The following is a 72,089-nucleotide window of genomic DNA, read 5'->3' as shown; positions in this document are numbered from 1 at the left end:
CCAACATGGGATAATTTGAGCAGCAAAAAAGGGGGATCAGGGCATCTGGATGGCTCAGATGGTTAAGCATCTGCCTTCAGCTCAGGCCATGATCTCGGATCTTAGGATCAAGCCCCACATTAGTGGGGGCTGGGGGGGCGGGGAGGAGGTCCCATCTCAGCAGGGAGTCTGCTTCTCTCTCTGCCTCTCCCTCCTGCTCATTCTCTCTCTCTCTCTCTCTTTCTCTCTCAAATGAATAAATAAAATCATTAAAAACTTTTTAAAAAGGGGATAAAAATACATATATGCAAAAATATGTGAGTTCACAATGAGAACCCCCCAAAAAACTCTTTGGTCATTTTTGGAGGAAGCTAGAGAACCAACTCATTATCATGTGCAGAAAACTGGTAAATAAAAGGAAAGAATAAAGCATATATCTTGCCTTTCCTTTAAAATTTTGCCTCAAGGTAGCCAAATAGTTAATGAGGAATGGTCTCCTTTATTGGAGAATTTCAGCTAATGAATGTAGAGGAAATAATAGAATTAGACTATCACTTGCAGCCTATAATAAAACAATGCTTCTAGCCAATTATCAGCAATAGTTGCTAAAATCAGTGACTGAAGGCCTAACAGAGAACTGAGAATTGGGCAATGTGGCTGACAAAATCTGACCTCACTGATCAATCTTAACACCACAAAAGAAATTCAGCCAGATGTTGTGATGCAATAGGAAATAAACAGTATCACATGCAAAGGATTCTTACCTGAATGGAATCAAGCCTCTGGACCAAACAACCAGTAGAGAGGAAATAAAAGTGAGAAGGGAACACATTAAATGATCCAACATGTATGCCATCAGCAAAATATGGGATGTGGGGAATTCTATACAATAAATAATCTAATTTCTTTAATAAGCTAATGTAAGAAAAAGGAGGGAAAATTATATATTAAAAGAGTCATGAGTGATGGAGAAACAAATATAATCTTGTTTAGATTGATTCAAACAAGCCAGTTAAAAATATTTTTTTCTAGACAATTGGAAAATGTGAACACTGAATGGATTGTTTAATTATATTAAGAAATTACTGTAAATTTTCTTTTTTAGTTAGGACAACAATTTTGTAGCTATGTTGCATAAAGTGCCCTTATCTTTTATGAATATAACACTAAAACGGCAGCCCTGGGTGGCTCCGCGGTTTAGTGCTGCCTTCAGCCCAGGGCATGATCTTGGAGACCGAAGATCGAGTCCCACGTCGGGCTTCCTGCATGGAGCCTGCTTCTCCCTCTGCCTGTGGTCTGCCTCTCTCTCTCTGCATCTCTCATGAATAAATAAATAAAATCTTTAAAAATATAACACTAAAACATACTACATATAAAATTGTGTAATGTTGGGCAGCCCGGGTGGCTCAGGGGTTTAGTGCTGCCTTCAGCCCAGGGCATGATCCTGGAGACCCGGGATTGGGTACCACGTCAGGCTCCCTGCATGGGGCCTGCTTCTCCCTCTGCCTGTGTCTCTGCCCCTCTCTCTCTCTTTGTGTGTGTGTCTCTCATGAATGAATGAATAGAATCTTTAAAAAAAATTGTGTAATGTCCAGGATTTGTTTTTAACAATTTAGTATGGAATGGAAGGAAGAAGGAGGAATGTAAAAGAAATAAGATAGATCATGTGTTGATAGTTACTGAAATTTTATATACATATAAAATTTTTCATAACAGAAAGTTTAAAATATAAATACAAAAATATCCATATAATATTGATATAATCCGAATGTTTTACTAAAATATTTTAGGAATGGAGTAAAGGAGAAAAGTAAATGCGTTGTTAAATGCCAACTTTTGGGGTGCCTGGCTCACTCAGTCAGTAGAGCATATAACTCTTGATCTCAGGATTGTGAGTTCAAGCTGCCCCATTTTGGGTATAGAGATTTCTTAAAAATAAACAAAAGAATGTAAATGCTAACTCTTTATCTTTCAGACTAGGATGCCAACATAAAACATCTAAAATTGATAAATCAAGAACGTCCAGAAAAATAATAATTTTTTAAAGATTTTATTTATTTATTCATAGAGATGCAGAGAGAGAGAGAGAGAGAGGCAGAGACACAGGCAGAGGGAGAAGCAGGCTCCACGCAGGGAGCCTGACGTGGGACTCCATCCAGGGTCTCCAGATCACGCCCTGGGCTGCAGGCGGCGCTAAACCGCTGCGCCACCGGGGCTGCCCAAAATAATATTTTTTAAAGATTTTATTTACTTATTTGAGACAGAGAGAAAAACACAAGTCGAGGTGAGAGAGAAGGGGAAGAAAGAGAGGGAGAAGCAGACTCTCTGCTGAGCTGGGAGCCTGATGTGGGGCTCAATCCCTGGACCTTGAGATCATGACCTGAGCCAAAGACAGACCCTTAACCGACTGAGCCACCCAGGCACCCTGAGAAGCAATTATTTTTGAAATATGGAGAAAACAGCTAAAATTGATTACTTAATGGAGAGCAAAATTCAAAAAGTAGGAAGAAGGAAGACAGAGATGACTGCTGTTTTAATTATTAGACTTGGGATAGCATTTTAATTTTTTAAAATTGTAAACACACGCAAACTTGATAAAAATAGAAATTATTTTCTAAAAGATATATAAAATATCTTTTCCTTTTAAAATTTTGATCATAAAAAAATAAAATAAAAAAATAAAAATTTGATCAGAAGAAGCCCATTAATGTGTATTATTAACTATATCCTAACCTGGCTCTCATTTTTATGCTCTGTATCCTACTCACTTGTTCCCTGTACCTAATCTACTGCCAAATCATGTAAGGATCCAGAATATGATTTGAACTCATCTACTTTTCTAACTTCTCTGCCATCACCTTATGTGTGGCATCACTGTTTCACAGCTGGACACTGCCATAGTCTACTACCAGATTTCCTGTTTTTACTCTTGCTCCCCTCTGATCCAGTCCATGCATACTAGTCAGATTGATGTTTTCTTACTTATTTTTTTTTCATTTGATTGTAGTTGACATGCAATGTTGTATTAGTTTCAGGTATGCATTATCAGATTGATGTCTTCAAGTTGCAAACCTGAACATGTCACACCCCTGCTGAGATCCCTTCAATAGCTTCATACTATCCTCTGAATAAATCCAAGATTTTTAACATGGCCTCTGAGCCCTGCACTCTCAGACTGCTGCTTATGTCTCCAGCAGCATCTTTACAGCACTTTCTCCTTCATTCACCTGAATTTCCACATGCTGTTTCTCAGATCTTAAACACATCCCCATCACTCTTTCCTTGGTCATCTCTAATGGTTTAAGATTCAACTTAAATATCACTACTTTTCTTTCTCTTACCACCATATTAATGTTCTCCACAGCACTTGCCACTTGCAATTGCATATATACTTACTTGCTTTGACTTTGTTTCCTCCACCAGCTCTAAGCTGCATGAGAGCAAGAATTTTGTTTTGCTCATTGTTGTATCTCTAGTACCCTAGAACATTCCCTGTCATAGAGTGGGTCCTTAATATTTATTGAATCAGTGAATAAATGGAATGTACAGTAGACCTAGATTTTCTCAAGCTTTAATGTGCATACAATCACTGAGGGGAGATCCTTTTTTAAAGGCACATTCTGATTCAGTAGCTCTGGGGTGGGGACTGAAATTCTAACAGACTTCCTGTGAGACAAAAGCTGCCAGGGCCTTAATTACACTTTGACTAGAAAGGCTAAAGCAGGTACAAAGATGAGTGATAGTAATGTTTGTCCTGTAGGAAGGAGTTTATGATCTGGTAATGGACTTGCCTCATAAACACAATCTAAATCATCACCTATCACCTTCACTTTCATTGATGTATAAAGCATAAAAGGCTTAATTAAGGCTGTTTGAGATTGGGATGGATGTTGACTTTACCAAACATTATACAAGACCCTCTAAGGCCATATCTGACTGTGACCAAATCATTTAAAGTGTTATAATAAGTTGCAAAATTTAAAGGAAGCAATTGGCAATTCAGTATATGAGAACAGAGATCCTTTTTAACAAGGAAATAAATATCGTGGAACAGAGGGATGAGAATTTGAATTTCAGTTTGCCCCTGAGTAGGTGTGTAATTTTAGCAGCTAAATTCTCTGAATTTTCGTATCAGCTGATGATGATGAAAACTTAGAGGCATGATAAGTGAGGTATCACATATCAATTAAATACTGTGCCTGGCATAAGGTAGCCCTTAAAAAAAATCAAGTCCTTCTGTTACTTTCTTAGGTAGAACATTTTCCTTATAACATCAATTTCCCAGAGGACAAGTGAGTATCATTTTTTGAATGAGACCTTTAACATCTCACAGGGGGAAAAAAAAAACAAATAATACTAGGAAAATAAAATAAATTTTGGTTTAAATGAACACTAGGCTGTAAATCAGAAAAACTAAGCTTTGGTTCAAGATTTCAAAATGAACTAGAGGTATAATGTTGAACAAGTTATTTAATATCTCTGGGCCTCTGTATCCTTTCTAAATCATTGTACATAGTTAAATACATTAATTATCTTATAGGAAACCATCATTCTTCCAAATCATTTGATTTTTATTTTTTTTTCCTTTTGGGATAGCAGTAAATTTTACAGAAATATTAAAATTGGATAATTTTATCATTGGATAATTAGAAAAAGGATTGGAAAAAAAAGTTTTTTTTCTTTCTGAAATTTTTACTAAACACCCTCCAGCCATATTACTAAGCTTTAAATAAGTATATGGACTCAGTGAACTTATTTTTTTTACTTGGAGAACTTCTATCTTTTTAAAATTACATAAATATACATGCTTTCACTAGCAGTTGGAATTGGAATTTGTTTTACTTGCTATATATGAAATTAAATTGTCATAGCTTGGAATATTAATTTAAATATAACTTGGAAATATAAGAAAAAAGAACAATGTGGAGAAAATAAAAAGTAACAAATTAAATCTATTCTTTCAAAGATAATTGCAATGTTTTTATGCAATAACAGAAAAAATTAGCAAAAAAAATTTAACTACATAGATACGTGTCACTACTTAAATGTTGACAAATGAATTTGGGGACTGAAAATTATTTTTTTGCTACCTTTAGTCTTCCACCTCCCACTTCATTATAAAGAGCTTCTCATTTCTCTTTTTTTTTAGTGTTCTTTTTATCCACTCTACCCTCATACTTTAAACTACTACTAAATGTTCATGGAATTAAGCCTTTGGGGTCATTTGGCTTTAGCTTCCTCATTAGATTCCTCAGTGTCCTCAGCTTCACTCTCTGCATATAAACACATTTGTTATTCTTAATCACTTCCTTTTATCAATCCCTGACTGGAGCATACTGATTAATCTTTGAAAAACCACACTTGTATTTTATAAAAATGGAAAATTCAAACTTCTGCTTGTGTGTGACACATCATTAACTGCACAAAGACACTCTGTATCTGCTATGTTAGTATTTACTGATGGGTTAATGTAATTATGACCCATCTGCTTCTGTTGTCTAATGAGGCACTTTCTATCTACAGGGATAGAAATTTATGACAGTCTCTTTGAACTGCCTGATGTCAGAGCTGGGAAAGGTGTGAAGTATATATAAGAGCTGGGTTACTCATTGGCAAGTGGGGGACAAATACTCCAGTGGATGCAAGCTTGGGATTGTTCATGAAGCTTTCTTACCATTAGAGGCATTCTCTGATATACTGACACTGAAACATTAAAAGGTAAAGAGTTTTTTGTTTATGGGAAAATATTATTTGTTTAAGGAGGAGCAGATTTGGGATTAAATATATTGCTTGTTTCAAAGAAAAAGCTAAAGGGGTAATGTGCTATAATATCAACTTTCCAGATTGTTCAGGGATGGAAATTCAGAAGGGGAAAGTTTTGAAAATATTCAAAAATTGTTTGAACAGTATCAAGGGACTATATCAGTATAATCTTTGGAGATTATGTTTAAAATGAGATTTTTTTACAGTAAGTTTTAGTCTCAAATTCCATCAATCAGAGCTATAAAAAATTTCTTGATTTCAATGCTGCATTATTCTTTTCCAGTAAATTTGAGAAACAATGTGTCTCCTGAAGCTGCCAGTAGTTCTCATCATACTCTCGGTTGCATTAAACCATCTGAAGGCTACTCCCATTAAAAGGTTAGTATTTTAAAAATCCTGTTTCTTTGTAAAATGTGGGAAAATTAGAATTAAAAACTGCTATATAACTAACAGCCCTTATGCCATTAAGATGTATCTTTCTGACAGAACTTCTGACAGACAGGAATGGATAGTTCCAGTTTTGTCAAGAAATATGTTATTGAAACCTAGAGGAGCAAAACCAGATCAGGAAGCAGGAAAAGCCAAAGGGTAGTAATTTCCACTATATTAACCTGGTTCTCAAATAAACTAGAGAAGCTTGAAACATATATTTTATATTAGGTGGGATTTTACTGCATATTTACATAGATTTTTTTTTTCCTCAGAGGGCTCTGACAATGTCCAAAACTTTTCATCTCCTTCTGGAAAGAAATACATAGAAATAATCAGGGGGCAAATTAAAATGTTAAGAACTAGTTAAAAAGCCATTTGCTCTTAGGGGATTCTTTCTATATTAACTCATATTAATGAAATAAAATTATAAAAATTATGTTATTCATCAGATTAATTCTGAGCTACTCTAAATGTAAATTAATACTCTTAAAAATGTTTTCAATAGGTAATATGTGCATCAGGATTTCCTAAGAAGACTTATTTTGGGAGGTGTCATGTCGTTTGAGTGGTAATTTTAAGGAAGTCTAAAAACTCTGTAAGGTGAAATGTTAGCAGTAATTATAACTTTCAGGGGGAAAGAACTGTAATTCTCCCTTTATTTAAAAGATTCTCAAGGCCAATTCATGCATACATCATAAACAATACAATGATAATTTGTGCCTAAATCAGTTGGCTCCTTACAGTTTTGTAGAACTGAAACTACACACTCTTTAAGACCAAGGAATATTAAGATTACTTTTGAAAAGTTTGCTTTGGAAATAATATTAAAACTTTTCTCATAGAATTATTAGCATCTTGTCTATTTTCCTTTGGGTTGTTTTTTGTTGAGGTGGCAATCTGTGGTGATATGTAAAGAGTTCTACAGCACCCACATGTAGTAAATAGTAGGAATCATCAGATTTCCTTTGTCCCTTCAGGTTTACCGAGTTTAGAGGATGTTCTTCTCAGAATTGGCTCTGATTTTCAATTGGATTTTTGGATAAAAATAACTGAAACTACATGATGTTTCTGGTAAACCAGTAGAACAATAGAATAACAGGAAAATTAGCAGTATTACACAGTATTTCTGTTCATATCTTGATCTTTTCTTTCACTAGATAAGCACCTTTATCCAGTTTGTCATTATGGATATGAGTTTATTATGAAGTGAACTTCACTCACAAATAAAATGCTATATAACATTATTTATTACCAAGTTATTTTCATGCTAGCCTCACAATCTCTTAATTTGAATTTTTATTAGGAATACTTCCAAGGCATTCTTCAGATTGCTCTTTAATGAGTTTCCAGAAATCTGGATGTCTGGTCATTTTTTTTTAAAGGGGAAGAATTTATCATCCTGAGCTCTTCATCCATGTAATAGTCTATAAATTTCATAAAATACTAAGAAAGCCTGTGTAGAAAATGACTCAAATCTCATACAACTTTAAAAGACAAAGCTGATGTAGATTTATCAATGTCATTTTTCTTATAAAATTTAATAGTCTCATTTGAGATCTTTTTTAACTTTTGTACATGTATGACATGAGATTAAGAGGAAACAAACTGATTAGATAAGCCATACCAAAAGATATTTTATACTTTTGACTGAGGGAAAAGGATCACACACTTGCTCACCAACTTTTAAACACTCAGTTATAAGTACCTGCCTAGCAGATAATCAGAGGTTAGCCAACAGTATAATTACTTCTACAAATTGAGAACTGGAGCAGGGATAGTTTAAAATGGTTTTGAAAATCTTTGAGGGGTACTTGGGTGTTTCAGGCAGTTAAGCATCCAACTCTTGGTTTCTTCAGCTCAGGTCATGATCTCAGTGTCATGAGATCAAGCCCCTCAATGGGCTCGGTGCTCAGTGCAGAGTCTGCTTAAGATTCTCTCTCCCTCTCCCTCTGCCACTTCTACTCATTTTCTCTCTCTCTTTCTCTCTGTCTAAAACGAATCTTTGAAGACTCTTGAAACTGAGGGGTTTGTAAAGAGAAACAACATAAGAGTGATACTTCAGTCTGTAGTCATCACTGTATAAATTCTTAAAGTTAGGAATTTGCACAGTGTGTAAATGGTCAATAGGTTTGAACTAGTGTCTGTTACGTCTGTTACTAGATACTAGGCAGGCCTAGTCTGCCCAAGTAGTTAAAGAGAAAAAAATGCCTGAAAGTAGGGGTGTGTTGCCTTTTTTTCCTAACCATTTCAGCCATCTTTTTCTATCTTAATGGTAGTTTGGGGTAGAATCTTATACATACTGATGCTATATTTACATGAAAAGTCTTGTTTGGAAAAGCAGCTTCATAATAATGAAACAAATCAACATAAAAGGTCTTATTATTTCTTTAAAGTAGAATGGTGGCTCTTATAGCTAACTCAAATAAGGTAAAATTTTAGTTGGAGTAATTTTAAGTCTGTTACAGACCTTAAGACCAATCATCAAAGTACCATTCAGACATTTAGCACATAGATTAGTTTACACTCTGCTCCAGGCATTTGCCAAACATTTTAGGACACATATCACTTTGAACCTTTCCAGTTTGACCCATTATTTCCTTTATTGCTTTAAATTTATTAGTTTGAAATATTTGATCAAAATACAATTCCTGCTTTTTTCAAGACAATTTTCTTCTCTTTTAGAATTAAACATCTGATGTTATGAATTATGGTTTAATTCTTAAAAAGCATTAAATCATTCCTTGGAAATGCACATTGGCCATGCTTACTACACATGCAAATGGAAATAATTAAATAGATAATATGACTAACATTAACATATAGACTAGGTATTTAAGTCCCAAAGTGGGTTTCCTTTGCCTAAATAATAGATTTGTCAGCATACACTTATACTCAACAGATACCTGACATTTCTCCTTTAATAGCCTGATTTAACTGATCTCAGGGAGCTTAACAAAAATATCTTATACTGCTTAATTTTCTTTGGAAAGATGTGGGAAATGAATATACATATTTAGTACCACATACTCCAGATTACATATAAATTTTATATTCCAAATCCTTTTTATATATTAGGAACTAGATTCACCAAGATTTAGAAGAATAAAAAGAAAGGGTTTAGAGGACTGTAAGACAAAGATACCCCTTTTTATTATGATTACTATCTGGAATATATTCTGAAATTTCAAAGGATTATATTGAGAAATTTAACATCGACTATAATGGAAGTTTTGTTATATGATTTCCTTGTCAAAAATTGCTTCTGCTGCATGTTCAAGGTGTCAAAAAATTTCAGTCATCTAGATGTTTCCAAAACAAATGCTGAGTTACTTACATGAAAATATTTTCATCAATATGAACTATTTGTTGTCCTATAAATATACACAAACCTGAGTCTAAGTCGCTAACCTTCCATATTTGTTCTATATTGTCAGTCACCAGATGGAAAAGCGGAAATGCAACACTGCCACGTGTGCGACTCAACGCCTGGCAAATTTCTTGGTTCGTACTAGCAATAATCTTGGTGCCATTCTCTCGCCTACCAATGTGGGATCCAATACATATGGCAAGAGAAACACAATTGAGATTTTAAACAGGGGACCATTGAATTACTTACCACTTTAGAAGTCAACGCACCCCTATCATTCTTACTTTCATGTATAAAAATATTCTAGTGATTTCCTGTGTAAGTTAACATTAGCATGAACATAAGTTTTTATGTACTATGTTTGTTAGCACTACATATAAATTGTTATGGTAAGAATTGTTTTAACTTTAATGCTAATTAAGACCCCATCATAAAAAGTCAATGTCTTTAAAAATGAAATGTTCTTGCTATAGATATTTATTTTGAAAACATATTAAAAAGTCATTCTTTTGCCTATATCTTTATGATCTGAGTTTGAGAACAAAAGAGAAAATAGTATTTGGAAACTTGGTAAATTGTAAACAACGGAGAGTGAAGTTAAGCACATTAAAAGTCAACAATTATAAGGACCCTTGTTAAGCAATTCTTTTTTGCATTGGATTTCTCAAATGTTTAGATAAAATGCTATTTAAAAAATAATTAATTTTTGCTCCTGACTCAGTCAAAATATTTTTTTAAATTATATTCTTTGCTGTATTGTTGGTATTAGAAGTTATTTAAGAATATAAAGGCAATTTGTGTTTATGAGGGTTTCATTGTGTGTTGTCATTTGATGACCTTTTATTAAACATAAATGCCCTTTTTTCTGTTCAAGTGGCTTACAGCAAACCTCGGTCATATTCTGATACAGGATATTGCAAAGGCAACTTGTGTTCCTCTTAATCATGTATGTCTTCAGTTAAAAGACCACAGAGTTATATATTTTATGGTAACTTATTTTGTTTGTTAAACTAATTGGACATTTCTGGCAGAGGTTACATGTGTGTGATACACTTTTCTTGAAGAAAACTGTTGAATTGGACATGAAATGTAATGTTTCCTCTAATTCTCATTCTTACAGGGGTTCTTGTTTTATCCTGACCATGATTTAGTCACCTTTGGAAGTAGCATTAACCCAGAACAACTGCTATCATGTTGTGTTATGCCATTCCTAAAGACACTAAACTTGTATTTAAAAAAAATAGAAAAAAATCTCATTTTTAATGGGAATCTAACTTGTTAACTTGACTTATACACTAAAATTTCCCCTTATGAAGTGTGCCTTAGATTACCATATTTTAGTTGTGTGTGTATGAGTGTATAGCAACAGATGATATTTATAATGATTTTATGTCATAAGTTGCACGTTAAAATAAATGAATGTATAAATTCCTATTTGTGATATTCGACTGTCAGCCCTTCTTTCAAAGTAGATTTGAGTTCAACATTTTAAATTGAGTAAGGTGTGATTAAGTTACAATTTCTTAAACTTCCTTATTTAAAATTTTCCTATAATAGTCTGCTTTAAATAAAACTCTATTGCATATCATGTCTATATCAACTTTCCAATCTATCTTTGAAGAGTTAAAAAAATGTAATGAGTGTATATGATATTCAAGGACAATGTATATAGTAGCAGATAAATATCAGGAATATGATGAGAAGAGTTATGTGTAGTTATAGTGACCTAACAACCTTTGGTGCTAAGGAGTAAAATGTAGTCAGGGTGGCTATGTAACTTATTCCAGCTGGAAGATTTTGGAGAAGAAAAGAGTCACTATATTGATATGAGAGATATTAATAGTAAACACTCTCAAGTTTATTCATTAAATTTATTATCAAAGTAAAACATTTGAACAAATTCCATAGTGTTTTCTTAGCTGGCAGGCAGTAGGGATTTAAATATATAAAAGTTGGGAATGCTTTATTGCATGAGGCTTACCAAATACTTTTCCAGATTTTTTATAATTGTGAAAATAATGAGTAAAATTCAATTGATGTAATTGGAGATATCAACAGTAAGTTTTGATGTTTATGTTTGTCCCAATTTTTCTCATTATGTCTATGATACCTGAATTCACAGGTACTCTTGAATAATCTAGAAGTGGGTTAATCCTCCAAATACTAATATGCATGCCACAAATGATATTTCACTAGACAACTAAAAATACAAATGATTCCTCTATCTTCCATGTTGCGATACAGAGTCAGACATAGAATTTATTTAGTAATGCTACGTTTAAAACTGGAAATTCTCTTGAGCACGTTTAGAGAACATTATGCAATGAGCCTCTCACTTCTCTGAAGCCTGAATATCATTACCTAGCAATATTATGCAGAATACCTTTTGGTCAAGAGTAGAAAAGCCCGTGAGTCCAAATCTCCTTTGAGTACAAAACAGGCTTTCTATATAAAGTAGGGGAAATTATTCTTTTTCTACCAATTATTTTCCTTTTCACACACAGACTACTCAAAGCTATGGAAAGATTCATTTTCCACTCAATGCATTTGCAGGAGGCATTATTAGTGCTCACCAATATCCTCTTTCTTGAGAATATAAGAGATTGTAGTCTTAGCCCTTTTGCATTCAGGTGAGGCCATGTGGCTGATTCTGGCAAGTGAAATATTAGCAGAAGTGATGTGTGTCATTTTCAGGGTGGTCTACTAGGTGAAAAGCCTATCTTTCTCTTTCTTTCGCTGCAGCACTTCCTGATGAGGAGGCCTCTTATCAGGCTGGAGCCCTGAGTGACTTCATGGTGAACATTCCTACTAATCTGTCTTGGACATGGAGTAGGATCAAGAAATAAGCTTTTGTGACTCTTCTCTACAACCTACCATAATATAATAACCAAAGTCAGACTGTCACCCTAACAAAGCTGCTTCTCTTGTCAACTCCACTGAATTTAATAATAGCATACTATGCTCCCACTATAGTTCAGTCTTGGTATCTTGGAATTATCACCAGCTGCTCAAATTCCACATTCCACATGCTCAAGTCAGTTACCAAGACACATGTACTTGAAAGCGTCTTTGCTATTAGGTATGTTTCTTCCTTCTTCTTCTGTTGCAACCAGTGTAACTCCAGTCTATTGTAAGCCAGAACCCTACAGTAACCTACTGTAGTTTCCTAATGCATGTTTCTTACTACATCAGTCTTCTACACAGAATTTTTAAAAGACTTATTCTTAACCTAAAATTCATCAAATTCTTTATCCTAACATTCAAGTCCCACTATAAATTAATCCTAATCTTTTCCAGCTTTATTGGACATCATCTCACTTTATACATTTATTCCCTGCTAAATTCTTTGGTTGTTTTAGTTGTTTCTGTTCTATCATCACGTGTCCTCTTCTTTTCCAGTCTCTATCTTTTCCTTCCATTCCCTCTAGCTGAACAACTGTCCCTAGTGCAACCTTTTTAAATCTTTTAATGACAAAGGCAAGATCTATCATCATTCCCTTCTTGAATATGACTTCTCCACCCACTGAGCTGTTACCACACCTTGAGGATATCTTTTAGATTCAAAAGAAATATGTAATTTGAGTAATTATATTATTGCTACTTTGTGTTAAAAATACCGCATTGCTATGTTGTTTCTGTATTATTTGTGTGACTGACACATTTTTCTCCCACACTGCTATGTTCCTAAGGGCAGAAACTCAGACTTAATTATTCTCCATTCCACAAATATTCTTTTTATAACTAAGGAGCTTAAGCCTATTTACACATTCTGGAGAAAAGTAAGCTACTTGAGTAGTTTCCATTTTCTGTCCTTGATACTGTACTGGCATAGAGCTTAACAGTTTTTGTCTTCGGAAAATGACTTGACATTTACCACCAACATCTTTTGGTATGGAATGTAATTTACATATGCCAGAACATATTAATTATGGTTTTCTTGCCTTGAGTTACTAAACCTTTAGGAAGTTAATTCCATCACCTAATAAGATAAACATAGTATAACACAATTAAATATTTAAATTCCATAAAATAATAATTGAAATACAATCCTAAATTTCCATATTAAGTGGGATTAAGTAACTTCCAGAGTAAATGGGCTTCCTAGTGGAGTGAGACAGAAGCAAATAGTCATATTTCACAACTCTTTGTAAGAAAAATGCCCTTTCATTTGAAAAATGATGAAATATGCTAGCATCTTTACCTTTCCCATTACTATTCATTTAGGCTATACATTGAATTTATAAACAAATTTCATAAAATTTAAATTTTGGCCTATTGCTTAAACTTTGAAAATTATTTAATTTTTTATTACTTTTGTCAGAACATAGTGTAGATTGGTCATTTCTATTCATTTGTCTCTTTAACCTATGTTATTTGGAAAATATTTATTGTAGCTGAAACGTTTCTACTTTGAAACATTTATTGAGAGTGCATAATGAGATACCAAGGAACACAGTGAGTCATAGTCTTATAGCATTTCCAACAGAAGAAATTAAGACACTAAGCATATTGGAAATCCATCCCTGATGCTCAGACATTCCTTGATAATTTAGTCAATCAGGGAGAAATGGATTAAATATTTGTGCTAAGATTTATCAATTTAGAAGCCAAACAGAAACTAAAACTTTACATATTAACAGCCAAGTTTTTGTGGATGAGTCAACACATAAATTAGTAAAATAGCTATATCATTCATTTGGCCTATAATTAATATACTTAAGGGTATTAACCATCACACTTTATATTGTCGGGGATTAGGGCAACTCTCAATGATTAAAAACTAAAAAAAAAAAAAAAAAAAAAAAAAAAAACTAAATCATACCATGGCAGTTACTTCTATTACAGCTAATATTTTTCTTCTGGGGATTCAGAGACCTTTTCTGCATAGTGACTGCCATGCTCTAATACCTAAACACTTTCAGTTAGGATTCCATAAGAAGATCCTGTAACAATAAGAATACAAATACATGCTTTACAGATCACAAGGTAGATCACAAGCTTTTTGTGATGGGTGGGATCAGGTATTCTCTTTAGTTAAAGTAATTGAAATAATCTAAAAAGGCAAATCTAGTATTAAAACTCCATAGTACAGTTTTGGGAAAAAGCCAATTTATGCTTTTGGACATCTGCAAAATACTGTTTATGTGATAATTATTTAAATGGGCTTATATACCTAGGAAAGAAAGCTATATAATACAGTATCACGTTTCTATTGCTAAAGAAATCACTGAGTAACAAGTTCCAGTGGAAAAGTCCATGATGTTTCCAAGGTCTCTTGGTCATCTACAAATGGTGAGAAATACACCTATGTTGGGTAAGTAATGGCAGATTTTTTAAAAATTGCTGTCAAATTCTTCACTTTTTCTTAGTTACATAGGAAATATCAGTAGCATCCCTGGTGATTTTGGACTTGATATTTCTTCACAATGATAGTGTAGAAATGCTTATGAAGTGAAAAAATAAACTAGAGTATAGACCAGATATCTGAATTTTGATGTATCATTATTGACATGAAAATGTAGGTCTTTTGTGTAGGTCTCAGAAAAGTTAAGAATACACATTCCTCTTACCACAGGGCATAGGAAGGCCTTGTCTTTCTCAGAGGAGGGAACTACCATTTTGCTTCTGGTCACCATGGAGATGAAGATGGGAGATTTACATTTGTTCCAGAGCAACACTCTTTGGAATGACTAAGGGAGAGCTGATCAATGTATGTCCTCCTGTGTACCTTACAATAGGAAAGCTATCCAGACTAGAGTCATTTAGACTTGGGTGACCATGATTAAGTTACTCTGAACCTCTCTTCATATGTGACGTGAAAAGAATAATAATTAATTCAGAGATTGACTATGAAGATGAAAAGTCATTGATGAAAATAGTTAAGATTTTGACTATAAATCTGTCCTACAATAAATGCTGGTTGTCTCCCTTTCCCTTTGGAGAAGAATTCTCCTCTCTCCCTCTAAAGCATTTCTTTGGATCCCTGGGTGGCTCAGTGGTTTAGCGCCTGCCTTCATGCCCAGGGTGTGATCCTGGAGTCCCGGGATCGAGTCCCACATCAGGGTCCCTGCATGGAGCCTGCTTCTCCCTTTGCCTGTGTCTCTGCCTCTGTGTGTGTGTCTATCATGAATAAATAAATAAAATCTTTAAAAAATAATAAAGCATTTCCCACAAAAGCAAGCTTTCCACAGCAGAATGAATTGGGCTACACTTTGAAAGGGGGAGGTACCTGCCCACTGTAGAGCTAAGGATGGTGCTTGAGGAAGCATATAACATGCTTTTACTCTATTCTATATCTGAATATGCATATCTGTTTATCCATCTCAGCTTGTGCTCAGTACAATTTAATTGGTACCCATTAATTGCTAAGCACTCGTTGTCTTCCAATTTAGAGCTCCATTTATGGCATGCTCAGTATGTACCAGATACTATTTTAAGTTTATTCAGGTGTATTATCTGATTTAATCCTCATAAATCCTATTAAATAAATACTGTTATTTCCAGTTGTAAAGTAGATAACTTCTGGAGATTTTTTGTACCATATGGTGACTATAGTTAAGAATACTGTTTTGTATGTTTGAAAGGTGCTAAGAGAGTAGATCTTAAAAGTTCTTTTTGTTTGTTTTTTAAAGATTTTATTTATTCTTGAGAGACACACACAGAGAGAGAGGCAGAGACACAGGCAGAGGGAGAAGCAGGCTCCATGAAGGGAGCCTAATGTGGGATTTGATCCTGGGACTCCAGGATTATGCCCTGGGCGGAAGGCAGGCGCCAAACTGCTGAGCCACCCAGGGATCCCCTAAAAGTTCTTATCATAGGAAAAAACATTCGTGACCAAGTGTGGGTGATAGCTATCAACTAGACATATTGTGGTTATCATTTTCAGTATATACATATATTCATCATTATAGTGTACATCTGAAATAATATATGTCAATAATGTCCAATAAAAAGTATAATTTTTATCCCTCTTTTGCAAATGAAAAAACTGAGGCTGTTTGACCTTGAGGGTCATTTCACTTTCTTCTGCTTCAGTTTGTACCAAGTATAATACAACTCCCATGGCAGAGCCAAGATATTACCCTAAATATTCACCATTCCTCATGTTTGCTGAGCACCTATTATATTCCAGGCACTCTTCAAAGTGCATGGGATGCATCAATAATCCAGACAGACAGAACCTCTATCTGCATGGAATTTGCATCCTAGTTTGGGGGGTTACGGGTTCAAGAGCTGTGCCCTTAGCCACTATGGTATACTGCTTCCCCCAACCTCAATTTTCCCTAATTTCTTAATTTGTAAAATCTTTCATTTTCCTTTCATAGCTTAATAGACTAAATCACAAAAATTTTGAAGAAACCAAAATTCTGACCAGACGGAATTAGGAGAAAAAAGACTCTATTTTTAAAGTACTGTCTACATACACTTTATATACATATGTACATTTTATGTATATGTTATTGCTGATTTTCACAAAACTCTATGAGGCTGGTATTTTAAACCATTTACTGATAAGAACTAAGGAGCAAAACAATGAGCTGACATAAAAATTTCATTCTGCAAAAGTAGAGAATAATGATAGGGATTTCCTTACTGTCTTAAAACAATTGCATATTTCAAAATACAGGGATTATATCTTTAAAAGAAAACTTGTCCAAGATCACACAGTTAATATAATCATTCCAATAGTGGAACTCAGGTTTATCAAAGTCCAGACAATTTCTCTACATCATGTTCAAAGAAAAATATTTTTATTCTACTTCCACTATGTCCTGTGGTTTATTTTATGTAGAACCCTGCCAAATTAGCTTGTCTTGGAACTGGATAAACAGGTCAGGCAAAAGAATAATGGGACAAAAATATCTTCTCAAAATATGAACAACTTGTTTGATGTTGAGAATAACAATCTTTACTCAGTATGAGATAGTTTTGCCTTGTTTTTTTTTTTGTTCTTTAATAGTTTCAACTGAAAGTTTGAAAAATTGAATATACTTATTGAATATTTCTCATACTGAAAGATTCCTTGTAACTTATCTTGATTCCCATCCTTCACCAAATTCAACTTGCATTTTCATATTGAGTTTTCTATTGAGACTTTTATTTCTTTGTTCTGTATACAACTAAGAAAATTTTCTCTTGTGGTTTAACAAAAACTCAGCTGAGTGAATGGGCCCTCGTTTTGGAATTATTCCATTCAAGTCTTTTCCATGAGAGTTCAGAACTCATTTTTATCTGCATTGCTATAGCACTTCTCTTGTATGTTAACTTCAATGTACTTCACACATTATGCTCCACAACTGTGGTCATATGATTTGCTTATCTTGCAGTATTCTCCCTTCATCCTCTAGGAATCTACCTCCAGGTTCTTCTCAAATACCACATTTTCCAGGGAATCTCTCATGATTCTTTTAGCTCTTCTCTGGATTTACATAGCTCTTATTTGTATTACTCTTCTAATATCAGTTTATTCAAACATTTACTCAATCACTCAATAAATTTTTATTCAGCTCACTTTGGTATTTGATAATACTTTACTAGTCGGAATTTTGATAACATTGTGATCATGTTCATAGTTTCTATCTTGTACTTCGGTTATATATGCACAAGTGTTATTGCTTCATGTAGCCTGTAAACTACCTGAGAGCAAGGAAGTATGAGTCATCTCTGTAATCCCAATAGTATTTAAGCCCATTACTCAAATATAGCAGGCACTCAATATATATTGTTTAAACAAACATACTCTGAAAAATGAACAAATGAATGAGCAAAAATAATATAAATTTATGATATGTGTGATAAATTTGATAGAATATGAAAATTTACACCTTTTGTAAACAGGTGATAATAATTGTAGGGTTTTATTAAAAAGTAGGAATAAAATATGCAAGGTACCTCACCCATCTTGGGTGTTCAATCAGTGAATGATAGCTATTATAGCCATGGTAACTATACACAAAGAAAGGAACAATATGGTATTAAAGTAGGTGCTTTTTTTATTGATAGCAAACAAAAAAGATTTAAAAAGAAAAAAGGGGAGGGAGAGAGAAAAAAGATAAAGGTAGGTAACAAAAGTGGGCTCAAAACAATAAGGAGAAGTGTTCAAGGAGACAAAAGGGAAATAGAATAAAGACAATAATCTACTCAAATCCTAAATAGGATTTGTATCACAAGACACTTTTCCTGCTCCAATAACCAATGATGCAAAGGCACTTGTCCTGCACAGCATGTCTAGAATTACAAAATTTTACAAAGCCATAAAAGATGTAGGTTCTAAAAGTCCACCCTCTTTGCTGTAAAAAACATTCCTTTAGTTAGGTAGAACCAAGGTCATGATCAGTAAGAAGTGGCACACAAATCCTTACAAGGAAATCATAGATATTGTAGAAAAAGCAAATCTGGTTGAGTTTACCTGGGTTGGAAATAGATTAGAAGAATAAGAGCAAATTCTAAAATTTTTAAAGGATGGAATTTAAGTGGCCAGAAATATTACTACATATATAACAAACTATATATTAATAAATTTAATACTTTTAAAACTGAAATCAAGGATAAGCATTATAAAAAAGAAAAGTAATTTTATCAAAAAACTGTAGACTTAAAAAAATATTTTCATCTTCCTTTTAATTATCCTTTAAACATGTAACTGTAACATGTAAGAAAAGTAATTTTATCAAAAAACTGTAGACTTAAAATCTTTTCATCTTCCTTTTAATTATCCTTTAAACATGTAAACATGGGGCCTATGTAACTGACATGCTGAAATACTTAGTGTGAACTCACCTGAAGGCTAGGATCCTGTGGCCCTACACACATATAGTTGTGATAAAATTGTTTACAATAATTGACTTTATTTTATTAAATATATGCCTCCACTTCCAGAAATATGAGTGATCTGAATAAGCCAACAAGTCTTGCTTGAACAAAACTCCAATCCAAATTAACCCCCATAACTTTCTATGATTTGAAATCTATAATTTTCCTTTTAAGTGTTTTTAGTTCAAAAGTCCTTCAGTAAAAGACAATTCACTCTTGATGGGGAAATCTTTACTATCAACTAATACCCTGGTTGAAGTATGTTAACAGCTACCTAAGAACAAACCCTTGGAGAATGGAATAGGTACCTGAAGACAAGAAAAGAGGTGGGTGGGTGGGGGTAGGACTCCAGCTGCAAGGAAGAGAAAGGAGAAGGGCAGGGGGAAAAGACATAAAAGGCCCTGGTTACCTTATAGTTTCTCAGATCAGGCTTTGGGGCCTACCTTCATTTGTAACCATTTGTTGCACACAGTTAGGCATGATCATTGTTGAAAGCACCAGTTCTACCCTGGTTACAAAGATTTTTTTAAATTTAATTTAATTTAATTTAATTAATTTAATTTAACTTAATTCATTCATAAGAGACACATGGAAAGAGAGGCAGAGACACAGGCAGTGCGAGAAGCAGGCTCCATGCAGGGAACCGGATACGGGACTTGATCCTGCGACTCTAGTATCATGCCCTGGCTGAAGGCAGGCGCTAAACCACCAAACCGGGGATCCCTGGGTGGCGCAGCGGTTTGGCGCCTGCCTTTGGCCCAGGGCGCGATCCTGGAGACCCGGGATCGAGTCCCACGTCGGGCTCCCGGTGCATGGAGCCTGCTTCTCCCTCTGCCTATGTCTCTGCCTCTCTCTCTCTCTCTCTGTGACTATCATTAAAAAAACAAAAACAAAACAACAACAACAACAACAAAAACCACCAAGCCACCCAAGGATCCCCGGTTATAAAGTTCTAAATGTAGCCTGGGTCAGTAGGGTACAGAAGGCCGGCAAGACAAAACAGGGAAAACAAGGGGACTATGGAAACCATTTGTTTCTCTGAAACTTCCTCGGGCTTCCTGAGACAGTATTGGATCCTTAGGAACACTTTTGTTCAGAGTCCTCCACCTACAGAAATGGAACTGGAAAAAGACTCTCAAACAGAGCTACAGTCTTTGAGTATCTTGACATTCAAAGTCAATTTCTGGAGCTTTCCTTGAATTTAAGCTTATAATTAGTATCTGTCTATACCCAGGAGATATTGTTTAAGTGTGCTCAACTTCCATAATAGAAAAGTAAAATCAAAGAATTTGAGGATGTCCTGTTGTCATGGTGAAGAGCAAAAAATCAACAGGATACTGGAAGCTACTATAGTAAGGCTGCTGGTGTAATGGGAAGGATGGGCTTTATTTTTATTTATTTTTTAAAAGATTTTATTTATTTATTCATGAGAGACACACAGAGAGAGGCAGAGACACAGGCAGAGGGAGAAGCAGGCTCCATGAAGGGAGCCCGATGTGGGACTCGATCCCAGGACCCCAGGATCATGACCTGAGCCAAAGGCAGACGCTCACCCACTGAGCCACCCAGGCGTCCCAAAGGATGGGTTTTAGAATCAGGCTAACTTTTGTTAGGATCTAGCTCTTTTTCAAAACTTTATAAACATTTCTTAATTTCTTTTGGCCTTAATTTCCTCATTTACATATGCAAAATATAATATCTATTCTGCAGAGATAAAAGGATAGAGATAATGCATGAAAAGCATTTATTATGCAATTATACTTGGCTATACTACATTTAGCAACTTTTATTTTTTTAAGACTATATTTATTTGAAAGAGTGAGCATGAGTGAGGGGAGGGGTAGGGAGGGAGAGGGGGGAGGGGGAGAATCTCAAGCAGACTCCCTACTGAGCATGGAGCCAGGCATGAGGCTTGATACTAGTACCCTGAGATAATGACCTGAGTCAAGGTTAGAGGATTAACTGACTGAACCACCTAGGTGCTCCTGTAATTATTATTAACTCAGTTCTAGGGTGCAGCTTTGACCAGAGCATGAGGTATTAAGAATTTAAACAACCTCTCTACTTTCACATTTGGCTGCACCTTGATTCTGAATAACTTTATATAACAATCTAATGAAAGCTTAAATGTGTCTATTTTGAGACATAATGTGCTGAGGCTCTTCACTATCCTAAGTCTCACATATCTCTAGTATGTGCTGCTCTTTTGGTATATTTGAGTTTAGGAACTGAATCACCTACAATGGATACTGTGTTGCTTTACCACCAAAAATGAGCTTGGTCACTGTGACCAGTAATCTGAAGTAAATTTTTTTCCATCTATAATACAGGAAAGCATCAGGATATAATGTTTACATATCTTAAAAATAGCTCAACCATACAATTACATTTTACTACAAGTTTTTTTTGTTTTTGTTTTTTTGTTTTGTTTTGTTTTCATGAGAGACACAGAGAGAGAGAGAGAGAGGGAGAGGAAGAGAAAGAGGGAGAGACACAGGCAGAGGGAGAAGCAGGCTCCATGCAGAGAGCCCAATGTGGGACTCAATCCCAGGCCTCCAGAATCATGCCCTGGGCCAAAGGCAGGCATTAAACCACTGAGCCACCCAGGGATCCCCTTTACTATAAGTTTATATTGGGAACTTTGCTTAAGTATTAACTATCACCTATACACCTTTCTTTTCAGCCTGTTCTAGGAATGCATATTTACAACTTAATTAGCCACTTTTGGGGCACCTGGGTGACTCAGCCAGTTAAACATCTGACTCTTGATTTCAGCTCCGGTCATGATCTCAGGGTCATGAGATTGAGCTCTAGATCAGGTTCCATGCTCAGCAGGGAGTCTACTTGAGAATTCTCTCTCCCTCTGCTCCTCTCCACCCTGCTCCTGTTCTTTCTCTCTCTCAAATAAATAAATAAATAAATAAATAAATAAATAAATAAATATTTTAAAATAATTTAATCTATATAAATATACTCAAGTGTATCCACGAGTTCCAGATGCAAATGAGATTATTAATAAGTTAAGATCCATTTGTACAGACAGGGTTAGCAAATGATCAGTGCCCCAAATGGGAAACAGAAATGTGGAATAGTCTATTTTCTGCCCTTTCCTTCTGTATATAAGCAATTTATTCTCTCAGGTAAAGGCAAAAGATGATATAGCAAAATCAAAAACATATTCACTGCTCAAATGTATATTTCTGACATTGTAGTTCATATCAACTTTAGATATTAAAATATTAAGTAGTACTACCAATTAGCCCCATTTACCATGGATTTTAACACCAAATTTCACAGCATAGAGAATAGGAGTGCATAAACCGCAAATGATATAAGTGTCACTAGCAGATGAAGAAAAAAAATCACATCCAAATAAAAGAAGATGAATAGGAAAAGAAACCAGGATGCCTTCAAAATGAGGTGCCTCTAGTGGGTTTTTCATAGTCCTAGCTCAGTGGCTGTTTTTCCATTTGAGAATGCAAATAAAATTACACAATTTCACTGGATCACCATATTATATTTTCCTAAAGTAAATTAAATCACAGATTATTACCACCAGAAAGATTTCTGATTTGTAATACAAAAATCTTAGTGAACCAAACCAATGTCAAACCCAATCTACATTCTCTCGTGCTTTTCCTGCATTAGCAACACAATACAGTTTACAGCATATATTTAGATGACATTTGAAACACCCAGGCTCCTGCTGCCACATATGAATTAATTCTAAATTTTTTAAAAGATTTTATTTATTTATTTATTTATTTATTTATTTATTTATTTAATTTATTTATGAGATACACACACACACACACACACACACACACACACAGGCAGAGGGAGAAGCAGCAAAGCCTGATGCAGGACTCTATCCCAGGACCGCAGGATCATACCCTGAGCTGAAGGCAGCAGCTCAACCGCTGAGCCACCCAGGCATCCCTAATTCTAACTTTCGAGCCCAGGGAGCCCAAATACCTCTGTTTTTTTCGGGACTACCAAGGGACCATGAGGGATTAAGGATCTTGTCAGGATTTCTAGAATTGACTCAAATTGGAGATTTCTAAATCTTTTTGCTGGATCCTAAAAAGATTAGACATCCACAGGCATGTAATGAAAAATGATAAATGACGTAAAATACCTATGAGAAAACCTGACAAAAGCTTCAATAATTGGTAATTCCTGCTGTCTCATTGCTAGCCAAAATAATTAAAAAGTCGACGAGCTTGAACTTCATCTTATCCTTGTTCTCCCTCTAACTAGCTATATTAAGTAATTCTTTTTTTTTTCTTTAAGTAATCTCTACACCCAACATGTGGCTCAAACTCATGATCCTGAAATCAAGAGTCCCATGCTCTTCTGACTAAGCTATGCCAGGCATCCCTGTGTTAAGTAACTCTTAAGACATTTTCTACTTTCTGTCCTCATTTCAATAGGACATGTAATCTTATTTATATCTTGTCTTTTGAGAAATAAATGGCTATTTTGAAGATTTAAAATACTATATAAATTATTGAAATTAACATCATTATTATGAAAAATAAATTCAATAATAATAATAATAATAAATTCTACTTAAAAATCTCTCTTTATAAAGTAGCTCAAATTTGATTCACTTGCTTTGACTGTCCTAACCCACCTCTATCCTGACATAGATGACATGCTTTTAAATCTAAATCTATTACCATGATTCATAAAGAAGTCTTCAGACTAAATGGTAAAACATTATATATGTGTAGAAAATACTTAGGTAGAACAATCAGCCACAGTATATTGAAGTAAAGGGAGGATTGAAGGAAGGCAAATATATAATCCTAAGAAATCCTGTGGATTTCTAAGAAGTCCCATGTTTATTGTAAAGGATAAGTTGTTGAAAAAAGACTTTAAAGTTGAAATAATTCACCTTTGTGTTCCTGAACAGTATTTACATACAGAAATAGATCACAGTACAGACCCTTTGAACAAGTGGGATTTTTGATATCAGAGAAAAAGCCTTACTCTTTTCCCTACACTTCCTATAAAATTTACTTTATGGGGCCAGTTCTTTTCCTGATATTAAATGGAATCACAGACAGGTTGCTCTACTTTCTGTTGAATTTCAAAAGAAAAAAAAAAAGCCCTTTGGTTAAATTAGTCCTGCAAAAAGGTATTTGAACTTCATTTAAATTGCAGCTTTTTTCCTCCCACTACAACATATCCAAGCTCTATGGTTGGGAAAAAGATCCTGGTTTCTCTATGTTCTGGGTCAGCTTCTCCTGGCCTCTTTCCTCAGCCCCACTTCAGGCCTCCCTTCACAGTTGGAGAAGTATGTTTCTGTGTCCTCCAGAGTTGAAACTTATATGAGGGATGTTAACAGGGCAGGAAATGTCATCCTTGCTTTCTATGGCCTTGAAAGTTATTTAAAACAGACTCTCTTGGCCCTTCTATGGGTCTTTGGATATGCTCCCCCTTCATTCATGATCACTAACCTGCAGTGTCCTCGGCAGGGTACATGCACTTCCTCTGACAGTCACACACAAGTTCTTCAAAATTTTGCATGCATCACCCACTTTGAGCCTCTCTGCTGAGGTCTCATCACTGCTCCATATAATCCAATCAGTCCAGGTGGAAGACTGACCCAAACTAGTGATGGTTGACCCACCACTGACTGGATATTGCTCCTTTTCAAATGTAGTTCTTGCTTCCTTCCACCTCCTGGCAGGAGGTTTCACTCACAGCTTTGCTTTCTAGACTTTTTAGCATGAGTCAGACACCAGTCCCTGTGTCCACCAAACTGCAGAGGACAAATATAAAGCCCTCTGAGCAAACCTGCACAAGCAGTGGGGGAGGGGTAAAGGGAGCCCATGCAGGGCTTATCTGATGATTGCAAGATCATGACTTTAGCTGAAACCAAGCGTTGAATACTTAACCAACTGAGCCACCAAGGTGCTCCTCTTATTTTTGAACTTTGAAAGAAAACAGCAATAAATGGTGTGTGTGTGTGTGTGTGTGTATGCATATATAGTATTTCAGGGGAGAAAGAGAGGAACATGGGGCTTGATCAGAATGAGAAAGATGGGTTTGGAGGAATTAAATAAACAAGGAGCAGTCTAAAAGACCATGGGCAAAGCAAGAGAAAAGAAATACTATCTGGAATCACTTTAACTCATTTCAAATGGTCTAAACCACTCGTAACTACGTATTTGAAAAAAATCAAAGTATATATCCATGTGTGTGTGTGTGTGTGAACAAGCAATATTATTACAATTATGTAGTCCAGCATTACACAGAATTTTTGTCAGTACCAGGAAATTATAGACAAAGTAATTAGAAAACCCAAGGAGTCATATTTCTGAGTAATACATTTTCATTGCATTTTTAAAAGCAAAAATAACTGAATTGAAACTCACAACAACCCAAATAAATGAACTCCCTTTACCTTATCATTCACCATCCTCTTCATTCACTGCTGCTTCTATACTGTAAGATCATCAGATTTTTTTAAAATTACACACTGAGTAACCAATATGTATAAATCTCTGCACATGTGTAATGTAAGTGGAGCTTCTTGTCCTGCAGAGAGTCAGTTATAAATAAAGGAATCTTTGTTTATATAAGTTTTAATCCTTTGATAAAGTTTCTTTGGCTTTGAAGGTTATGTAAAACAGGTTATAGAAAAGATTAGTCACTTGGAACCAGGGACTCCTCCCTTGCTGTTTTTTCTTAACTGTTAACCCTTACATGTCTGTGGCTCTGACTATAACATCGTGTTAAAAGAGTAAAGAAAAAATCAGTTAGTGAGGAAGTAGTAAATTAAGAAGTATTTAACTTGCAAAGCCTTCAGTATTTTTCTTTTGTGCCTTAACAAGTCTTTCATAAGTCAAGGAATTACTTACTGGTTTCTCATTTATTAAACAAAAGGCTAATATGGTTAACATTAGTTTAATTTTCTGAGTGACTGGATAACCTAAGAAAAGATGATGCCAAAATAAGAATAAGCTTGGAAGCAATAAACTTGGAACACTGCTGTGGACAGGAACGTTCACTTCTATAGGGTACCACCATTTCTGAACAGTAGACTGATGGGAGAAAATCAATGTTTACCAATTATTTTATTGGTAACTTGCTACACAGATTGGATGAGTGAAAGATTAGGGGCTATGTCATGTGTTCAGGTGGTCATATCCAGGTAAAATGGATGAAAGATGAAAGGATGGTTAGATTAATATGCTACAAATGCTATGGGATGCTTACAAGCACTGGCTAAACCAGCTCTAGTGCTATGAGTTGTGGTCTTGGACATGCTCATTAGCTTCAGTTTTTTAACCCATGCTAAAGGGTAATTATGGCACCTACATCAAATAACAGCAGAGATTATCTTTCTTTCATTCAACAAATATTTGCCAAATGCCTATTCATGACAGACACTATCATGGTTGGTAAGAAGTGTAGATCTCTACTTTATAGATGTTTTTGTTCTGATAATAGGAAGACAATAAACAAGTCAACATAATAAGATTAAGAGGGAATCTCTTCCCCTCACTAGGCCTATTTAATAAATATATTTTAAAAACTCTAAGGGGCTGGGAGAGAGGCAGGATTATGATGGGACTTAATATTTTCAGAACTGAGATGTGTTTCTGAGGCCAATCTACCAACTCTGTTTATAATTTCATTTCCTGTGTACTTTTAGGTTTGAAGCTGTTTAGAAACAAAAGAAAGCTTTATTCTACCAACCATTCAGAAATTGTTTTAAGATAGCCATGGGGATCTTTGAACATATTTTTTTCAATTCTTATTTTTAAAGTGAATAACAAACTCACTTTTTGAGTGACTGTGTTCTATCTTGTCTGTAAGCCCTGCCCCAATCACACACACACACATAGACACACACAGACTACACACACACACACACACACTAAAAGGGGGTAGCCTGCTTTACTGACTCCACATGCCTGTCTGCCTGGGACTTTTATTTGGCAACTTACAGAACCAGGATCTTCGACATGATACTGACCAGGCTGGATTTTTATCTGCAAAGAAGGGACTGGGATACACCTTTAGTGAACAGCTTTTCCAGTGGACTCACCAGCCAAGTGCAAAGGAACACACACACAGATCTTTAGGTACAACGCAGAATATGGTTATGTAGTACTGAACATTTTCAATAAAATATATTTATTCAAAGAAGAGGCATCCAAAAATAACAGAAGCCTTCTTTAAACTCCTTTTACTGTTTGCTTCCCTCAAGTCCTCATCTCAAATTTGCAGCTCTGGATATAGTGTTCTTTGGTAATAATTCCACCATAAAGATTCTGATAGTCTGGATCATAGGATTGAGTTTCTTGCCGCATTGGAAGATGTGGCAACTATTGAGTGATAACTCATTAAACCCTAAGTTCTGGCCGAAATATCATCTCACCACACTGGCAAGCATGCTGTATTGATGCTCGTTCTAAAACCATACAATATACAGACGAACCATTGGGTGGATAAGATTAAAGAGGGTTCAGAAAACTATGCTTTGGGGCTAAATCTGGCCTGCTATTTACTTTTGTAATCAAAGTTTTATTGGAACACAGCCACACTCAACCATTTAAATTTTGTCTCTGGCTGCTGTCAATAAAAGCATTGAATAGTTGTGACAGTGATCTTATAGCCTACAAAACCTAAATTTTTACTATTTAATCCTTTACAGAAAAAGTTTGCTGACCCCTAGTATAGAATAATGCTTTTAGTAGTAGCAATATCAGTGTGAAGTCATGTCAGCTGAAGTTCTGATAAAAATTGGGACTTACGGAGATCCCTGGGTGGCGCAGCGGTTTAGCGCCTGCCTTTGGCCCAGGGCCCGATCCTGGAGACTCAGGATCGAGTCCCACGTCGGGCTCCCTGCATGGAGCCTGCTTCTCTCTCTGCCTGTGTCTCTGCCTCTCTCTCTCTCTGTGTGACTATCATAAATAAATAAAAATTAAAGAAAAAAATTGGGACTTATGGCTATTCAGACATCAATGTGAAGTGCTGGAAAGAGTCTATGTGTGGCTAGTGACCCACTACCATCCTTTCCTCACATAATCTTTGAATTGTGGTTTTATCAGTGAGTAGTGTGGTTCAGAAGCTTCGTTCCGAGTCTGCATATCCGACTTACCTCTCTCTGAACTTAAAACAACTATGTGTGTTCCCTTCACTCTATTACACACATTCTTTCCTCTCAGCACTTGTTAGGGAGTTCCCTCATAACTTTTTAAAAATATATTTATAGTATTTATTTTTTCAAGTTTTATTTAAATTCCGGTTAGTTAACCAACAGTGTAATATTAGTTTCAAGTATACAATTTAGTGATTCAACACTTATATACAACACCAAGTGCTCATCACAAGTGCCCTCCTTAATCATCATCATGTATTTACCCCATCTTCCCACCCACCTCCCCTCTGGTAACCATCAGTTTGTTCTCTATAGTTAAGAGTCTTTTGTTTTTCTTTTTTGCTTTTGTTTTTTGTTTGTTTGTTTGTTTTTTTTTTTTTGGTTTGTCTCTTTCTTTTTTTCCTCTATGATTATTTTGTTTTTTAAATTCCACATATAAGTGAAATCACATGGTATTTGTCTTTCTCTCACTGACTTACTTCACTAACATTATGCTCTCTAGCTCCAACTGCATCATTGCAAATAGCAAGACTTCATTCTTTCTTATGGCCAAGTAATATTCCATTGCATGTATATGCCATATCTTCTTTATCCATTCAGGACCATAGCAACTTATTAGATATGTCTCCCTGAGGTAAGGGAAACAAAGGCAAAAATAAACTATTGGGGATTCATCAAAATAAAAATTTTCTGCACAGTGAAGAAAACAATCAATAAAACTGAAAGGTTTTAGGAATGGGAGGAGATATTTGCAAATGACTTCTCTGATAAAGTGTTAGAATCCAAAATATATTTAAAAAGACTTATACAATTCAACACCCAAAGCCCAAATAATCCAATTTTAAAAAGGGCAGAATACATGAATAGACATTTTCTGAAGAAGATATACAGATGGCCAACAGACACATGAAAAGATACTAAATATCATTTATCATCAGGGAAATATAAATCAAAACCACAATGAAATATAACCTCACACCTGTTAGAACGGCTAAAATCAGCAGTTAAAAACAAAAACAAAAACAAAAAAAACAGGTGTTGACCAGGTTATGGAGAAAGGAGAACCCTCTTGCACTGTTTTTGGCAATGCAAACTGATGAAACCGCTCTGAAAAACATAGAGATTCCTCAAAAAGTTAAAAATAGAACTATCTTATGATACAGCAATTGCACTATTAGTAATTATTCAAAATAATACAAAAAAACACCTTACTAATTCAAAGTGAGACGTGCATCTCTCATAATTTTTTTTCTGTACTCTGTTTTTAAAATGTGGAAAGTTACCTTTTTAGGAAATCCTTAATTTAGACACAAACATATTTTATGGGGCTTCAGGAACACAAAATTAGTTTGATCATACATACTTCTTGGTTTACTTGTTCCCATCTTTGTCCATGCATGGATGCTTTTATTTGCAAAGCCTAGACCTTATCAATAAACTGCATCTAACTGTCTAATTTTCCTCAACCCACCTCCTGTCTCACACAGCTCAAGGTAACCATCCACCTGAATCTTGTGTTCATTGTGAATCTTTCGTTCATCATTTCTTTGCTTTCATTTTTATGTAGCTTTGCATTTATGCATATTCCTGGAGAGAGAGAGAGTGTGTGTGTGCACCCATGCATACATGTATATATTTAATTGTTTTAAACTTCATAAAGAAAGTTTCAGGCTGTGTGTAATTTGAGGGTACTCAAATTTTTTACCTATTGCTGTGATTCATTTATTTTGGTGGATATTATATCATTGTAGTTATTTATTTTTATTGCCAAATAAAACTCCATTGGGTAAATTTACCACAGTTATCACTTTGCCTTTGAGGACATGTGGATTTGTGAGATTACAGAAAATATGTATTGGTCCCTGCTTCTTGTTCCTGGTACAGAGCTCCCCAAACCCTTTTAATTTCTAAAGTGATATGAGCACTAAGGGTATCTTGTTCTAATATTTGTTTTTGACCCCACCCCTGACACAGGGTTCCTGGATATTCTATTGAGAGAACTCTAGATGGGATCCTGGGAGGGCTCCTGCATGTGGGCTGATCACAGAAAGACCAAACTATGATTAAAAGCTTGGAATTTTCAGTTTCACTCTCCCCCCGCCCCCATCTTACAATCTGAGGAGAGATGCTGGAAATGGACTCAAATATTGAATATGTTTATGTAAGAAAGACTCTATACAATCCCAATAGTATGGGGTTCAGAGAGCTTCCAGTTTGGAGAATACAACCCCGTACCAGAAGGGTGACATACCACAACTTCATGGAGACAGAAGGGCCTGAACTTAAGACCCTCTTGGACCTTGCTATATGTATATCCCCACCTGGCTGTTCATCTTTGTTCTTTATCATATATTTAACAAACTGGTAAATATAACTGTTTCCTTGAGTTCTGTGAGCTGCTCCAGCAAATTAATCAAACCTGAGGAAGGATAATGTGAACCTGTGATTTGTAGCCAAATCGAATAGAAGTCGTGGGTAACCTGGGAGATGTACTATTTGTAATTGGCATCTGAAGTTGAGGGCAGTCTTCTGGAATAGAGGCCTTGTGAGATCTGACTCTCTCTCTAAGTAGATAGTGTTGGAATTAAGTACAATTGTAGGACTACCCAGCTAGTGTTTCAGAGAATTGCTTGATATGGGGAAAACCTCACACACATCTGGTAACCACAAGTGTCAGAAGTCAAGTGCCCTGTATGAATGTGGTAGTGGTGTCAAAGTAAAGATATACAGAAGAGAAAGATAGGAGGAAAGAATTGGATTTTTTCCCTATGCAAAAGGGAGAACTGTAATTTTCAAACACAGAAATGCTTCTCTGGATTTTGCTATTAAGAAGACCTCTTGTTGTACAAGTGCAAAAACTTCTTTTGAAAATAGACTTACCTGTGGGAGGATGCAACTGAGGGGATGTGAATGTTCAACTTTAGGAGGTATATCCAAACTCTTTGCTGGTAATTATGTTACTTTATACTCAGCAGCAATGCATGGAAGATGCTATTGAAATACAGACTTGGTATTTTCAGACTTTTTCATTTTTCTCAAAAGGATGGATATAAAATGATATTTCACGATAATGATGTGTAATTCCTTGATATGATGTGTAATTCCTTGATTAAAAAAAGATTGGACATTTTTTAATATGTTTATTGGCTCTATGAGTTTATCCTGTGGTATGCCTGTTCATTTCTCTGGTCTATTTTTCTATTTGGCTGTTTGTGCTTTTATTCATGAGGAAGTGTTCTCTTATATTACTGATTCTAATTTGTTAGCTCTAGGCATTGTAAATATTTTCTCTCACTTTGTTACTTGTCATACTTGTCATTTCATTCTTTATGTTGGCTTTTGATGAACAAAAATTCTTACTTTTAGTATAGTCAGATTTTTCAATTTTTAAAAATATATTGCCAATGCCTATTTGTAACAAGAAAACTGTCCAAAATTTTTTTATTTAAATTTAATTAATTAACATAACATGTATTATTAGTTTCAGAAATAGAGTTCAGTGATTTATCAGTTGCATATAATGCCCAGTGTTCATTACATCACATGCTCTTCTTAATGTCCATCACCCAGATATACCATCTTCCCACCCACTTCCCCTCCAGCAATCCTATTTGTTTCCTATGATTAAGAGTCTCATATGGACTGTCTCCCTCTCTGATTTTGTCTTATTTTATTTTCCCCTCCCTTCCCTTATGATCCTCTGTTTTGTTTCTTAAATTCCACATATGAGTGAAATCATGGTAGTTGTCTTTCTCTGATTGAATTATTTCACTTAGCAAAATACCATCTAGTTCTACTCTTGCAAATAGTAAGAGTTCATTTTTCCAATGACTGAGTAATATTCCATTGTGTGTGTGTATATACATATATATATATATATATATATATATATATATATATATAGTGATACACATATATCACTTCTTCTTTATCCATTAATCTGTCAATGGATATCTGGGCTCTTTCTATAGTTTGGCTATAGTGGACACTGCTGCTATAAACATAGGGATACAGGTGCTCCTTCAGATCACTATGTTTGTATCCTCTGGATAAATACCTAGTAGTGCAATTGCTGGGTCATAGGGTGACTCTATTTTCAACTTTCTGAGACACTCCCACACTGTTTTCAAGAGTGGTTGTATCACCTTGCATTCCCACCAGCAGTGTACAAGAGTTTCTTTTTTTCCCACATCTTCGCCATTTGTTGTTTCCTGTCTTGTTAATTTTAGTCATTCTGATTGGTGTGAGGTAGTAGTTCATTATGTTTTTTTTAAATATTTTATTAATTTATTCATAAGAGTCACAGAGAGAGAGGCAAAGATAAAACCAATTCAAAAATAAAGTGCTTGACACAGGCAGAGGGAGAAGCGGGCTCCATGCAGGGAGCCCGATGTGGGACTCGATCCTGGGATTCCAGGGTTATGCCTTGAGCTGAAGGCAGATGCTCAACTGCTGAGCCACCTAGGCATCTCTCTCATTGTGGTTTTGATTTGAATTTCCCTGATGTCAAAAGATGTTAGCATTTTTTGTGTGTCTGTTGGCCATTTGTATATCTTCTTTGGAAAAATATCTGTTCATATCTTCTGTCCATTTCTTAACTGGATCATTTGGTTTTTGGGCATTGAGTTTGTTAAGGTCTTTATAAATCTTGGATATTAGCCCTTTATCTGATAAGACACTTGCAAATATCTTCTCCTATTCTGTAGGTTGCCTTTTGATTTTGTTGACTGTTTCCTTTGCTATGTAAAAGTTTTTATATTGATAAAATCCCAATAGTTCATTTTTGCTTTTATTTCCTTTGTTTTTGGAGACATGTCTAGTAAGAAGTTATTGCAGCCGAGGTCACAAGTTCACTGCTGCTTGTGTTCTTCTCTAGGAATTTGATGGAGTCCTGTCTCAGATTTAGTCTTTCATCTATTTTGAGTTTATTTTTATGTATGGAGTGAGAAATAGTCCAGTTTCATTCTTCTGCATGTGGCTGTCCAATTTTCCCAACACCATTTGTTGAAGAGATTGTTTTTTTTTCCATTGAGTATTCTTTCCTGACTTGTTAAAGATTACCATAGAATTGAGGGTCCATTTCTTGGTTCTCTATTCTGTTCTACTAATCTATGTGTCTGTTTTTGTGCTAGTACCATACTGTCTTGATGACTACAGCTTTGTAATAGAGCTTAAAGTCTAGAATTGTGATGAACCTAGTTTTGATTTTCTTTCCAACATTCCTTTGGCTATTCAGGGTCTTTTTTGGTTCAATACAAATTTTAGGACTATTTGTTCCAATTCTGTGAAGTAAATTGATAGAATTTTTTTTTCTAGAATTTAATTTTATTGTAGTACATTAAGAGTCATGTATGCCAGGAAAGCCAGTAATTATTCATAAGCTTAGTAGTTCACCACAGTTTTAGAAAGCACATAATACATTCAAATAAGGCATTACAGAAAGTTTTGTAAAGAATTAAATGTGTCCTGCAATCCTTTTTAAAAAAAAGCCTTGGTCCATTCTGAAAGATCAACATTGAATTTTTAAAAATCAAAAGAAAAGTTTTTTCCCACAAAAATACACGAAGAACCACTTGCTGGCATTTATATTTTGAGTGCCTGGGATAACAGGCCGGTGTTCAAAGGCAGTTCATAACAGGTTGTACCAGGACTCGTTGCATCTGATTTAGCACCAAGTAAGAGTAAATATCCCACTGAAGATGTAGCTGATTTTTTCATCCACCTCTCATCGCCCCACTCTTCCTGCCAGGCCACAGGACATAAGCACGCATCCTTGTTGCCCTACGAAGAAATCAAATTCTCTTCGCTTTTAAAGGGCTACTTACTCAGGCTACACACACAGGTGGAGTTCTTGCCCTGCTGACGGTGGCAGGGAAACCCAGCAGCTGCCCATTGCTTTCACTAGGAATAAAGTCCTTCAACAAACTCAGTTACCTTCCTGGTCCTTTTTAACCTCTCATGTAAATCCTTTTAATTGCTACTAATTTGATTAGTTTACTAATTTTGATTGTTTACTAATTATGATTGTTAAGCGTGTCAGGGAAATTCACCCCAGGCATAACTGATCTATTTCTACTTCCTGAGGACCCAGTATGCTTGCTTTTATGTAGGGACCATGGGTTTGCTTTTCTTCTTGTATTTTAATTTGTCACTCATCACAGCAGATTTTACATAGTGATCAAAAAGAGAAACTGGCAAGTAGATCCTAAAGCACATACTTATACTTCTTAACCTGAGTAATAATCTGAAAACACAAGGCTAATTACATTTTCTGTTGATAATTCAACCTCAGTGCTTTTATAATAACTTCCAATGTCAATTTCTAATAAATCATTTTTTCAATACACATGTTCTCAAAACCTGTCATAGGAAAGTAATATTTTCCTATATGCTAATTTAACACAATTTTATAGCAGACTGAAAATTCTGAATAAACTGAAAGTTTGTTTATGACATAATAAATACAGTATATACGGTTAAGTTTTTAAGTTTCTTACTGTAAAGGCAACAGTGAATTTGCATCCTAAACTAATCTGCATATCTGGTTGCTTGTTTTCTAGAATTTGATAGTGTTTCACAAAACCATGTACCACAGTGCTAACGATGCTGGGTTTTGGCATCAGTCTACAACACATTTCTCTGATGAGATACTTTACCGAGTGACATGGAAATGTTTTTAGCTTCTCCAAAGAATAAGAAAATTTTTTATCAACCGCTCAGTCTTCTGAACAAAAGTTAATATTACTACCAATTGCTCTTTTAATTAGGACATCTGATGTTTTTAAATTACATACCCATAGAAGATACCCTGGGTAGACAAAAAGATGAATCTTAGTATCGGACTCATTTGGCCCATTCTTAATTTCCAGAATGAAATCAGTAGAAGTGAAACTAATATAATTTTCAAAGAACTCATACATGCCAGTCTCAGAACACGGAGCTTCTAAATGCACAGGCGAGGAGTCTCTGCTCATCTTACTGGTGATGTACACTTTTCCTCATGGAGTAACTGATGCTTTCTGGTTTATTTGTGGAACTTTTGTTTGTAGGAAAGCATACACATGGGGCCAGATCTTGTTGGTTTCTGTTCCAGAGAAGGTTTCCAATACTCCCTTTTTCCGGTAATATTCCAGGACCGGGTGTGTTTGGACTTCATAAGCCTTGAGTCTCTTGACAACCGTCTCTGGCTGGTCATCATCCCGCTGAATGAGAGGCTCCCCTGTCAGGTCATCAATGCCCACGGCTTTGGGAGGGTTGAATTCGATGTTGTAGACTCGGCCGCTGGCCGGATGAATCCAGCGCGCGGTGAGACGCTGCTTAATGACTTCGAAGGGCACGTTCAGATTAATCACTGTGTCTGTCTGATAAGCTCCGTCCAGGGCTTCTGCCTGTGGAAGTGTCCTTGGAAAACCATCCAATAGCCAGCTATATTGGGTGAGGTTTTTCAGCTCATGAAGGGTCAGCCGAGTCATGACCTCATCCGGGATGAGCTTCCCTTGGTCAATGAAAGTCTTGGCTAACACACCAATTTCTGTGCCCCGAAGCATGTCGTCCCGGAGCAGGTCCCCGCTGGAGAGGTGCTTCAGCGCGAAGTGCTTGGTGATGCGCGACGACACGGTGCCCTTGCCGGAGCCGGGCGCCCCCAGGATCACGGCGCGCAGCAGCCGCGCGGACGCCCCCTTGGCCGCAGGGAGCCTGGCCGCGCGGGGGCTACGGCCTGGCTGCGCGCTCGCGGGGCTGCGGGCCAATTGATAGAATTTTGATAGGGATTTCATTGAATGTCTAAATTGCTCTAGGTAGCATAGACATTTTAACAGTATTTGTCCTTTCAATCCATGAGCATGGAACATTTTTCCATTTCTTTGTGTCTTCCTCAATTTCTTTCATCAGTGTTCTGTCAGTATACTGATTTTCTATATTCCTGTAGTATCTTCATTTTTTTTGGATAGTTTGTGAAGAAAGTAGAGATAGGAACAAAGAAAACTAAACAAATAAAAAAGCAAGGCAACTATCAACTCCAGGAAAAACAAAAAGGTTGTACAAGACAAGAAGTGTAATTATAGTGTAATAGCAGCCGTGAATAATATTTATACAGTCATAACTATATAAACATTGATATGTATTTAATCAGCATTATAATTAATGATACTGGGATGCTATCAAAAGCAGTATTGTATGTGTAGTTGTATGCATAATGGATTATTTGAGAGTTACATCTTCCATAGGAAGAAATAGATAAAAAGTATAAGGCCAGTTACTTAGTCAAAAAAAAGAAATGATGCCAGAAAAAAAAAATTGGGTAAAAAGAATATGTAAAGATGGGAACTGGTGTATATCAAAGAGAAGTCAAATCATGTTAAATTTCCTGAATTGTTTGGGAGGATAATGGAAGCATACACATTTTAGAAAAGTACAATGTTTTTGGTTTTTGAAAAGTCAAGTCTGAATGATAATTTATATGGTTAACCAACTGAAGACCTTCCATTGCAATATCTAATGGACATTTTTCAGTCTTCTTTTATTTAACTTATCAGTGGCATTTGACAAGTCTAGCATTCCTTTCTCCTGAAAACTCTCTTCACTTGGCTTTCAGGACACATTTGTTGGTTTTCCTCCTAACCTATGGGTGATTTACTTCTGTCTCCTCTGATGGACCCCCTTCTGCATGATCTTCTAACACTGGAATACCTCATGGCTCAGTTCTTAGTTGTTTTGACTATTTCATATGTTTACTTCCTCAGTGATCTTGTCTAGTTTAAAAGCTTATAAACACTCCCTACAGGCTGATCATTCACAAACAGATATATCCAACCTATTACTACCAAACTTCAAACATATGTCTACTCATCATTTCTACTGGATCTCTAATGGACATATCAAACTTAACATGCACAAAATAGAATAGATCTTCCCCTTCTCCCTTCTGTCACTTTAAAAAAGAAAGACCCTAGTCCACCTTCAGGTTTCTCCATCTCAGTAGATGACATATCATCCCATCATCCTCTGGCCACTTATGCCAAAAACTCTGGAGCAATATTTGCTTTTCTTTATCTTCCAGAATTCAGTGCTGATTTTTCCCAGAGGACATTTGGTCTGACCAGGATAAACAATTGCAAAATGGATCAATTTTTGTGGATTATGGGGCAGAATTTGACTAGAAAGGAAAAAAACAAGAGAAGTTGTTCAGCAAAGTGGGGATGGGATGAGGGGAGAGGAAGCTCTTGGTCACTAATGACTAGTGATTTTATGCCCACTTTTGTCCAGAACAGGACACTTTTATGTCACTTGTCCTGGGAGAATACTTCATGGCATTATTTTTCAGTTTTAGAAATGTCTAGCATACATAACAAATAATATATGATTAACTTCCCCAAATCCTGTTAATTCTTCCTTCAAAATATACCCAGAATCCAAATGCTTCTTTCTGATGCAAACCACCATCTCCTCTTATCTGATGCATTTTGTCTCTGATTTTGACCTTGCCTTCAGAGCATGTCACTCATGTTCAAAGCCCTGCAATGACCCCTCATTTCATTAAACAAGTGCAAAAGTTCTCACATGGCCTACAAAGCTCTACTTAATCTACCTCTTTCCTGATCGTTTCTCACCTCATATCTTACTTCTTTCATACTTACGTCTTTCTTCCTCAGAGCTCTGCTCCAGCCAGATTGGCTTCTTAGCAATGCCTTGTTCATGACAGATATGTTCCCATTTAGGGGTACACTTGCATTTACTGCCCACCACGTTGTCCTTGCTCCACCACTTATAATGCTCTTCTCCCAGACATCAGTATGACATTTTTCACTGCCTTCAAATCTTAGCTCAAACACCACCTTTTTAATGACTATTGACTTTGATGAAAATTGTAAATAGCACACCTCCACATGTATTATTGACCCCACTTTTTTCTAATTATTTTCCATACATTTAGCATTTTTCAAACATACAACCCTATATATTTTATTTATTTTAGTATGTCTTTCCCTGGTAGGGCAGAAAGTTTTGTTTAATTCACAGATATATTCCAAGTGCCTGGAACCAATGCCTGGCTCATAGCAGATGCTCAGTAAATATTTGTTGAATGAATAAATCAGTAAAAAATGTAATGATTTTTAATCTTTTAAATAACATTAGAATGATTGTGTTGGTTTGCATTTGCATAACCCACATGCTCACCTGCTAATTCATTTTATTATTTTCTTCATTACAAAAGTGAAATTTATTGATCTTATTGAGCATATTTGCCTAATTTTGATTAATACGAACTTTTACAAAACTGAAGAAATATATTCAAACTTAGAAATTTACTACATTAAATAGAATCCATGATGATTGGGAGGAAAACAAAGCCATTGCCTTGGAAAACGTATTTAAGTACATACCTGATACCTCAATCAGATCTAGACGTAATTATAGATATATAGGGGTGCCTGGGTGGCTCAATCAGTTAAGCATCTGACTCTTGATTTGGGCTCAGGTCATGATCTCATGGGTCATGGGATTGAGCCCCCTACCTCACTCCATGCTCAATGGGGAGGCTGCCTAGAGATTCTCTCCCTCTGTCCTCCCCCACTCATTCTCTCTCTCTCTCTCTCTCTCTCAAATAAATAAATCTTAAATATATAAATATATATGCAAATATAGATCTAGATGTGAACATTCATATAGATATGTACAATTATTAATTATAAATTTGTCTGCACAGTGACCTACTGCTTGCTCACTGCTAAGCAACCTCAATATAGGAAGGGTAGGAAATGAAAAACTGTGTCTAGTAAAATATGACATGCCTTTTCACAAAGTAAATTTACAGAAGGATTAATTTGGACTGGATTTGTAGGAATGATTAACATGAATTGACATCAGCTGTGGTCAGGAATGGCATAGGAAATAAAACCATCAGCAGAGTCTCCAAATTATAAATCATGTCATACCTACAGCAAAATGTTGCAGATAAATCATAGCGAGAAATACCACAATAAATCATCGAACTCCTTTGAGCTAAAAGCAATTTGTCTGACTTTGCAAATAATATAAAATACTGCCTTCAATTCTGTACATTTTCAAATACCACACTGAAGGGAAATCAGAGATGAGTAGTATGAATAAATCTAACTTGAAGACATGCTTTTCAAGATATAACAAGAGTGAACCAAATGCTTTTGTCTTCAGTTAACTAAATAAAAGTGTGCTAGATTAGGATTATGTTCAGCAATAAGAATAGAAAACTCATAAAGGTTTAAATATAGAGAGATTATCTCAGGCAACAAGAGACCTGGAGGTAGGCCATCCAGAGTTTTAAAAGAGGCTTAATTAAGCCTTAGAGAGGGGTTTTTCCATTTCTCCCCTGCGCATCATTAGCAAACATATCTTCATCTTCAAACTTCTGATCTCATGGTTGCAAGATAGTTGCTCTACCCCTAATCTCAGATCCACATTCCAGACAGGAAGAAGGAGAAAGAGAAAAGGAGGAGCTAGCAGTACCTGTGTCAGGAGAACAAAGGTTTCCTAAATTCCTGGCTGACTTGAACTTACTCAGTGGCCAGAACTATGTCTCATGGCCACCTCTGCCGCCAAAGGTATGGAAAGACAAATATTTTTAGGTAGCACACTGTCAATTTAAACAAAATTGGGATACTGTTAGTGAGGAAGAGGTGAAGAATGTATATTCAGTAACCAACAAAAAGCGGATGTATTATAAAGGCAGTAAAGAAAGAGAAGAGAATTTCACAGAGAATAGAACTTTGAGAAACAGATACATTTAGGGGCAGGTGAAAGAAAATGGATCATCATAGGACAGAGAGCAAAAGGGCCTAGAGATTTAAAAGGAAAATAGAATACTGTTGAAAGACTTATCTAAGTTTTGCAAAATTATTAGGTTTGTATGTTATGACACATTACTAAATTACTTTTAAATAGGAAGATCATTATATTATGATTCCATAATATAGCTATCTGATAATTGACATTAATATTCCTTTTGAAATGGAGCATTGAGGGATCCCTGGGTGGCGCAGCGGTTTGGCGCCTGCCTTTGGCCCAGGGCGCAATCCTGGAGACCCGGGATCGAATCCCACGTCGGGCTCCTGTGCATGGAGCCTGCTTCTCCCTCTGCCTGGGTCTCTGCCTCTCTCTCTCTCTGTGTGTGACTATCATAAATAGAAAAAAAAATTGAAATGGAGCATTGAGGGCAGCCCTGCTGGGGATCAAACCCCATGTCGGGCTCCCTGCATGGAGCCTGCTTCTCCCTCTGCCTGTGTCTCTGCCTCTCTGTGTGTGTGTCTCTAATGAATAAATAAATAATCTTTAAAAAACATAATACGAATTTAAAAACAAAATCAATAGAGAATATAATGTAGTATTTACAGTATTATTTGAAAGAACATATTTTTTCTTCTTAAAACAGATATATGTTCTCATTCATTTGGGGAATATAAATAATAGTGAAAGGGAATATAAGAGAAGGGAGAAGAAATGTGTGGGAAATATCAGAAAGGGAGACAGAACGTAAAGACTGCTAACTCTGGGAAACGAACTAGGGGTGGTAGAAGGGGAGGAGGGCGGGGGGTGGGAGTGAATGGGTGACGGGCACTGGGGGTTATTCTGTATGTTAGTAAATTGAACACCAATAAAAAATAAATAAAAAAAGACAGATAAAATTCTTTGATAAAACTATTTCTAATGCCAATATGTTTTTTATTATTTATTTATGATAATCACAGAGAGAGAGAGAGAGGCAGAGACATAGGCAGAGGGAGAAGCAGGCTCCATGCACCAGGAGCCCAACGTGGGATTCGATCCCGGGTCTTCAGGATCGCGCCCTGGGCCAAAGGCAGGCGCTAAACCGCTGCGCCACCCAGGGATCCCCTAATGCCAATATTTTAAAAGAACTAAAATAAATTAGCCACATCCATTTGATACCATAATTTAGCATTTTTTGCATTTGGAAGAGAATATGCTTTACCTTCTTTATACTTCCATTTATTTTATGGGAACTACAATTTCAATAAACAAAAAGTAATAATGCGAAGTGTTGTTCCTTTCTTTTCCCTTAGAATATTAACTAGCTGTGGGAAGTATTTTACTTATTTATCATAAAACAATATGAATTTCTCTTATCTTCAGTGTAGCTGTTGTTAAATTGCCTTATACACTAAAATGGAAAATAGTAAAAAAAAAAAAAAAGGAAAATAGTTAAGTATTAAGATAAGTAAACAATAATTCCATTCCAGTGGCCTTTTTCCATTTCCTCTGGGTTCCAAGATGTTCTTCTCCTTGCCTTCCCTAAAGAAGAACTAGCTTTCATAATATGTGGGAGGATCTTGACCCTGGAAAATGAATCTAAAGGTCCTTAGGGGACTGGGCAGTCTCATGTTCCACCTAATTGCTAATTCATTTGGGACATCTACACTGAGCACTCACTACTAATTGAAGATTGGGGATATAAAGGGAGACTAGTAATAAACCCAGAGATTAAGAAGGCTATGGTGGTGGGGGGACAGTCAGGTGGGATAGTAGGTAGTTTTAAAATAAGGCCATATAAGGCTAACTTCAGGGGACGACAAGGTGCTATTGAAACATACAGAGAGGACACTTAGCTCAGTTTTAAGGACATTCAATAAAGCTTCTTTAAAAAAAAAAAAGATTTTATTTATGAGAGAGAGAGAGAGAGGCAGAGACACAGGCAGAGGGAGAAGCAGGCTCCATGCAGGGAGTCCAATGTGGGACTCGATCCCAGGACTCTAGGATCATGCCCTGGGCTGAAGGCAGGTTCTAAACCACTGAGCCACCCAGGGATCCCCCCAGTAAAGCTCCTTAAGGAAGGCGATGGCTGGCTGAAACCAAAGGTCAGTGAGAATTGCACTATGGAAAATCAGTTGGAGGAAGAGCATTATAGAAAAAGTTAGGTGCAAATGTTCAGAAAAGAAAGAGCATGCTGTAATCTGGATGCTGCCAGTGTATTTCAGTGTAGATGGAGCACATTGTGAGTGAGACCATGTGAAAATAAGAGGCTACAGAAGTAAATAGGACTAGATTTCAATGGGTTTAAAGTACTATTTCCTCCTAGAATGTTTTGTTTTCTTGTCTAAGCTAGTAATACGAATTAGAATCACTGTTGTACTCCCTACTATTTGATTTATTAAATCAAAACACAATAATTACTAGGGATATCAGTAAATAGCTGTAATTACATGGTAGATTTTTCTATTTATATAGAATGATTATTTCCAGAGTTTAAAGAATTAAGGGGGGGGGGCATTGTAATTACTAGTTTTAGAGTGAGCCACTTAGAGAAATTGTACCTTCTTAATATTATAGTACAACACTTAAGGAAAATATTACAGGAGACAATAGTAAATAGCAAAAAAAAAATCAAAATAGTAAATACTGTAATAACGTGAATATAGTAAAAAAAAAAAAAAAAGTAAAAAGAAAATAGCCATTCCTCCAAGAAGAATGAATACCACAAAAACATATTAGCGGTAAAATTAAGATTGGGAATATTTCATTCAGGCTTCACACATGCCATTTCCCAGAAACTTGGGAGGAATGTTCACTTATTTTGACAAAATGGCGAGTAACTCTCTCTACTACTGGGAATTTTAGCTGGGGTCAAAATTGCAGATGGAAAGAACTTCTTGGAGAACAATTCAGCAGTACTGCTTTGCTTGAATGCATCACGAAGAATGCGCTTCCAAACCACAAAATCCCGCACTGCTGGGCGAAAGGCAGCGAGGCCGGTACTGCCCGTGCCTCCGAGTCTACAGGCTCAGCCCACGCCCAATTCCTCGCAAGAACGAGCAGCGACAGCTCGGGGCAGCTCGTGGGATCCCAGAACGCTCCGCCGGTGGGAACTCTGGGCTGCGCTCAGACAATCCGCCGAGCTCCTCGTGGAGACCCATTCCCTTTCCTTTTGTTTCGTGTCTTCTCTTTATCCAACCTGCGTGGAAAAAACCACATCCAGGGGTAGAGACGGTACAACAAAGCCCTGAAGTCAAAGGGACATCCTCGGGATCCTCAATCAGCCCGAAGCGCAAACGCAAGGACACTAAGTGTGAGCCGCCGGGCACCCGTAGCTGAGCTTCCCAGGCTCCTACGCGGGCACCGGAAGTGGCCGCCCAGCTTGACTTCCGCTCCCAAAGCAGTCGCTCCCGGGGCTCGCGTTCTGGTTGTTAGGAAACCACCAAGGAGTTTGAGAGCATGGAGGCCGCGCGCCCTCCCTCGACGGCAGGGAGGTTCGTGGTGGTCGGCGGAGGCATCGCGGGTGTCACCTGTGCTGAGCAGGTAAGCGGGCGCGCAGAGTTCCGCCGCTTCCCCGGCCTGGGGGCGGTGGCGCTCAGGGCACCTTCCCGTCTCTCCCAACGTCCTTCCTCTGGATCCCTGTGAGCCGCTGTTAGCCGCTTCCTCCCCCCCCCCCCCCCCCCCCACTCCTTCTTGCTCTCCAGGTATTAGAGACTGTGAGGTGGCCCTTGGACGAAGTTCTTAGTACCTCTCGCTTCGCTCAGCCGCAGGGAGGAGTGGGGAGCAGGTGTTTCGGAAGGGGACCCCGAAGCCGACGGAATCAGACTCTGGGCCTAGTTATGCCAGAGCAGCAAGAGGCCTTAAAACTAAGAAGTACTTGGTCAGAAAATTCAGCCTCTTTTCTTAGTTAGTTGATGGAATCCAGCTTCCAAGTAAACGCCAGGTCCTTAGTTCATCGTCAATAACTGATTAAACCCTTACGTTGTTTCCTATACTTTGAACTCCCAAAATTAAAAGAGATTTCATCTTTAGTAATGTTTTGTAAAACAACCAGCAAGGGATTAAATGTATCTGGGGAGTGCTTTTCTGATTATAGTGACTAATCAGACTATATAGATAGATAGATATTTAGTCTAAAAAGGACTAGTTTTTTTTTTTTGTCGTTGTTAAGTCAACATTTTAAGTAAATATAAGCAATTATTGAAGTCACAGAAGTAGTGCAAGAAATTCGAGTTGTTTGCAAACTTTTAATCTCCAGGTCTGTATTTTCCTTTTTTTTTTCCCCCCCCCACCAAGTAAACACTTAAGATCTAGACACTGTACTAAGAGCTGATTAGTTATTTATAAACAAAGCATGCTACTTCCTTTTTAGGACTCACAGTCTAGTAGAAGAGACATGTGGATAAATCGTTCCAATTTAGGGTGCCTGAAGAGTTGGTAGGGCATGAATTGATGGGATCCTTTCGTTTCAGTATAGAACAATGGGCAGAAGTTCACCAAGTAGACATGAACAATCAGATGGTCCGAAGGGAGGCTAGGATATAATGTCAGGTGGAAAAGCATGGCACTACCTGAGAGCAGCAAAGTTCAACGTACATGGTGTTGAGGGGAGGTAAGCGGAGATGAAGCCAGAAAGGTTGGCAGAGGCCAGATCATGTAAGTCTTGCTAAGAATTTAATAAGAACTTGCAAGTAGGAGCTGTGGCCTAATGTGGTCAAATGAAAAATTTTGAGAGGTGATTAGCTCCAGTGTGTTTAGGGCAGGGGCAGCTGGTTAAAATGAGACTGTTAGGCCAATTGGAAGGCGAATTTAGTAGTATGAAGAAATTTTGAGGGCCAGGTGTAGCAATGAAAACAAAGTAGGGAAATAAATCATAGAAATACAAAGAAAAGAAAGGTAAAGAGAGTGGTAATATTATCAAGTTATTATACAAAGTTCAAATAAAGTGATATTAAGAAGAATTGGTGGAATTTAAGGATGTATAGGTGAATTGAAGATGCTCTTTTTTTTCTTTATGGAAGTATTGACGTACAATATCCTATAGGTGTCTGTCTCTCATAGTGATTGGATATTTTCATACATTATGAAATGATCACCTCAGTAGGTCTAGTTACTCTCTACCACTATAGAAAGTTATTACAATATTGTTGATTATGTTCTGTATGCTGTACATTACATCCCTATGGCTTATTTTATAACTGGAAGTTTGTTCTTCTTAATCCCTTTAACCTAATTTGCCTGCCTCCCCCACCCCCAACCTCTTTCCAGTCTGGTAATCAACAGTCTGTTTCTCGTATCTATGAATCTGTTTTGTTTGGTTTTTTAGTTTCCACAAATAAGTGAAATTATATGGTATTTATCTTCTCTGACTTATTTCACTCAACATAATACTCCCTGGGTCATTCATGTTGTCACAAATGACAAGATTTCATTTATCTTATAGTTGAATAATAATATTTCATACCACATCTTTTTAATCCATTCGTCTATCGGTGGATGCTTAGGTTGCTTCCCTAGCGTGGCTATTGTAGATAATGCTGCAGTGAGCATAGGAGTGCCTGTATCTCTTTGAATTGCTGTTTTTGTTTTCTTCAGGTAAATATCCAGAAGTAGAATTGCTGGGTCATATGGTAGTTCTGTTTTTAATTTTTTGAGGCGCCTCCATACTGTTTTCCATAGGAGCTGCACCAATTTACATTCCCGATAGCAGTATACAATGGTTCCCTTTTCTGCATATCCTCACCAACTCTTGTTATTTCTTATCTCTTTGATAATAGCCAGTGGGACAGATATGAGGTGATGTCTCACTGTGGTTTTGATTTGCGTTTCCCTGATTAGTGATGTTGAGCATGTTTTCAAGGGTGTTGACCATCTGCATGTCTTCTTTGGGAAAATGTCTATTCAGGTTCTCCCCATTTAAAAAGAAGTTAAATATTGTGTAATATTTTATTAACCTCAATTAGATGTATGATATCCTCTCCCATTCATTAGGTTGTCTTTTTGTTTTGTTGATGGTTTCCTTCTCTTTGCAAAAGTTTTTTAATTTGATTTAATTTCATTTGCTTGTGTTAGCTTTTTAGCTTTTTGTTTTACCTTGCCTGAGGAAAATAGTTCAAAAAATATTGCGAAGACTGGTGTCAAAGAGCTTATTACCTGTGTTTTCTTTTAGTGTTAGGGTTTCAAGTCTTATATTCAGGTCGTTAACCCCTTTTGAATGTATGTCCATATATGATGTAAGGTAGTGGTCCAGTTTTATTCTTTGGCATGTAAGCTGTCCAGTTTTCACAATATTATTTATGAAGAGACTTTTTCCCCTATTGTACATTCTTGCCTCCTTTATCAGAGATTAATTGACCATCTATGGGCTTCTTTCTGAGCTATGTGTTCCATTCCATTGATCTGTGTGTCCATTTTTGTGCCAGTACCATACTACTTTGGTTAATACAGCTTTGTAGTATGGTTTGCAATCAGGGAGCATAATACTTCTAGTTTCGTTCTGCTTTCTCAAGATTGCCTTGCTATTTGGGATTTTCTGCAGTTTCATACAAATTTTAGGATTCTTTTTCCAGTTCTGTGAAAAATGCCATTGGTATTTTGATGGGAATTGCATTGAATCTGTAGATTGCTTTGGGTAGTATGGACATTTTAACAACACTAAGTCATAAGTCTTCTAATCCATGAGCATGGTAGATCATCCCATTTATTTTTGTCTTCCTAAATTTCTTTTCAGAATATAGGTCTTTCACTTCTTTGTTTAAATTTACTCCTAGTTGATGCAGTTGCAAATGGGATGCAGTTGTTGATGCAGTTGTAAATGGGATTGTTTTCTTAATTTCTCTTCCTGATAGATCATTATTAGTGTATAGAAATTTGACCACTTCTGCGTATCAATTTTGTATCCTGAAATTTTACTGAATTTATTTTATTCTAATAGTTTTTTGGTTGAACATGCTCAGTTAACAGTGGTATAGAAGGTAAAGAACTATTTCTGCAGTGAACTATTTCTCCACTTGGTGGAGTTGAGGAACCGGAGTATAATTTAAGAAGATTCTTTCAAGAAGTTTAAAGTGGGAAAGAGAGAGGTGGTAGCCAGAAGAAAATGATGAAAAATGGCAAGTTAAGCCTCTAAATTCTGTTCTTTTTTTTTTTTTTTTTTTTTTTTTTAAGATTTTATTTATTCAAGAGAAAGGGAGGGAGGAGCAGAGACACAGGCAGAGGGAGAAGCAGGCTCCATGCAGGGAGCCCAACGTGGGACTCGATCCTGGGTCTCCAGGATCACACCCCGGGCTGAAGGCGGCACTAAACCGTTGAGCCACCTGGGCTGCCCAATTCTGTTGAAGCTAATACTAAAATGGTTCTGTTTTCCTAGGGTGTATACTGGTTCGACATTTGGAAGAGGCAGAATAGTGATGCCAAAGCATTTGGGAAAAGTCAGGCTAAGAGTCTGAGTTTTTATTACTAGTAAGGATTTGCCGTAATATTATACTTGTGCAAGGAAGTGAAAATATTATTTTAAAATAAATAGAAGTTGGTTTAACTGTTAATTAGGAAAATATTTTCCTCTCTTTCTCTGCATGACTTTAAATTGGTATGTAAAGTAGTTTAAGTAAATAAGGAATACCTCTTTGCATCATGTTTCTTGTTCAGCAGATCTTTGTTGTGTTTAGTATAAATATATCCTTCGTTTTGTCAATATCAGAGTTGAGCATTACTCACCATCACCCCATAAATAGGAACAAGCCCCAGAGTAATGAAGACCATTAGATGTTGAAAAGTGAGTTTATAGTTTCCCAGGTTAGTAACATTATTAAAGTTGCATTATCCCCCATGGTATATATATATATTAACACTTAATCTTATTTACCATATATTTTCTCCCAACTTTTTTTTTTTTATAAGTTGGCTATTCAGTTTCCATCAGAAGATATCCTCCTGATAACAGCTCACCCTGTTATTAAAGCGGTTACAAATTTCAAGCAGGTAAGAATCTATTTATAACTTTCTTAGTATTCGGGTTTTTAGTTTTTATTTATTTTATTTTAAAAATATTTATTTATTCATGAGAAAGAGAGAGAGAGAGAGAGAGAGAGAGGCAGAGACATAAGCAAAAGGAGAAACAGGCTCCCGCAATGAGCCTGATGCAGGACTCGATCCCAGGACTCTGGGATCAGGACCTGAGACAAAGGCAGACACTCAACCACTGAGCCACCCCAGGCATCTCAGTATTAATGTTTTTAAGTTTCAGTGACTTTGATAGTAGTGTAATTACAGTTTTCAGATGTTTAAAAGGACAAATGTTCTTTTGATAGTCATTTTAAAATCAAAGCTCAGTTTAGAATTAAATTGAATACAAAAAGTACTCAAATGATTTGAATTTGTAGTCCTTTTTTTTCTTCCCATCTTTTCCTCCCACTCAGAATTACTTTTCAGGAAATTTTAAATAAAGCTCTTTTGAGGAAAAATGCTATGCAAATGTAAACTATGAATACAAATACATTTGGATATCCGATTTATGTGCAGTTGTATATATACATATGTATATAGTGTATGTGTATAAATGTGTGCCTTCGCAAATCAGAAAAGTGCTTCCTAGGCAAGTTTACACTTGCAGATAATGTTTCAGATGTGTAATAAGCATCTCAAAACACCTAGTAGTTCCATGAATTTACATTACATGCATCATATCATTACCTTAGGAGTCTGAAATCATTTGGGTCATGATATAGAATAGTGATCTCTAAACATTTTTGATATGGTGTACCTCACATCAAAAAAGTTTCGACTGATGTCCTAATATATGTATATTTACATATTTATAAATTATGCATATACTGAAGTGTTATAATGCCTATGCAAAAAAATTACGTAAGTAAATCTTTTGTTCCCATAATTCAGGGAAGAATCCTACCATAGTCTTTAATATAAGTTTTCCCTTATATTCTGATAATAAAACTTTCTCATGTTGTAAACCCCTAAGACCAAAGGTAATTTAATACAGTATGTTGATCCTTTATAACCTGCTTGGAGGTATGTAAGAGATCTTACTACCCAGGTACAGCCAAAGGACTTACGGCAGGATTGAGAAAACAATAGAATAAATTATGGCTATCAATCTCTTAAAAGAGAAAGCATATATATTCATTTAAAGGATCAGAATGTATTGCTGGGCCTTACAAGTGTTTTCCAGAATGAATTTGGTGTAACTCTTACGTAGTTATAAGACTTGAGTTCAATTTTTGCTAATTTTGTAAATTTTGTACAGTAGAAGGAGAAAAAAATCTTAGGTTTTAGGCCTAACTTATTTTCTGGCTGCTTGGTTAGCTGTGGCTAATCTCTATCTCAGTTGCTTCACTTATAATATTAGGATAATACCTTCCTTGCTTACTTAACAAGGTTGAGAGTTTAAGATATACTAACATGTGAAAGTGCATTGGAATAACAAACATGCAAATATCAGCTAGTCTTAATATTCAGGAGTAGGAAATTGCATCCTTTTTCTCATTTTTTGAGCATTTATACAATGTATCAACCAGTGTGCTAGGCACCCAGAATATAGAGATAGAAAGTATAGAACATACAACAAAAAGTCACTACTGATTATCTCTGGAATCAAGGGACAGCAGTAGTGGTGGGGTAGTGTGAGATTCAGAGAATGATAAAGAGGCACATTTTATTTTATATTAGGTACTGTTTGCTTTCATGGCATGTGTAACTTCTAAAGGAGAAAAAAGATTACTAATAATAACTCACATTACTTCTAGAACATTTACTATGCACCAAACACTCTTCTAAATGTTTTAAATGCAAGAAGGGATCCCTGGGTGGCGCAGCGGTTTGGCGCCTGCCTTTGGCCTAGGGCGCGATCCTGGAGACCCAGGATCGATTCCCACATCGGGCTCCCGGTGCATGGAGCCTGCTTCTCCCTCTGCCTGTGTCTCTGCCTCTCCTTCTCTCTGACTATCATAAATAAATAAAAAAAAAAATTAAAAAATATATATAAATGTTTTAAATGTATTAGTTTAATCCTTAAGTAACTCTATGAAGTAAGTTCTTTTATTACCCTACTTATAGATGAGGTAAATGAGTCATAGTGAGGTTGGGTCAATGTCTGAGGTGTATATAGATAGGTTTTGAATACAGGTCCTTTGCCTTCATGGCCCTCATGGTTAATGAGTAGACCTTTCTCAGAATGATTCCTTTCTATTGGGGGCAACAGATCTGTGAGACATAGTTATCATACAATATGGGAATTGTCCTGATTGTGGCAAAAAACAAAAACAGCTGAGGTCATATTGCAATATGTGCATAATCATTTTTATAAATGTATTATGAATGAGTGCCAAAGCCTGCCTTTGGGGATCCAGAAAGGCTTTACAAGAGTACATTGAAACTGAGACTGAAAGAGTAGTAGGTTTCCCCATGTCTGTAAGAGGTAAATGGAGGCAGGCAAGTGCCAGGTGCATGAAAGTATGTGGCTGTGCAATATGCTGTAAGAGGTACTAATTCAGTGCTGCTAGAGTAAAAGTGTGAGGTGGAACCAGTAGGCAGGGACCTGACCATTATGGGCTTGTATGCTATGTACAGAATTCTATTTTCTCCAGATTTAGATGATGCCAAACTTTTGGAGGATTTTCAGTAGGTGAGAACACTGGAGATGATAACTTAGTATTCATCATTGTCTCAGTGTCAGCTGAGCCATAGGCATGGGATGCAATTTATACAATGAAAGAGCCCAGCAGCAGGGTCCTGTGGAACACTGACATTTAAAGGAAGGTCACAGAGAAAGGAAGACCTGAAAACAGCCACTCTTATTAGTCTAGATTGAGGAGAACTATGAAAGAGGAGTATCTCTGAAGACATGGAAGGCAAAAATTTAATTAAGAGAAGTGGTCAGGGACAGCCCTGGTGGCTCAGCGATTTAGTGCCGCCTTCGGCCCGGGTTGCAATCCTGGAGATCCAGGATCGAGTCCCACGTTGGGCTCCCTTCATGGAGCCTGCTTCTCCCTCTGCCTGTGTCTCTGCCTCTCTTTCTCTCTGTGCCTCTCATGAATAAATAAATAAAATCTAAAAAAAAAAAAAAAAAAAAAAAAAAAGATTAAGGTGCCCCCTTAATCTGTCTCATGTTGATTTAAAAAAAAAAAAAAAAAGAGGTCAGTGGTGTCAGATCTACAGGAATAGTAAGGTCAGACAATGACTCAAAAAAGTGCCTATATCTAGTAAAATCTTGGTGACTTTGAGGCAGTTTATACTGTTTTCAGAAGTTAGTGAAGGTAACTCTAACATGAAGTCACCATAACTTTTCTTTTTTGAAATTTAATTGGAAAGGTAGAAAAGACGGGTGGCAGCAAATAGAGGACATGAGGATTAGCATTAAGTTGAGTTTTATTCTTTTAAGATGAAAGATACTTTAGCTTGTTTACCTGTTGATACTAAGAAATCAGTAGGAAAGGCCATACATAAAGGAAAATAAGGAATACAGAATAAGGAAAGAGTTCTGAGGAGGTGAGAGACAGTGGGATATAGAGCACAGATTGCTGGATTCACCTTGAAAAGGTAAAAACCGGTCAAGGAAGGCAGACTAAGGGGAGAAATGTATAGATGGTGGAAAGAAGTAGTAAGAGTTTTTAGTCTCCTTGAACCTCGGAGTAAAATTATTTGCTGGGAATGCAGAGGAGGATAGAATGTGTTTGGGAAACAGAACAATGAACATTTGGAAAAATTACTGAGGGATGGAAGATGTTACTCTTCTCACTATATTGACCCTTAAACACCGATTGTATAAGAACAACCATGGCTAAAGTGTACTAGGGGTACCTTGTATTCTTCTCTGCTACAAACTCAGTTAAATGAATTAAAGTCAGTAAAAAAAAAATGCTAATTTTATTAAATCCTGACTCTTAACTGCACATCTTTTTAATACCATGTATGATGGAATGGGATGTAGGCATAGGCACTTGTTCTATGCACAGGAGTGGTAGTGTCTCAAGGAAAAGCAGTTGTGCAGTTGCCAAGTTGCAAGAGGAACTAATTCCTCTTTTATGAACACCAACTTTACTTGAAAGAACAACTGACAAAGTAATTCATATTTGGAAAATGAGTGAAGTGAGCCTATCCCTTCAAGGAAAACAAGTGACAGTATTTGTTGCCAATTAGAGCTTTCAAGTCAGAATTAGAATTTTGGAAAACTTATGTCTTCACTGTGAGTCTCATAGTACTTAAAGACTTCTCTGGTGAGATTGTTGGTGATAATAATGATTTTTATGATATTGTAGTGATTTGAAATGTGTTAATGTTGGGAAGATTTCCATTAACTTAGGAAACCACTATTGTCCACATTATGAATGTGATGTTACAAGATCCATTCAAAGTGCAAGATAGACCAGTGGACTTCACGGTAACAGAGTATGAAAGATTATTTTGATATGGTTTCAAATTCTACATTGCAACTAATCTTTAAGAAACCATGCTTGTTGGGTTTTAGTGTAACATCAAAGAATTAACAGTTGCCTGAAAAGGCTGCATATCTGTGTGAGGCTGAACCGTCTCCATATACTTCAGTCAAATTAACATACTGCAATAATTTGAGTGCAGAAGCAGATCTTTTATTAAGGTCAGACATTAAAGAAATTTGAAAAAACATAAAACAGTACCATTCTTCTTAATTTCATTTGGAAAAATTGTTATTTTTTATTAAAAGGATATTATAAAATGTTTAACATGTTTTGGATTTTTTATTCTAATTGAATTAAATATTTTAAATTTTTCTCAGTTTTCTTATGTAATATAGCAAATATCACTGGGTTTAACTCACATGGACAATAGTTCTTTGTAGTCCTCAGTTATCTGTAGGAGTGTTGTAAAGGAGTCTTGAGACTAAAAGTTTTGCAAACTACTAGGGCTGTGTAGCAGGATTTCCAAGTAGTATTTAAGGGGCAGCTGAGGTCACATGATATCTGCAAGGTGTGGTCCTTCCACCACAGACCAGGTATAGGACTGGAGAAAGCAGTAGTTGGATCTGTGGTTGCAGCTTTGCAGGGTAATGGTTAAAGATAAGAGAGCAAGGAAGTAGAGTTTGGGCAAAACATGATATGATCTGCAGTGGAGTCACAGCTGCACTGGAAGAAAAGTGAGTCCAAGAGGAAGCTACTAGGTGTGGACAATAAGAAAGAGTCTGAAGGCCAGATCACAATAAAGTTAGCTAATGAGTGGACAGAGAAAACTGTAAGGATAAGGAAATCAACAAGCTGTGTGGTGAAAGTATGCAGAAGTAAGTAGAGTCAGCCCTCATTTTGCAGGCTAGGAGACTAAGGTGCAGTGACCTGGCTGCCCTGCCTGAGTGCTAGGACTAATACTTGAGTTCAGGTCTTAAAATGTGGAGTTGGCCCTCTTTATGCTGTATGTGATGTGACTGGCCGACTTTCTTTTATGAAAGTAAGTACATGAAGTAAGTAGTGTATAAAAAGAAGTGACGGTATTTTTATTATTTAAATTTTTTAAAAGGAAACATTAAAAACATACATTTTTACCTTTCGGATTTAATACAGGTTTCTAAAGTATTAGAGGAGTTTGATGTTGAAGAGCAACCGAAAACCATGTTAGAAAATCGCTTTCCCAACGTTAAGGTTATACAATCCGAAGTAAAGCAACTGAAAAGTAAAGAACATGTAAGAGGATTTTTTTTTTCCTTAATGACTATCCACTGTTCAATCTTGATGAGTTTTCGCCTGCTTTCTTTTGACCCCATCTGTACCCCCACCATGGCCAAGGGCCCTAGCATATAAAGTTTAGTAACATTGATTTGTATTATTACTGGGAAAACTTACACATCTTGTGAGTTTATTGGGATTATATAATTAGTTTGATTTAGCATTTTCGGTTTTACATTTTACATAAGCATTAATGTTTGTATGGTGTCTACTTTGTTCTGGGCACCATGTTAAGTGCTGGGACGGGAACATTACAGTGAACCTGCCCTGGGAGCTCCCAGTGTTGTGGGGAATATACGCGTGCACGCATATGATGCTAGGGACATGCAAAGCACAGTCACTGAACTCTTATCAAAGGGCTGATATGAGGGATTTGGGAGGACTTCACAGAGGGAGTAATGTTTGAACAGGTTTAAAAGGTGAGTGAAGTAAGAGTTCTTAATTAGGGGCATTGTAGGAAAGAAAAGGAGGTTGCTTATTCAAAGGCTGAAAGCAAAGGAAGGGGGCATATGGATGAGTGACGCTGTCAGAGGACTCTAGGTGGGGACAAGGAAAGGAGATGGGCAGATGAGGCCAAACAGGGCTGCAAAGAGCTGTTTGCATCATGCCAGGAAATTCATTTATCATCAGTGGAGGCAGAGTGATGATATACTGTCCTAGGAAGGCAGATCTGATAGCAGTATTAAGGATAAGGTGGTGTGAGTGGCTTGTGGCCAGCAACCAGATCAGAAGGTGGCTGCAGTGATCCAGGATGGTAGAAGGCCTGAACTAAGACAGGGACAGTGTAATGGGAAAGAACAGCCCAGATATGAGTGACATTTCCGCTATAAACTCAGCAGGACCCAGTAACCCACTGCACATGGGAATGCAGACAGCAGGCTCTGGAAAGGGTGTTGCCAGGTGATCAGCAGTATCCTCAGATGAGCTTCAGGCAAGATGGGCAGTAGAGTTTGCAGTTGTTTCTCTAAAGCAGCTCTAATTCGTGAGTTCTTCCTTAGGGAGAAAACACACATATGAGACATTCAAAACAAAAAAAATAAATAAATAAGAAAAAGTACTGAATTTTAGGAGAAAAAAATAAGAAATCTGAATCCCAAAACCAGAATGAATCCTAATATTTACAGTAGTATATATCCCATATAACATCTGTGTCTGTTAATTTGCAAATAGACGTGTGCTCAAAGGTATACTAATAAATTGTGAAGGAATTTATATTTGGGCATGTGAATAAATCAGAGTGCTTCCCATTACTGTTGAACGTGTCCTAAATGAGATCATGTTTGTATTCTCTTATCCTTTATATTCTTTAATGAATTACAGATTGTGTTTTATCTTCATGTCTACTTCCAAAAATTTAACAGTAGCCAATGAAGAGTTTATGTGTTTGTTTTTACAGTAGCTAAGTGCAAATTATTTTTTAAATTTGCTCAATGTGTATAACTGCTGTTTGTCGGATAAAATTCTAACTATATTATCTGCAGGAAGACTTGTACAGAATTTGTATACCCATTATATTGTGTTGAAATATTAGCTTTATGTATTTGCTATGCAGTTGGAGAATTACAATGGGTAACAAAGTCTCAGTAGCTATCAAGTGCTATAGTTACGATTTGCCATGTTTTATAAATCACACACAGGGCAAATGTTAATCTCTAAACCACTCTGAAAAAGTCTGGTATCTCATAGTCTGTGTGTGTGTGTGTGTGTGTGTGTGTGTATGTATGTATATGTATGTATATGTATGTAAGTATATATATATATATACACTTACAAAGGGCTACTACTTATATGTAGGTTTTTGATACTACAGAACAAAAACAATGGATTTCAAATATATATTTTAGGTTCAAATTCAGACTCAATCAAAAATTAATATAAATAACTTTAAAGCTAGTACATGCTCAGATTTAAGGTTAATATATTTTTCACTTAATATGAAAATATCCCCAAAGAGCATTTATTTGCTGGTAAATTGATTGTTATTTGTACCTAAGAAGACTATACTGGTTTCTTTCTTTCTTTCTTTTTTTTTTTTTTTTTTTTCTTTTTGAGCACTTCTGATGTTTTTAGATTAAGAAGACATACATTGAAACCTTTTCTGCCACATTGTACTCCCCTGTACCCATACCAGTTTTAAGGCTTAAAACCATTAGAATTACTAGATCTTCCTACAGTAATTTCCACTGAGATCAGAAATGTACATTAAGGCCTGCCCTGGGTATAACATCAGAATGTTCAATTAAAAAAATTCTAAATGTTTAGTTTCTAACATGAGGTCAACATACCTCGCCGAATATCATGAGATTAAGTTTTATGCAAAATTCTGGTGTGAATGTACCTTTCAGGGAGAAAGATAGTTTTCACCAGATTCCCAGAATGGTTCATGACCCCAAAATGATGGCAGATCACTGACTGGATGGGAGACTGCATTCTTAAGTTTGCAATTGCTATAACACAGTATTGAGTGCCACCAAGAGGCAACATTAATGTGTGTTTTGCTTTCTTGAATTTTTTATTTGAAATGAAATTGTACCTACCCATGGATAAATGTTTCTCCCTTCCCCTTCCTTGCTCTGTGTTTTTACAGTGCATTTTAACAGGAGATGGCAGTCAGCATGTGTATGAGAAACTCTGTCTGTGTGCTGGAGCTAAACCAAAGTTGATATGTGAAGGAAATCCTTATGTATTAGGAATCCGTGATACAGACAGTGCTCAGGTAACATTCTGGGGTTGGGTCATAGGAAAGGAACATGAATATTTCTTAGATTTTTCTGTATTTGAATCAAAGTACTCACAGTGTTAATTCCTAAATCTTGTAAGAGTTTTTTAATGATCCATAAACCAGAAAATAGTTACAATGTTTTATTATTGCCAATTTCAGATAGGTTGTAGCTGATAATTTTCCCTGTTTTTTAGTTCATGCTGATGCTCTGTGTTCTTTCCATTGTCCGATGTGTCCCAGATATAAAAATTAAGCTAAAGGTCTAACTTACATTATGCATATGTTTATTATTGTACTTTGGGAATATGTGATTTGCAACCTAAATAATGGTCTTTTTCCAAAAACATAAAGCATATCCCAAACTTACTGAACTTACCCCTTAGCAAAGAAGTTAACATTCAGAAGATTTGAGGTACAGAATCATGACAAAATCCCAGAACGGAAAAATTCATTTGGTTATTGTTCTGCTTAGGAACCATAATAAATTATCCCAAAAAGGTAAAACTCTGTGGAACCTTCCACAGCTTCTGGTAACGGATTTCAGGGCTTCTGGCTTCATTGACCCTTCTTGCCAAGAAGCTCTTTCTGGTTGCCAGTCATAATATTCTTTTTGTTTGTTTGTTTAAAGATTTCATTTATTTATTCATGAGAGACAGAGAGAGAGAGAGAGAGAGGCAGAGACACAGGCAGAGGGAGAAGCAGGCTCCATGCAGGGAGCCCAATGTGGGACTCGATCCCGAGTCTCCGGGATCAGGCCCCAGGCCGAAGGTCGCGCCAAACCGCTGAGCCACCCGGGCTGCCCCCACCAGTCATAATATTCCATCTTACCGGGACTGGGACGCCTGGGTGGTTCAGTGTTGAGTGTCTGCCTTTGACTCAGGGCATGATCCCAGGGTCCCGGGATCAAGTCCTGCATTGGGCTCCCTGCATGGAGCCTGCTTCTCCCTATGCCTGTGTCTCTGCCCCTCTCTGTCTGTCTCTCTGTGTCTCTCATGAATAAATAAGTAAAATCTTTAAAAAAAAAAAAAATTCTATCTTACAACTCAAGCTCGTTGTTCTGTTCACAGGGTGATAATTTACATTTATTAATAATGTTTTAGGGATCCCTGGGTGGCGCAGCGGTTTGGCGCCTGCCTTTGGCCCAGGGCGCGATCCTGGAGACCCGGGATCGAATCCCACATCAGGCCCCTGGTGCATGGAGCCTGCTTCTCCCTCTGCCTGTCTCTCTGCCTCTCTCTCTCTCTCTCTCTCTGTGACTGTCATAAATAAATTAAAAAAAATAAAAAAATAAAAAATAAAAATAATGTTTTATATTCTTGAAAACTGATGTTTTCTTTCAGCTTGTTCTTAATTAAATAGGGATATTGAGACAACTAGAAAGACTTTATTATCTTCTTGTAGACATTTCAAGTTCCTGTTACCAGAGATTGAGTTCATAACTGTGTTCCTCCACATACATGAACTCACTGGCTGCTTATGATAATCCCGTAACAGTATTACTCCCACTTTACAAATAGAAAACTCTGATGGAGAGGTTATTTACGTATAGTAAAAGTTAATCAGAAGTACAGCTTAAACTCATGCCATTCATCTCCACATCCAGTTTTTTTAATGGATCTTAAATTATTTACTTTGCTCAGTGTAGTACAAGCTAAAATTAACTTCAGCCTTTTTTTTTGTTTGTTTGTTTGTTTTTTTAGAATTTTAAACAAGTCAGTTGCAGTGGTTACTGACTATTACAGTAAGTTTTTGGATGAATTTAATAGAAATGGTAACTTGACATTGTAGGAAGAGGAATTTAGCTATTCAGGTGTCACCGTGAAACAGTGGGACTATTCTGTACTTTTGGAAGTGCCATAAAAATGACCATGGCTTCCCTAAGCACATTGTGATCTTTTTTTAGAGGGCAGAAGAGCAGGGTGGGAGAGACATCAATTAATTGTCTTATAAGAACATAACCTTTTTTTTCTGATAAATGTTAGACATTATTGTGCCCTCTTCTAATAGCTTTATTTATATTATCTTAATTTTTTAAAAAAGATTTTATGTATTCATGAGAGACACAGAGAGGCAAAGACATAGGCAGGCTCCCTCTGGGGAGCCCCATGTGGGACTCGATACCAGGTCCCCAGGATCATGCCCTGGGTGGAAGGTGGCGCTAAACCGCTGAGCCACCCAGGCCGCCCTATTTATATTATCTTAATGCTTACAGAGACCTAATGAGATTGAGTCGCTTTTTTTTCCATTTATAGTTGAAGAATCCAAGGCAACTTGCCCAAGTTACTAACTCCTAGAGCAGGGACTCTTCCTGCAAGTTTTTAGTGTTGAGTGACTCCACAGAAAGTGTCAACTGAAGAACTAGATGAAAAAGAATAATCCTGTATGCAGGATACAAATCAGTCCTGTTAGTAAATTGATCTGATCAAGTAGTTGGGAATGTGACGGACTAGAGATCATGCTTCTTGCTGAAATTTGGAACTATTCTAAATGTAATGACCTAAGAGGCAAGAAAAGTCAGAGGCATCGCTCTGAAGGCAGCTTGGCTGAAACAGCACCTGTAATATTGGGAAGATGTGTCCTGCAGAGTTGGAAAGTGAGATTTATTCTGTTCCTTTGTAAATTGGATAAAATTCTTACATTTAAAAAATATCAGCAAAGCCTCTTGCTTCAAGGTTTGCCCACTATTTGTGAAACATTGTCTCATTTTGTTTTTAAAACAGGAATTTCAGAAACAGCTTACTAAAGCTAAAAGAATAATGATTATAGGGAATGGTGGCATTGCACTTGAACTAGTGTAAGTATTATTTTAAAATACTATTTAAACACTGTTCGATGATTCATGTAATTATTGGGAGACTGGAAAACATCTCGGTATTCCGAAATTCAAAGATAAATGTAATTGTTTTTCATATATTTTCAAGGAAAATATCAACTTTATCTTTTTAGTTTTACATGGAATTTATAGTTGCAGAAGTATCATTGTAAAACATGACTTCAGGGAATGTTTTATGTCTCAAGGGGTCACACACAGGTGACTGCATAGATACGACCCATAGATGGTAAGCATGTAGTGTACTGAGAAACAATTCAAATGTGCTCACTTTTAGAGATTTCTAGCCACAGCCCCCACCACTTTTTATTTATACTCACCCTGCTTCACTCATATGGTTACCCATCTGGCCCATGACTCCTATTTCAAGATATGTGGTATTCCAGCTCTTGGGTTTTTGAAAGCTAGAAAATGTGAACACATAAATTAATATAAAATACTATTTTAAGATGATATTTCAAGATTAGAGAACATTGAGGAATAAATATCCTGCTATGATATATAGAGCATTGATTCTCTTTGTGATTTTATCTTCTGATGGATGGCTGACCTGGAATAGTCTAGATATTTTCAGACTAGAAAGTTGAGTCCAACTACAAAGAGGACAACTTTGTATCAAAATGATGAATTTGCCAAAGCCCTGTCCATTCTAATTCTCGGACTAGGTTTTTGCTCCTTTTTTTGACAGGATGGTGAATCCCAGTGGAAGCTTGTAAACGAGTCCTAAATTGCCTGAATACTAGGAATGTCTAGTACATTCCTAGTAACTGTGAAGTATGTGGCATTGTATGGGGAACTGCAGAGAAGAAAACTAAGTCAAACCCAAACAGGGCCAAAAGGAGGGAGGCACATGACAAACTTTCTCCCATCAGTGATGACCAGAAGTATAACTTAATACTATTACTATTTATATTGGCAAATTTTCCTACATTCAGAAATGTTCAAAGTCTTACAACTTTCTGTTCCTCATTTTCTTTAGGTTGGAGATAGACTATATAATTAAATAAAATTCCTAAAGAAAAGCCATATATAGTGCTATTGTGTCAGCTTAGGTCCAGTGATGATCAAGTGTTTGTCATCTCATGACGAAAAATGACATACACAAACACGTTGTGTTTTTCAGTAGCCCTCGTGTTCCCCTGAGGCTAATGCTGACTTTCTTCAGTGTAGTTTTCTTCTTTACTAGTGTAGGTTAATCCTTTCCATTTCAAACAGACTTTTTTAAAAAATAATTTCACAAAACTGTACCTCACTTTATTTTTTTAAGACTGGTTTTAAAAATGAAATTATTTCTGTTTTGCGTGATATCTCTGTGATTATGCCTTTCTGAGGGCATAGTTCATAGACTAAGGGGAGTACACAAGGTGTCCTGTGAGGTAGGGCATGTACGGGATTTGTTACTTACTACTGTGGCCTATAAGTCAAGCATTGGTATTTTAAGCTATACTGATAATGTGTTATACTATTACATTATTTTAAAATTTTTAGAAAATGGTAGAATTTCTAATTTATAAAAGGTAAAGAAAGTATTTCATAATAATGATGTGCCTGTCTGTAAATTAAAATATTACTGAATATTTGTATATTTTGTTTTCTGCTCATCAGTAATCCTGTATGACCTAAGCACCATAAAATAGAATATTCTCCAAAGAATCTGAAATTGAGTAACTGTAAATACTTATTTCTGCCATAGGGGAGCAGGAAAAATAAAGGCTCATTAGATGTGGCAGGGAGATCCTTTACCATATTGTCAGAAAGCAGGATTATCAGGTGACCTGAAGTCAGATGTACTAGACCTTCTTTTTTGTATCATCTGCTTATCGATTAGCCTTGAAAAGTCCACGTGTTATGTTATAGTGTCTGTGACATGAAGACAATACTTTGACCAGAAGTCAGCATTAAAAGTTCTTAACATATGATACTCTTAGTACCACTACAGGTTCAAGTAAAATCTTAGTATATTTAAAATGACAATGTATCCTGTTTGTCTGGGATTGTCCCAGTTCATCAGTTATACCAAAACAAGTATTAATAGCAGAAAAATCTAATGGACTTCAGGGACTTGGTGAAATAAATACTAGGCAAACCACATTCTCCATGACCAAAACTAGAGATAAAGCAGATGTGCAGGAACTCTGGCCATCTCATGAGTTCTGATGGCCTATGTACACCAAGGCCATTCCTTTCTTTCTTGATTTTTCTGTGAACCGATCTTTCTTTGGCTGGATGGCTGAAAATTTCTGGGGCAAAGGGAAAGGATTGCAGGGTAATGGTTCCTTTATAACAAAGTTAAAATTTTAGTTAATGACTCTTATTCTCTCCTTTTTATATCTCCTTCTATAATGTCGTGCTTTGAGTATACAACAAGTTGAATATACAACTTGTTACAAAAGTGAGGTATTCTCAGTATTGTAACTGTATGCCATCCATCCACCCATTATTGATTACACTATAACCATATCAACAAAGCACTGCTCACTCATGGAACCCTGGGGAATATCCATATAATTGTGTTGGGGAAACTGGAACTCTAGAAGTGATGGTCATTGCAATGAAATTTTATCTGATACTCAGTTACATATGTTTGTTATTTTTATGTTCTTTCAATGAACTGGTTAAATTTCTTTATTCTACTTTAATTCTTTTTATCCTGAAAGAGGACATTCCTAGTTATAATCATTCTTGCTCAATTCGCCTTAAATTACTTTCTTTTGTCTTCAGAGATAATTATTATTTGCAAATACAGAGATTTCTTCTCAGACTTTCGAAATTGGTCCGAATAATTTTAATATTCCGTTTAGGTATGAAATTGAAGGCTGTGAAGTCATTTGGGCCATTAAAGATAAAGCTATTGGGAATACTTTCTTCGATGCAGGAGCAGCTGAATTCTTGACTTCAAAGCTCATTGCTGAAAAACCAGAGGCTAGAATGGCACATAAAAGAACCAGATATACAACTGAAGGTAAATCTAGCATCTAATTCATTGATTCACAGATGAAACTATCTAGTTTCTTAGCTATATAGAAAAAGGCTATAAGAATATTGAGCAAAGTATTATAGTTGGGAATAGAAATATAGGTAATATTTATTTCTGTATCTTATATGACAGATTTTCCAGCATTTTTTTTAATGACAAATATATATAATTAAAACTGGAAATATAAATGAAATAAATGAACCAGCCCATCTGCATCTTTGCAGACAGATGGTACAGCTGGATAGCACCTCAAGTAATTTTACAAAAAAATGCAGTGAGTTAAAAAAAGCATTGATACAAACCTAGTTTTTTTATTATAAGATCTTTTTTTTTAAACTTTTGGTTTATACAGTTCAAAAAGAATATAAATTTTGAGGGTGCTAAAAGTTGACAAAATGTTTAAAAACTGGCTAATATTTTATTGAATTATAACTACAATTTATTAGTTTCAGGTGTTCAAGAATAGTGATTCAGTATTTTTATACATTATGATATGGTCACCTCAGTAGGCTTACTTACCCTCCATCACGGTGCAAAGTTATTACAGTATTGGCTGTATTTCCTGCACTGCACTTTACAGCCGTGTGATTTATTCATAACTGGAAGTTCGTACTTCTTACTCTTGTTCACCTGTTTTGCCTGCGCACCAGTGCCTCCCTTGTGGCAACCACCAGTTCTCTATACCTGAGCCTGTTTCTGCTTTATTTCGTTGTTTTAAAATATTTTTTCTAGTTTAATTTGCATGCATTTATTTAAAACAATTTTACTTAAGTTTAGTTAACATAAAATGTTAGTTTCAGGTGTACAATAAAATGGTTCAGCAATTTTGTACATTATTCAGTGCTCCTCATGATAAGCGTATTCCTAATCCCCTTTATTTCACCCTTCCACCCACCCACCTCTCCACTGGCAACCACCAGTTTTCTGTATGGGAGGCTGGTTCTTAGTTTGTTTTTTGTTTCTTAAATTCCACCTGAGTGAAATCATATGGAGCTTGTCTTCTCTGTCTGACTTCATTTAGCATAATCTAGCTCCATCCATGTTGTACATGGCAAGATCTCATTCCTTTTTAATGACCGAAAAATATTCCATTGTATATATACCCCACATCTTCTTTATCCATTCATCAGTTGATGGACACTTGGATTGCTTCCATAGTTTGTTTCCAAATATTGCTGCAGTTAACATAGGGGTACATCTTTTTGAATTAGTGTTTCATTTCCTGGATCATATGGTAATTCTGTGTATCTATTCATTTATTTGTAATTCTATTTTTAATTTTTTGAGGAACCTCCACACTTTTTTTTTTTTAAACAATGGCTGTACCAGTTTGCATTCCCATCAACAGTGCATGAGGGATCTTGTTTCTCCACACCCTCACCAAGACTTATTTGTTCTTATCTTTTTGATTCTAGCCATTCTACGAGTGTAGGGTGATAACTCATTGTGGTTTTGATTTGTACTTCTCTGATGGTTAGTGATGTTAAGGATCATTTCATGTCCCTGTTAACCAGCTGTATGTCTTTGGAAACAGCTGTCTGTTCAGGTCCTCTGCCCATTTTTATTTTGGTTGTATTTTTGTTACCAAGTTGTAGTTCTTTATATATTTTGGATATCATCAACCTCTTATCACATAGATCCTACCCTTCATATTTACCGTGTACATAACATCCCCCAAACACATTGTGTTTATACTCAACACTTGATTGAAAGATAATTCATTTCATAGCTCTATATCACAAAACATTAAAATAATGATCAATTCGGGTAACTTAGTTTAATCATGCTGTATGTATGTATGAGAATCCTAATATTGCCTAAAAGCTTGAGAACACAAGTATACTTTTCTGCCTGGCAATTCTTAGATCATTTGAATTTTTAATTGAGTTTATCTTTTTAGGAAGGAAAAAGGAAGCACAAACCAAATCTGGTGCTGGTAATTTGGGCAGTGCTTTGGGACCTGATTGGCATGAAGGCTTGAATCTTAAAGGTACAAAAGAGGTATGTATTCATATACTAATTAAATATGCCTAAGATACAATTTCAAATTCTTGAACCATTCATAAAGACTGATTACAAGTAAGTCAGACAACTGCTAGGTCCAAAGCTCTAGGACAGACAGAACCAGTGGCACTTGGCCCAATTCCTTATTAAAGATAAGTGAGTATCTCATTCATCTAACTCTTGCCCTTCCTTTTAATTCTCCAGCTAGAGATTTCCAGGCCTAGACTACAGTGAGCATAGCTATCCTATATTAAATTAATCTTTTCTTAAAGGTCACTTGATATATAATATTTGAAAGGTTATTAGACAAATTCTAAATAAAATATATATTTAACACCCTAATTGGATAAGCAGATGACTTGCTATTACTCATTTTATTTATTAGATGTTTCTGTTTTTAAATAGTTAAGAGACTATGATATTTAAATACTGTAAGGAGCATTGGAGATGCTACATGTAGGGAGCATACATGGAGTCCTTATTACTGTGTATCATTTCTTTTCAGCCTTGAGTAGTTTGGAGGGGAGCTGGCTTCATGATAAATCTGACTTTTGTGATAGAAATTATACAAAATCATTTCTTCCTGTACCTTCAGATCCTGAGAGATTAATAGTATTTTTAACCTGAGAACTTCAGCAGTTTGGTTCAGTAAACTACATACTTGGCACTTTACTAAGGTTCTGGGATATAACAGTAATTGGGCATGGGTTTATTGTCTCTAGCAGTTGTTAATTTTTAAAAACTGTATTTATAATTATCACTGAGGCTTATATTAAAAATTGTGCACTTGGTGTCACTTCCCAATGGAACTAGTTCTTTTGAGTTCTGAATGGATTTCTGCTCACTCCCTTCACGCACAGAAATCGAGGTTTATTTTGGGACATCTAGTGTGTTTCCATTTATATTGTAAGATTCTTTTTCTTTATGTTTCTACAGGTATTGTAATTTTTTTTATCATCAGTAACCCATTTCGTTTTTGGGGGAATTGTTATGGTGACAGTATTTCTTTTAGTTTTCTCATAAGGTCCACATTGAAACTATGTGTGAAGTAAAGAAGATTTACCTTCAAGAAGAATTTAGAATTTCTAAGAAAAAGTCCTTACCTTTTCCCAGAGACCGTTGTAATCAGTCAGTCACAACTGATAAAGGTAAGTAATAAAATAAAAACTATAATAACCACTAATTTAAAAAGAAAACTTAATCTCACTGTATTAAAAACTTTTAATTTCCATATGAAATTTAAACATAAAAAGTAAAAATGAAACCATTACTTAATATAAGTCATTTCATTTTTATTGCTTAGTCTTCAAGTTTCCTGATAATTTGTGTTTAGTTTTACATTTTACATAGGACTTCGTGGTGCAAATGACCACCATACTTCTGTGAGTCAATCAGAATATCTTGCAGATCAAAACAAATACAAACTAAAAAAAAATCCTTTATGATCTCAGAGGTGAAGTGACTTCCCCCAAATCAAACAGAGTAAAAACCTATAAATTTGGGAGTTAGAGACGATCTAATCCCTATTCCACACTTCCTTTGAGAATTACCACCATTTGAAGAAATACACTCAGCTGAACTAGCATATGAGATAGTCCACTGTTTTTGAATTCTTTGAATTTTTCCATGGAAAAAAGTAGTGTTAACAGTTTGAATATGAATGTAGGAAAAGATTGAAAAGTAAGTAACCTATTTGGACTAAACTCTCAGTGAAGTAAATAGTTAATACTTTTAAAGAAATAATTTATAAAGTGATTACCAGTTTTAAATTCATTTTGTTAGAAGTTCTTTGAATTTGAAGGAAAATGTTTAGAATGCCATAATTGTGTTAAGTATACCCAAAATATGGAGGCAGTGTGGATTGCTTTATAATTGCTTAAGCAAATGTGTACTTTATAAGAATTATCAAGGTGTATGTTTTAAAGTCCTCTCCTGCCTTTTTCTTTCACTCTTTGTTCTAGACATTACACATAATGCTAATGATAGCTGGTGGTGATTTCATTTGAAAATAAAGTTGGGTTTTTTTGTTTCTTTTAAAGAAGCATGGCCCGTATATGTGGAATTGACTAATGAAAAGACATACGGCTGTGATTTCATTGTCAGTGCTACAGGAGTTACACCAAATACAGAACCTTTTCTCTGTGGCAACAATGTAAGGTGAAATTTTTTGTCCTATGAATATTTTTAAAGTAGTATGAGATATCTAATTCTCAAGCCTAAATAACCATTCATTGTTTTAGTGTAAAACTGTTTTAAGGAAGCTGAAAACAATTTAGTTTACATTCATGTTTTGATTTGCAGTATTTCTTTTTTTTTTTTTTTTTTTTATTGGTGTTCAATTTACTAACATACAGAATAACCCCCAGTGCCAGTCACCCATTCACTCCCACCCCCCGCCCTCCTCCCCTTCCAACACCCCTAGTTCGTTTCCCAGAGTTAGCAGTCTTTACGTTCTGTCTCCCTTTCTGATTTGCAGTATTTCGTATTGCCTACAGTCCTTAAGCGGTTAACATCCCAGCATAAGGGTCCTCATTAATGGGACATAATGCACAACTCATTTGTCTAAAGGTCGATGAGACAGACACCTACGACTTCTTACAAATGATTCCTTTAGAGAAACTATCTAGCACTTGAAGCTTACCTAATTGAGGATTATTATTATTATGAGTGGGGTAGTCACATGGTTACTGAGTGTTCTTGATGCAAATGTAAGAATTTTTGACTTGGTCTGTCCTAGTAGGATTTTGGTTCCCTGAAGATTCAGCTGAGAGGTCTTAACTTTGCAACTGTTTTTTACTTTCTCCCTACACATCAGCATACCAAGGTGTAAAAATTTGACTTGTTATTTTACTTGAGAATGAAGACGACATCTTTCATTTTTCTTCCCACATATGCTTATCAGGAACATTGTTTAGTTTGATCTAGGAGAAGATGGTGGCCTGAAAGTGGATGCTCAGATGCACACGTCTGTCTCTGATGTCTATGCTGCGGGTGATATCTGTACTGCGTCCTGGCCACCCAGCCCATTCTGGCAGCAGGTGAGCCAGCATCCATGATCATACCTTTTTATTTTTCTTTAAGACTTTATTTATTCATGAGAGACAGAGAGAGGCAGAGACATAGGCAGAGGGAGAAGCAGGCTCCATGCAGGGAGCCCAATTTGGGACTTGATCCCAGAACTCCAGGATCACACGCTGAGCTGAAGGCAGACACTCAACCACTGAGCCATCCAGGTGCCCCCACTTTGCTACTTGAAGTAGGAAACTATCATAGAGTTTTTTGTGACATTTAAAAAAAATAATAATAATTTTTCCCCTTTGGTAAGATATTATAGTGATGGAACAGACTGGGAGGTCTTGTGATTTAAAAAGAATTATGGGCTATTACTTTGTTTTTCATCTTTAAATACTTTGATCACCACTGTCTAGTTAGGTAGCCACTAGTTACGTATCTCTATTGAGCACTTAAAATGTGCTGAGTATGACTGAGAAACTGAATTTTATTTACATGTAAGTTTCAATAGCTCCATGTGTTTAGTGGCTACCAGACCGAATGGTGAAGCTTTAGATGAATAACTGACTGTATAGATGATGACCTTATGGGATCCTGAGGACCCAGTTCTGGTCCTGTGGGAATTATGACTGAAAAAACTTCCTAGAGTGAACACCCTTCCTCAGCTGAACAGCTCCGTCCAACTGGGTGGCCACTTCCTCCTGCCCTCAGTGCTGCTGGCCTCGCCATGGCAGAGCAGAAGTCCTTGAGGACAATACTCAGACTATGACCATAGGTGAGGTGGTCTTAGGAGTAGACACACAGGTAGACATTACAGATAAAAGCGCTACACAACACTCGGTGAGAGACCAGCTCCACAGGTGGGGGTTTTAGTTCCTCAGATTAACTACGGAGTGTGAAGTAGCAGAAGAGCTAGATGTATTTTAAGAGGCAGCTTCAGTTCTTTGTTTTTACATACAGCAGAGATAACAATCATAGGAAGAGTGCTTTCAGCTTGTTTCTAAAGTGCCAGCTTGTTTTAAGACAAATTTAGTTACCAGGGCATAGGCTAGCTTATTTAAGTCTCTCAATAGTCATGGAATAGGTAATATACATTTCAGGTAAAGAGATTAAGGCTATTAATTAAATAAAAATGAAAAGTTAAATATATAGAAGATTTGATATTTAAATCTCTTGAGTTTCAAGGCCAGTGTCCTATCAGGTATTCCTAAAACTTTGTAGAAATAAACATACAGTAAAGAAGAAATTAATACTGGAAGAATTTAAAACAAATTCTTGTTTGTTTGACTGGTTGCTAAAATATGGTAAGATTTCCTAGGGCTGGATGCCAACTAATATATTGCTTACCGAAGGATTAGAAATGAATTTCCAGTGATAATTCGTCATCTCTACTTATGCCATTGATGAATTTATTCTGAAAAAGGAGACTGGTTAATTAGTAGTATTCTTACCTGATATACCTCCTGAAGTGTTTTAGTTATTTGTAATAGTTTATTGAAACATACAGATTTGGTAGCATCCTTTAATTTTAAAGGCAGTAATTTGGATAGAATTATGAAACAGCAAAATCGTTCAGTTAGTGTGGATTGATGACTGCTTCTATGGCAAAGAAAATCCCAACTAGTCATCAAACTTGCTAGACCTAGCCAGTCTCGAGGACTGTCAGGGTTCGTTAATAAGGTGCTAGCATTTTTAAAACAAGGTCAATGAAAAATTTTATCTCATGTTTTTTTTTCCAGATGAGGTTGTGGACCCAGGCCAGACAGATGGGATGGTATGCAGCGAAATGCATGGCTGCAGCTAGTTTAGGAGAATCTATTGACCTGGACTTCAGCTTTGAACTTTTTGCTCATGTAACAAAATTTTTTAACTATAAGGTAAGCAAGATAAGCAAATTAGTGTCTTTTTATTAAGTCTTGTAACTAAAACCATGTAAATACTTACTCAAATGAGAAAATTATTTTTTTAAAAGATTTTATTTATTTATTCATTCATTCATTCATTCATTCATTCATTCATTCATGAGACAGAGAGAGAGGGAGGCAGAGACACAGGCAGAGGGAGAAGCAGGCTCCATCCAGGGAGCCCGATATGGGACTCGATCCCGGGTCTCCAGGATCATGCCCTGGGCCGAAGGCAGGCACTAAACCGCTGAGCCACCCAGGGATCCCCTCAAATGAGAAAATTAGATGTCTCTTCCAGGCTTATTCTCTGCTGGTACATTCTGAGATTCAGTCTTGCTTTGTGAGAAGAACCAAAAGCTATTGTACCTATAGCACTCAAGAATGAATCAGGTGTGGAGTGCCCAGGTGGTTCACTCAGTTAAGTGACTTACTCTTGGTTTCAGCTCAGGTCCTGATCTCAGAGATATGAGATTGCGCCCCACATCCGGCTGTGTGCTTAGCATGGAGTTTGCTTGGGACTCTGGTCCTCTACCCTGTTCTCTAAAAATAAAGAAATATATGTTTGTTTATTATTTATGAACCACCTGCTTTGCCATACGTACTATTTACTCCTCTTTACTCTGAGGCAAGTTTTTTCTTCATGATTCTAAGCTGATGTAGTCCAGATCCTACATAGTTAATTCACTAGATGTTTTTAATGTTCATGGAGATTGTGTGGTGGTGTCATCCATACATTAATGCAGTGCCATTCAAATGTTTTCTTTGAGACACTCCCCAATTTTCATGAATAGATTTTCTTGCTGGCCACTCTAGCATAACACAGTATAACTACATACAGTGTTTCCTTTATGTTTTTATTCCTACATTTAGGTTGTGTTGCTGGGAAAATACAATGCCCAAGGTTTAGGTTCAGATCATGAATTAATGCTGAGATGTACCAAAGGACAAGAATATGTCAAAGTTGTCATGCAGAATGGGCAAATGATGGGAGCTGTCTTAATTGGTGAAACGGACTTAGAAGAAACGTTTGAACACTTAATTTTAAATCAGACGGATCTTTCATCATATGGAGACCTACTAGATCCAAATATTGATTTAGAAGATTATTTTGATTAAAAAAGGCATTTCTAGAACGACATAAAATTCCAAATAGCAAAAGTCACAATAAGGTAAATGACTGCACTAATTTAATAATGATTTCAGGAGGAAGTATTAAAATAGAATATTGGAAAAAGATACGTAAATTATTTGATCTTTACAACACAAAACTGACTACTTATGTAAACGTAGGGATTTAATCTTTCTGACTTAGCTTTGGAGCAGATTTAGCTAGGTTGTTATCTACTTAGCCAACAACTTGGTCTGGTATGTCAGAGAGGGATATGGTTTCAAGAGGTTTATAGTTTTACAGAGAGATATAGCAATATCTTATTTGCTAATATCATTTGTATTAATACTTTGTTTACATTTCTACAGCTGTTATGAGCTGAAATCACTCCTTTTCTGTAATAGGCCTATGTCTGATAACACTGCTATCAAAAGTTGGTTATATTAAAAAAAAATAAAGAGTTATGTGAACTTAGGTATTCTTCTCATTTCATACTGTTTTTATAAATCATGATCTGAAATTTTCAAGTACTAATACTTCAGAGATAATTTTATTAATATTTCATACATATTGAACTTGTCTTAAGCCTGTAATCACAAAAATTAACTTTTCTTGGAAAATATAGAAACTCATCTCATACATCATCAACTTCTTAGATTGCTGAAGCATGTTTGTAGACATCTAAAAGTTACCTGAATTTTTTCTTCCCTCTCTTTATCAGCCTTCTCAGAATGATAAGTCTGAGATGATTCAGTCTACAACTAAAAACACACATTCTGGTCAAAACTCAGGAGTTCGATTATAATCCCATTGGTCCTTCCATATCTGCTCATTAGTTAAGTGTCTAGTGGTGTGTTTTTTTTTTTTATCTTCACTCAAATATGAGCCCTATCCCAAAAGAGAATGCTGTCAGAAACACAGCGGTATATGGATGGCATGCTCTCACAGGCTTGAGAGTATTTAGTGTGAGAGTCACTGGTTTCTTGACCTCTGCTACACAGGCCAACTTCTCAACCAGTGTTCATCACAACCAATGCTGTGAGGGCAGGGTGCATCACAAATTAGACAAATTAAAATAAAAGTTGGAAACCCTAGTCTATATTTTAAAAAGGTAGGCTAAATTCTGTTACTTAATACCTCTACAGAAAACAAAGATTATGGTCTCTGTAAGACATTGTTGAATTCATAGTGATGTAAAGGGAATAAGCTGGTTAGCAGAAGGCCTTTGGGTACTCTAGGAGGCAGAGTGTCTGCCTGACATGACTGAGAGAGACTTATAAGAGAATCAGTCTATTCTTCATATTTACCTGATTTATACTCATTGAGCAATATTTTGAAACCTGTGGCTTCCTCAGTACTCTGATTTAGAGACAAGAATGTCCTGGTCAGATATTCCTAATTATTGATTCTATCACCCTGATTTATATATATGTATCAGATTCTTCTTAATGTGGTCAGTAAAATGCAGTATAATAAACTTATATACAAGTTTCTCTAGCTGCGAAGTTAAAATTATACTGACCTTCCTCACCCACCACGGCATCAGAACTCTGAGGGGAAACTGGTTAGTCCAGCTCTTCGGATACCACAACACAGGATGAAAAAAGTT

General features: G+C 36.2%; 4 protein-coding genes and 1 long non-coding RNA gene across 12 annotated transcripts in view; 2 read left to right on the top strand and 3 right to left on the bottom strand.

Moving 5' to 3' along the window:
* The window catches only part of LOC112665479 (islet amyloid polypeptide), an 11,199-nt gene extending 224 nt beyond the window's left edge, over positions 1–10,975 (top strand). The window contains exons 2-4 of the mRNA XM_025455297.3: positions 5,503–5,697; positions 6,026–6,120; positions 9,609–10,975. Of these exons, the coding sequence (XP_025311082.1) occupies positions 6,041–6,120; positions 9,609–9,798 (270 nt within the window). The 5' untranslated portion in view covers positions 5,503–5,697; positions 6,026–6,040 and the 3' untranslated portion in view covers positions 9,799–10,975. The remainder of the gene's footprint in view (positions 1–5,502; positions 5,698–6,025; positions 6,121–9,608) is intronic.
* SLCO1A2 (solute carrier organic anion transporter family member 1A2) overlaps positions 1–25,978 on the bottom strand; it is a 118,210-nt gene extending 92,232 nt beyond the window's left edge. For 5 of the 6 annotated variants that reach the window (XM_025455287.3, XM_025455294.3, XM_025455292.3 and 2 more), the window contains exon 1: positions 25,770–25,978. The gene's annotated coding sequence lies outside the window, so the exon portion shown is untranslated. Of the gene's footprint in view, positions 1–24,819; positions 25,114–25,769 lie in introns of those variants that run through there. The other variant, XM_025455289.3, reaches the window with a different exon arrangement.
* An 8,619-nt stretch (positions 25,979–34,597) lies between these two features.
* LOC112665593 (GTP:AMP phosphotransferase AK3, mitochondrial-like) lies at positions 34,598–36,250 on the bottom strand. The gene has a single exon (XM_049102493.1). It carries the CDS (start codon positions 36,248–36,250, stop codon positions 35,474–35,476), a length of 777 nt encoding a protein of 258 aa, XP_048958450.1. The 3' UTR covers positions 34,598–35,473.
* Positions 36,251–43,578: 7,328 nt separating this feature from the next.
* PYROXD1 (pyridine nucleotide-disulphide oxidoreductase domain 1) lies at positions 43,579–70,954 on the top strand. Of its 3 annotated transcripts, none has more exons than XM_025455301.3 (12): positions 43,579–43,760; positions 48,117–48,197; positions 53,762–53,881; positions 56,511–56,639; positions 59,366–59,439; positions 62,277–62,437; positions 64,353–64,453; positions 65,469–65,604; positions 66,499–66,608; positions 67,372–67,494; positions 69,208–69,345; positions 70,243–70,954. In XM_025455301.3, the coding sequence occupies exons 1-12, from the start codon at positions 43,677–43,679 to the stop codon at positions 70,486–70,488; spliced, it is 1,503 nt and encodes a 500-aa protein (XP_025311086.3). In that variant the 5' UTR covers positions 43,579–43,676; the 3' UTR covers positions 70,489–70,954. The 3 variants fall into 3 exon arrangements, with proteins under 3 accessions (XP_025311086.3, XP_035563237.2, XP_025311085.3); XM_025455300.3 differs by having other exon boundaries at positions 43,580–43,760; positions 66,496–66,608; XM_035707344.2 differs by lacking the exon at positions 53,762–53,881 and having other exon boundaries at positions 66,496–66,608.
* On the bottom strand, positions 53,672–70,244 carry LOC112665484 (uncharacterized). The gene is made up of 3 exons (XR_003140397.3): positions 69,804–70,244; positions 59,796–59,879; positions 53,672–54,916 (listed from the first exon to the last, which is right to left on the bottom strand). It is a non-coding gene; the product is annotated as an uncharacterized LOC112665484 (long non-coding RNA).
* Positions 70,955–72,089: the final 1,135 nt, after the last annotated feature.

Source organism: Canis lupus, chromosome 27 (genome assembly GCF_003254725.2).
Source record: "Canis lupus dingo isolate Sandy chromosome 27, ASM325472v2, whole genome shotgun sequence".
Taxonomy (NCBI): Eukaryota; Metazoa; Chordata; class Mammalia; order Carnivora; family Canidae; genus Canis; species Canis lupus.
The sequence above is the reverse complement of the archived record's forward strand: the minus strand, read 5'-3'. Positions and strand labels throughout refer to the sequence as shown.

Bases quoted from the DNA above. Each gene is read 5' to 3' on its own strand.
- LOC112665593 (XM_049102493.1), bottom strand. From the start codon at position 36,250: ATGAAATCCCTATCAAAATTCTATCAATTGGCCCGCAGCCCCGCGAGC.
- PYROXD1 (XM_025455300.3), top strand. From the start codon at position 43,677: ATGGAGGCCGCGCGCCCTCCCTCGACGGCAGGGAGGTTCGTGGTGGTC. The intron at 62,438-64,352 runs GTAAATCTAGCA...TTATCTTTTTAG, and splicing joins AACCAGATATACAACTGAAG to GAAGGAAAAAGGAAGCACAA. The intron at 64,454-65,468 runs GTATGTATTCAT...TATTTCTTTTAG, and splicing joins ATCTTAAAGGTACAAAAGAG to TTTTCTCATAAGGTCCACAT.